General features: G+C 31.8%; 2 protein-coding genes across 2 annotated transcripts; one reads left to right on the top strand and one right to left on the bottom strand.

Annotated features, from left to right (window-relative positions):
• Positions 1–3,057: 3,057 nt before the first annotated feature.
• LOC111713493 (integrator complex subunit 11) lies at positions 3,058–20,156 on the top strand. Its single transcript, XM_023488360.1, has 18 exons — positions 3,058–3,164; positions 3,523–3,609; positions 5,223–5,306; positions 6,185–6,231; positions 6,617–6,671; positions 10,181–10,263; positions 10,923–10,993; positions 11,312–11,418; positions 12,554–12,639; positions 14,070–14,133; positions 14,568–14,801; positions 15,835–15,921; positions 16,209–16,319; positions 16,584–16,766; positions 17,357–17,481; positions 17,991–18,079; positions 19,035–19,140; positions 20,025–20,156. The coding sequence occupies exons 1-18, from the start codon at positions 3,095–3,097 to the stop codon at positions 20,139–20,141; spliced, it is 1,806 nt and encodes a 601-aa protein (XP_023344128.1). The 5' UTR covers positions 3,058–3,094; the 3' UTR covers positions 20,142–20,156.
• A 3,655-nt stretch (positions 20,157–23,811) lies between these two features.
• Positions 23,812–48,531, bottom strand: LOC111713492 (alpha-L-fucosidase). The gene is made up of 20 exons (XM_023488359.1): positions 48,461–48,531; positions 48,227–48,305; positions 43,799–43,885; positions 43,344–43,381; positions 42,556–42,632; positions 41,698–41,762; positions 40,215–40,298; positions 39,788–39,873; positions 38,522–38,708; positions 38,379–38,389; positions 35,544–35,659; positions 33,194–33,304; positions 31,407–31,471; positions 30,727–30,748; positions 27,999–28,076; positions 26,241–26,328; positions 25,443–25,523; positions 25,192–25,269; positions 24,783–24,859; positions 23,812–23,922 (listed from the first exon to the last, which is right to left on the bottom strand). The coding sequence occupies exons 2-20, from the start codon at positions 48,252–48,254 to the stop codon at positions 23,883–23,885; spliced, it is 1,419 nt and encodes a 472-aa protein (XP_023344127.1). The 5' UTR covers positions 48,255–48,305; positions 48,461–48,531; the 3' UTR covers positions 23,812–23,882.
• Between the last annotated feature and the right edge of the window lie 5,415 nt (positions 48,532–53,946).

Here is a 53,946-nt window from a genome sequence, read left to right as displayed (position 1 = left end):
CTTCTATACCAAATCTCAAGGGCGTATACAAAGGGGGGCAAGGGGGTAGTGCCCCTACCTATACCAGTAAAAGGGGCATAGCCCCCCCTAGTACTCAGAGCTATCACACTTTCACATCCGAAACTGAAGAATAAAGAACATAAAAAAATAGTTTGCTGTTTTTTATACTAGTTTTGTTTAAAGAAGGGGTAAAGTAGTACTTGTAGGTAATTGGACTGTAAAGTGTAAATGTATTATGTACCTTTAAATGTATCCAAGACTAGCCAAATGTTTAGAATTAAAGAGGGGGAGGGCCCTAGATGTCCTAGGGGGGGGGGCAAAATTTGATCTGTAAATTCAAAACATATTGCTTCTTTGAATATCAGGCATAAAGTTTACTGATGTTCTGAACAAATAAAATATTTTTTTTTCGCATAACTAAAACTCAATGACCCAATAATATTTATAGAATTTTTGATAATGACTTTTGGATCCACATATTTTTGTGAATCCAGGTTCAGGAAACCAAAATGTTGCGGCTCTAAGGTATCCTACGCTCTGGTTATAAGAATATTCTTGTATCTTCTATCTAGGTTCACTGGGTACAGTGTGACAAGTGTAAACTGTGGTATCATCTCTACTGTATCGGACTCAAGCCTCAGCAGATCAAGGAATATACATATTCTAATTTTAAACCAAAATATTTAGAAATTTTGGCAATGTAAAAATTAGATTTTTAAGGCTTGTATAAAATGCATGAAAATTTTGGGGTTTAACATTCATTATTGTTAACTTGAACTGTTTGTAGTTCGTTCCAACTAAATTGGTATATTTTTTTACAAATTTTGTGAAATCATTATTATCAGGGGGCGGGCATACCTCTCCTAATTTTGCCTGGCCAGGTTTATACTGTACAGTGAATTTTGTCGAAAAATGCTTCCTTATGACTGAGTTGGTATCATAGAGTACAGTGGGTTTAATCCTAAGTACATCTTTTTGTACGGTATTGTGTGGACAGTTAATTTTAATATTTTTCAACAATGAGATATAGTAGTGTCAAAAATTGTGTAAACAACGATGTTTCGGGTTCAGAAATTTTTCATAACATACGAAAAGAGTGGATAGAACAAGTTATCTGAAAGACAAAACATCCAATTTTTATATGCAGTGAACATTTTGACAAAAATTGTTATAGAAACAAAGATAGCAAAATACTCAGAAATGGTGCAGTTCCTTCTATATTTAAAATGGGTTGTGTGAACAACTCCTTACAGGTCGCAAGACATGACCATTCATTCCAAAGAGAGAATCTAAGCAAAGAACAGCTTTTCGAGGTGGACTTATCTATCCGTCGTAAGATTTAGTAAAAATTTGTAAATAAGTGAGAAAAAAATAAGGGAAACCAAAAATAATCATAATCTTTTTTACAATAAAAACATCTTTCATTATTTATGTGTTAACCCTATATATCTCTGCTGGGTACTTGAAAACCAGGATATGCGGGGGGGGGGGGAATTTGANTGTTTTCTTTGCTTGAATATTGTAGGCTTCACTTTCAAACAATAATGTCTTAAAACACTGATCTACGAATTATGATCCCCCAGGTAGAATTTCTGATCGGGTCATTGTGTACAGTGGCTGTACAACAAGAAGTCTAAAATTCCAGATGCCCCCTCTATTACTAATATCTCGATGATTATTATTCATTCTTTTTTTTATTTTTAGAAAAACTGGAATTTTATTATTATGAAGTTTTTAAAAGAAAAATTTAATGTTTACTTTAATAAAAAATGTTTTGAACTCCAGGAAATGAACAATAAACAAAAGTTAAACTTTAAATAGTTTTTAAAAAATTACGTTACAACTGCTGCCATTGAGACTGCAAATAAGGCTCAAGCCTTGAAATATGATAAGGCGAACTTTTCATAGAGTTGCGTTTAATTCAAAAGCCATTCCAGATTTAAAATTATGTGACCTACGCTAGACTAAGAGATCCATACTTGAGACTAAGAGATCTAGACTCGAGACTTAGAGATCTAGAATCGAGACTAGGAGATCTGGACTCGAGACTAAGATATCTAGACTCGAGGCTAAGATATCTAGACTCGAGACAAAGATATCTGGACTCGAGACTAAGATATCTAAACTCGAGACTATGAGATTAAAACTCAAGACTATGAGATCTAGACTGAGCTTTAAATCTTGTTCAGATTATACAGTTTCTTGAATATGGTTTGGTTTGGTACAGGAGGACGAGGAGTTCTATTGTGGAACCTGTGGAGGAGGTCACAGGAGGTCAAGGATTCCAAGCAACAGTGATATGGATACTGAATAGAGGATTTGTATATGGATATTGGACACTGTGTAGATTCTATCAAGATATGGATGTTGCAACATGATAAGAAGTAATTCTATCAAACTTCATGTGTTAGGTTTTCAACACATTTTTCAAGTTCTATGTCAACACTGATCCACCACTTTCTTATGTTGTCATCTACTCAATTTGACAATATCTGTTAAAAGATAACTTTTAGAAGTAATATGATCTTTATCACTGTTGGCACCTAATTGTAAATTTGCAAGGACTAAAAGTAGAGGCTTCAAGGAGTCTCATTGTATTTCATTAATTGTATTTTCGTAACTGTAATCAATTTATTCAAATCATGTAATATTTTTTTAATATTAAAGAATACTTCTAGTTTTCTTGAAAAGTCTAAAAATGTAAATTCAAGCCATTCCGGGCCAGATTGTTTAACATAAATGGAAGAGAGCTCACTAGAAGAAAAAATCAAGTTTCACTTTTAGTAACTTAGTGTTAGAAATAAAAAAGGTTGAAAATTAAATATTATATTTATTTGAGTAAAAAAAAAAAGTTTGGAATAAATTCATGCCTGCATTTGTTTTGCAGTTTTTATTATTCAACATAAAATCCACGAAAACTTTAATTAGATGCAGAATTTTTCCTTAAACTCCTATCTCATCTTTTATTTCTTCAGCATATTTTGTTTTGGTGATTTATGCATCCTTAAAAATGTTTGTAAATTTAAGTTTAAGTTACGAAATAAAAACAAGTTACATAAATCCTTTGTAATAATTACTGCAAGTTTCAGAAAAGATGGATATAAAGGTTACACCCCTAGGAGCTGGACAAGACGTTGGTAGATCATGTCTTCTTCTCTCAATAGGTAAACTAACCTCCACTGTGGAATATAGAGATCATGTCTTCATCTCTCAATAGGTAAACTAACCTCCACTGTGGAATATAGAGATCATGTCTTCATCTCTCAATAGGTAAACTAACCTCCACTGTGAAATCGAGACCATCAGTATCCAACACAAAGATGGGGTGGGGGTAAGAAGGAATACGCTATTTTCTATCCTAATTGATGACTTTTTTATTTAACCCTAGCAAAAATATCATTTCTAATTATTTATTACAGGAGAAAATTATATAATGCTGACTTTGTAAATTCATTTTGGGATTGGAGTGTGGTGGTGGGACGAATTTGATTTGATTTTACAGCTCTGGATTTCTAATTACAGGAGGGAAGAATATAATGCTGGATTGTGGGATGCATATGGGATTCAGCGATGATCGCAGGTTTCCGGATTTCTCCTTCATTACAACAGGTCAAATACTTAAACAGGGTGTCCCAATAAACATGAAAATTAAGAAACGGGGAGTGCAAAAAAAGTTGTGGTTTTATTCGCTGAATTGGGAAAATTAAATAATTTGTTGGTGTGAATAGTATGAAAAGGATGAACAGACTTGTCTTTTCATGTCTAATGTTTCTTCTCCAGATTTTCAAAAATAATTTCTCAAGTCTTAAAACTATACACCCCTGGAATTCGTGTAATAGTACAAATTTAGATAACTTCGATAAAATAATTCATCCATGAAATTAAGACAAAATTGAAACAATTTTCGATGCACAAAAAAAATACACTATAATACCTGATTTTAATATATATCATTTTGAGACAAACATAAAAACGCTCAAGATAATGTTGGATTCACAACGGTATCATTAAAACCTTTGTCTGATCTGGAATGAAACAGAAACTAATTGTTTCGTTTGAATTTTTTTTTCCGCTTAAAGTTAAATGCATATTTTTTGCTTCATAAATCCTACATCAAATGTGCCAACTCCACCATCCCCTTTAAATCTTTACAAGTTGGAAAAACGACCGTATCTTCCCCTTTAGTAATCAGATAAAGATTTGAATGGTTTCGTTGTGAATCAGGCTTGACTCTCTTTATAGAGGGAGGTAGCCTAGAAATTACAAAGACAGTCCTTTATCTTTGCCTGAATATTAGGGACACGAACACTGTACAGTCCCCTTATTTTATTCTTTCTTAAACCACAGACAACCTGTTTGAAAATATTAATATTTGATATTCCTGATTTATCAAAAAATTCCAATAGAATTGGTTTATCTCTCTCGAAATGATGGACAAAGATTCTTGTTTCATTCATCTTTTTACTTATTGGTAAATATTCTCAGACTTTACTTTTTGACCGCTTTATCTTTTTATATTTAAATTTATTTTAAGAAATTTGATTATTTTTCATCCCTAATAACTAAAACCAACTTTACTATCCCGGCCGAGTATTTATGATCTCGACGTATAAAATAACTCTAAAAATAACATTTCTATCCTTTCCTATAATTTCAACTCAAAGTTAATTTTTTATTTTATATTTCAATACCACAATGAAGGTTTTATCAAATTGTCATCTATTCAGACGAAATGTCTATTTATTTTTTCAAAAGAATTTCTGCAAAAATAAATCTAATATCGAGCAAAGTATAACATGGACAAGCTACAAAATAAAATAAAAAATAAATATTGAAAATAAATATAAAAACTAATTATTAAATTAAATATAAAAAACTTGCAAATTTGTCATTTTTCAGAATATTCCTGAATTGGAAATATTTTTTGTAGAAAATATGTTTTATTTTTACACAAACAACAGTTTCTTTCATGATTGCAGAATTAAAATCGGAGAAATATAAGGGAGAAAAGTTGTTATTAATCCTTATAATTTTAACAAAGTGTTTACTTTATTTTCTAATCCTTATATCTTTGCAACATGGTCTGAGTTTTCCCTTTTATATTTCAGACTCTTACCGTTCAGATATGGCGGAATTCATATTTCTAAATATCAAAGGTATTCAACGCCAGGTTGCAAAATGAGGATTAGAAAAATAGAGAATGATATTTCTTTGATGTTCAGACGAGCCGTTAACTGAGTTTCTGGATTGTATAATTATTTCCCACTTTCATCTGGACCACTGTGGAGCACTTCCTTATATGACAGGTAAAACTCATCTGGACCACTGTGGAGCACTTCCTTACATGACAGGTAAAACTTTTACTTCGGGGCGCTTCACACTATTTTATCTGTGATCTAGAAATAGTATTTTCAGATCAAACGTTGGAAGACACATTTTTTCAAATGCTATTTATTAAAGTTACTGTAGTCGGATTTAAAGTGGTCCACTGCAAAATTATTTTTGGAATGTCCTGTATTATCCAATGAAATTGTTTATTTTGTAATTATTTTCCAGCACAGTAATACTATGATATAAAGAGGGAGTGGTATCCCCAGTTATGATGTTTTAGTAAATTTTAAGATATAAAGCATTGCATTTTTTAAATTGAATAAAAACAGCTGCACATTTAATAAATTTTAAAAAATGTAATATTAAACAAGATTCACGTGGCTTTAACACGTCTAATGCAAAAGAATAAAAAATACTTTTAATTCAATACCGTTCTGATGAAAATTTTATTTTGCAGCAACAAATGTGTACGTTTAATTAAACTGATTGTTAAATGTTAATTGTTAGTATCTTTCATTTAAATCAATGATGCTTTTCTTTTGTTAATTAAATAAATTAATTTTTTTTTTTACAATGAACTTAATTCGTATTTTTATGGTCAGTGCCTCTTTATTAAGAAATTTCATGAAAATTTAGATAAAGATAACAAATTTTAAATACAGGTTTTAATTTTTTCTCTGAATTCGAATATAAACTATCAAAACTGTAAACAATTAAATTAATAAATGCCTGCTTTGGGAAATAATTTAAAAAAAAACAATAAGTTTTAAATTAGGCCCGGCTTTAGATGACATATTTCGTAATTTTTTTTAGTCGACTTCGAGACGAGACAAATCAAATTATCTATTTTTAGAGATGGTAGGGTACAATGGTCCTATCTACATGACTGTACCGACAAAGGTAAGAAGTCAATCTATATATAAATTTGGTTTGTCTGTCTGTCTGTTTGTTTGGGTGTTTGTCTGTCTGTTTGTGTCCAATAAACGTCAAAACGGCTGAACCGATCGGGCCCAAATTTTTTGTGGGACATCTAGGGACCCCAGGGAAGGTTTATGAATGATTGAAATTTTAAATATTTGTCTCCATCAAAATTCGATCTTCATTAAATTTTTGAAAATTTTGAAAATCCACGAATTTTTTTGTGAAAATCCGCGAATTATTTTGGTTTTGCTTTACGTCTGTACACAAAGAGAACATGTTCACAATTAATTTAGAAGATGGGCGCGAAGCGCCCTCTAAGGCTAGTCTTTTAAATTTTAACAAAAATATCTATTGTTATTTTAAGGCCATAGCCCCAATTCTACTGGAGGATATGAGGAAGGTCGCTGTTGATAAAAAAGGTAAATTGAATAAATGTATATTTTTTTTTGATTTGAGAGTTCAGACAGGTTATAAAAGTATATTCCCTTATCTACTTGAAAATCACTTATGTTTCAGTTCTCGGGAATTTTTTTATTAAACTTTGAAAAGATACTTTTTACAAGCTTTACTCTACACAGTGTACTATACACTAAACAGTAAACAGTAAACAGTTATGGGATTTATCACAGAATCATTGTCCCACGAAATATTGCAGCTAAAAGACGACTTGAAGATCGCTTTTGATATTTTAGATAATTTGTGCCAAATATTTACTAGATCAAACACTATCTTCAAATCGTCTCTTAACTTTCCTGTTTTTGGTACACCCTGTATCATTATTTTAAAAATAAAGAAGCCACAACTTACATCGACTCTTTAATTCTTGATTAAAACGCAATCAACAGTGAGAAGAAAGTATAGACTACTTATGTAATGGCTGAAAGAAAAGCAAACCCCAACAGCAGAAGAAAATTACAAGAAACAGGAGAAAGCAGCAGATAAATATAATATCTAGTCTTTGACTAAAGAACATGGCGATTTTGAGAACCCTTTTTAATTGAGATTTAGGACAAGAAATTTGACGCAGATTATATAGAATATTTATATTTACTCAGATCTGGTTTAATTTAAACTGCATTATCTCAATGTTCTAAAGCCAAGCCTCTTCAATTGAACTGAGAATACATCCGGTGGACTTCACTCCTTCTTATAGGACCATATCCAGTGGACTTCGATCCTCTCCTGGGACCATATCCTGGACTCATCTTCTTTGTTCCAATGGTTACTTCGAGACTGAGGAATTGCTGAGAGTACAGTTGTATTGGGTACATTTGGAGGTGTGACTGGCTCCAACTGTTTACAGTGTACAAGTTCCATTTCTAGCTTGGGGGGGCGGGGGTCAAGTTCTGTAGATCTAACCATTTTTCTTTGATGGTGGCAGAGGAGACTCTTAGATGATCCACAAAGGTTTTACAATAAAGCTCTGAGCTTGGAAAAAGTAAGTTTGAAAGAAGACTCTCCCAAGACAGTAAGGCATCTAACAACAAGCAGTTTAACTCTTACATCAGATCAAAAACCAAGTGTACATCATATGTTGGCCTATTGATGGATAGTGATGGCAGAAAGTGTAATGAAGATGACAAAGTGGCTGAACTTCTCAATGACATTTTTGCCGGTGTTTTCACCATTGATGGTCCAGGTCAGGTACCTTTAATGGAAAAGATTAGGGATGACCTTGAAATCAAATATGTTGTCATAACAAAGGGAGATATTGTAAAAAAGATTAAAAAGTTGAACCCATCCTCGGCTCCAGGTACTGACAGCTTGTCAGCACATCTGCTCCAAGGCTCCTGAACCTAATTCTGAAGCATTACTGATAATCTTAAGAAAGGCTTTGGACTCCGGAGAGATTCCATCAGACTGGAAATCAGCCAATATCACCCCAATCTATAAAAAAGGTTCTAAACGCCAACCATCTAACTACAGACCTGTCAGTCTAACATCTATTCCTTGAAAGATCTTTGAAAGTATTTTAAGAGATCAACTCATTACACATCTTACTGACAACAATCTCATAAATTCAAGTCAGAATGGATTTATGTCCAAAAAATCTGTGTCACAAATCTCTTGGAATTTTTGGAGACTGTGGCAGACTGTGTAGACAAGGGATTTAATCTAGACAATATTTATCTTGACTTTTCCAAGACTGTACCCCTTCTGAGATTAATTGAAAAAATCATGTCTCATTCTATTTGTGGAAAAATTTTGTAATGGATTGAAAACTGGTTAAAACACAGAACACAAAGAGTAGTAAGTACCCAATAGATCTTCATCAACATGGAAGGAGGTGCTATCTGAGGTATCTCAGAGTAGCGTGTTGGGTTCTCTTCTATTTGTGATATTCATCAATTATATTGATAAAGTTGTTTAGTGTGTCACAATCATTAAGAGATTCGCTGACGATACAAAAATAGGACAAATAGCTATGAGTCCCACCGACTCGGATACCCTTCAAACAGCTCTCAATAATCTGTCCAGTTCAGCAGATCTTTGGAGGATGAGATTTAACACAGATAAATGAATGAGATTTAACACAGATAAATGAATGAGATTCAACACAGATAAATGCAAGGTAATGCACGTGTGAAGAGGAAATTCTGAAACAAACTACTAGATGAACAACCAGGTCCTATCTAAAACAGAAACAGTGGCCGAATTTAAAGAATTTGAGCGGCGGTTTAAATTTAAGCCGCGGTTTAAATATGATTGGTTCCACTTAAAAATGTATCAAATGTTTCAAGATTTAAACCGGCGCTTAATTTAAACCGGGTTTTGGCGGATTTAAACCGCGGCTCAAATTCTTTAAATTCCATCTCAAGAGATATTGGAGTTTTAATCCATAAATCCCTTAAGCCATCCCTCCAGTGAAAGGAAGCAGCCAGAAAAACAAATGTTGTTTTGACCCAAGTTGCACGCTCTTTTCATTACAGAGAGAGAAAAACGTTCTTAAACCTGTACAGTGTACACAACTTACGTTAGACCCCATATTGAATTTTCCACACCAGCATGGAACCATGATCTCCGGACTTTGCAGTAATAATTATGAAGACATGTTGAAAGAACTGCGAAGTTTTAGTCTGAAGGATAAGCGAATTCAGTTTGACAAGGTCAATACTTTCAAAATTGTACATGAGATGGATAGGGTTGACAGAGTTTGGTTGAGTTTGCAGTAATCAGGGGAGAGAGAGTAACACGGCTTTCAGTGGATCCCTTGAACATTAAAAGTAAACTATCCAATACAGAGTTGAAAAGAAGATTTTTCTCTAATCGTGTAGTTCAACAATGTAACGACCTGCCAAAAGAAATAAAAAATTCCAAATCGGTTGGCGCCTTTAAAAGTCAATACACACAGTGGAAACACCGCCAGTCTGAGGATTAAAAAGAAGGAAACTGAACAAAAGAATGAATGTACCAGACTGGAAGATCAGAAAGATGTATTTACAATGTCCCTACAAGTGAGGCGCTTGATTCAAGGCTTAAAGTAAAACTTAGCTTATGTTATGTTTTACCTTTTTAATAGATTTATAATGATGAGACAAATTTGTGTAAATATATATATGCTGTAATGTATATATATATACATATATATACTAATATATCAGACCTCACTAAAGATTGGAGCAAGTCCATGAAACATCGTGTATAAGGATATAATTTTTATTTTTAATTGAATATTAAATTGATTATATATATATATATATATATACACTGCGTCTCAAGTTATTATGCAAATAGGTTTTTTAAGGTTTATAGGGAAAGGAAGAAAAACTTGGTAAAATAGTTTACTAAAATTTGACTTTTCATGATAAAAACATTTAATAAAAAAAATTAACATTGAATATTTTATATGTATATATATATTTATGTATAAATGTTTTAAGCAATAAAATGATCTATTATTTTTATTCTTTAAATTGGTTTTATCCAGGAGAACAGAATTTCTTCACCAGTGGGATGATTAAAGATTGTATGAAGAAAGTTGTTGCTGTCAATCTTCATCAAGTAGTTCAGGTGGTTTTATTCAATCTGCATCAAGTACTTTAGGTAGTTTAGGTAGTTTGGGTCAATCTGCATCAAGTAGTGCAGATAGTTTAGGACAATCTTCTTTAAGTAGTTCAGGTAGCTTAGGTCAATCTTTATCAAGTAGTTCAGGTAGTTTAGGTAATTTATGTAAATCTGCATCAAGTAGTGCAGATAGTTTAGGACAATATTCTCTTTTTAGTAGTTCAGGTAGTTTAGGTTAATCTTCATCAAGTAGTTCAGGTAGTTTAGGTAGTTTAGGTCAATCTGCATCAAGTAGTGCAGATAGTTTAGGACAATATTCTCTTTTTAGTAGTTCAGGTAGTTTAGGTTAATCTTCATCAAGTAGTTCAGGTAGTTTAGGTAGTTTAGGTCAAGCTACATCAAGTAGCGTAGATAGTTTAAGACAATCTTTATCAAGTAGTTCAGATAGTTTAGGTCAATCTTTATCAAGTAGTTCAGGTAGTTAAGGTAGTTTAGGTCAATCTGCATTAAGTAGTTCAAGTAGTTTAGGTCAATCTTCATCAAGTATTTGAGGTAGTTAAGGTCAACCTTTATCTGACAGTTCAGCTAGGTGTTAAGATCAACCTTTATCAAGTAGTTCAGGTAGGATGGTAAACCTTATGAAATAATGTTCATCTATTTTTAAGGTTGACGCTGAACTCGAGATAAAAGCTTACTATGCTGGACATGTACTTGGGGCAGCAATGTTTCAAGTCAGGTGGTATTTTTATAGCTAAGAGTCATTACTTTCTTGATTGATTTATGAATGGATTTAAAATTTGTCCCTAAACCTTCCGCAAATGTGAAGAAATAAACTAACCACTCTCCCATTCCCCAACTTTGTTACCCTTATATCTTTGCAACCATAAGTCGAAGACCTTTGATATTTCAAACATTGTATTATGCTTGATCATCAAAGTTTGAAATATCAAAGGTTTTCACCACTAAGCTGCAGAGATATATTGATAAGACGCTAAAGATTAGAGTTTCTTTCTTCAAGAAATCAGCAGTTTATAAATATTTTTTTTTATTTAAGAGTTGGAAACCAGTCTGTTGTGTATACTGGAGATTATAATATGACACCAGACCGACATCTGGGAGCAGCTTGGATAGATAAATGTAGACCAGATATACTTATAACAGGTAGTTTATACCAGATCTACATCTGGGAGCAGCTTGAATAGATAAATGAAGACCAAATATACTTATAACAGGTAGTAGATACCAGATCTACATCTGGGAGCAGCTTGAATAGATAAATGTAGACCAAATATACTATAACAGTTAGNCCCCCCATTTAGATATCTATAATGAGATGACGATCTCTACGGTATTTATCTTTATTTTTTCTACGGTACTTATCTTTATTTCTACGGTAGTACAAATCTTTATTTCTACGGTACTTATCTTTATTTCTACGGTAGTAAAAATCTTTATTTCTATGGTACTTATCTTTACTTCTACAGTGCTTATCTTTATCTCTTCGGTACTTATCTTTATTTCTGTGATACTTATCTTTATTTCTATGCTGCATGTCTTTATTTCTACGATACTACTTATCTTAATTTCTACGGCACTTACCTTTATTTCTACGGTACTAACTCTTTATTTCTTCGGTACTAACTCTTTATTTCTTCGGTATTTATCTTTATTTCTACGATCGGTACTTATCCTTATTTCTACGGTACTTATCTTTTTCCTATGGTACTTATGTTTATTTCTATAGTACTTATCTACGGTACGACGAAATATATACTTATCTTCCCACGTTTCTAAGTGTAGACTTTGCTGGTAGTTTACCAGAAATCTAAATCCTCTTAGTTTTACATTACTTCTTCATAAGAAAACTAAGCTTTTATAAGATTATCTTAGAAATACTTTAACAGATCTTTTGATATTTTTAAAAGGTACTATACACTATACAGGTTATTCTGGGTAAAAAAATAGTGAGTCGGGATCCGGATCTTTTAAATGAACGAAATAAGTTTTACTAATTTATGTCTGCGACAATAATCGATATTTCAAAACTAGTTTTTATACGTTTCCAAATATCCAATTAAAAATACCGGTTTTAGCTTATTATTAAATTTTTAGGATTTAACGTTTCTGAATTCGGTATTTCAAGATGGGTTAATGATTTCTATCTTGATTTATTCTGATGATTTTTTTCTCGCGTACATTAGTAGTTTGATCTACTGAAAATAGCAAAAATCTGAATGAGTTCTAAAATTATTTTAAAAATCATTTAAATACCATCCATCAGCCATCTGTTGATTAGAATCCACCTACGCGACCACTGTAAGGGATAGCAAGCGGTGCAGGGAGAGGGACTTCCTCAAGAAAGTTCACGACTGCATAGACAAGGTACTCTGTGATATATTTTTAAACTAAGTCATTAAAATTTTTGGCTTTCATGAGTTTGAAAATTCTTTTAAGGCTTTTTTCTTCTAGAGAGTCCAGATTTTGCATAATGTAATAAAATCAAATACATTTTGAATATATGTTCAAGTTATCTGATTTTTGTTGAGTCTAAAAATCCTGAATTTTAATATCAGATAACAACGATGTTTAATTCTAATAACGGTTAAACATCAACATATTTTGAAACACAAGATCAAATAAGAAAAACTCTAATTTACTTGATCTGATAAAGAGTTGGTAGCTTCTTAAATCTTAAATCTCTGATAACTAAGATGAAAGTTTGGATGATTTTGAGTTAGTTTCGATGTATCATTTTATAATTCTTTATTATTTATTTCTTAGTTAGAAATAACAATCATATATTGATTATGGGAAATAATAGAAATGATTCTAAGTAAATGATTATTTCAATATCTTCTTGACGTCATGTTTAATAACGACAATTGTTTTTCATTCATTAAAAATAGAGTAAATGTTTATGAATTATGAAAAAAAAATGATTCAAGATAAAATAATAAGTGTGGATGATAATCTTCATTTGTGAACTTGTGGGAAATTTTCTTATGATTAATTTTAGTGTTTCTTTATAAATCTTGCAATAAAAAATATTCTGAAAGAAGCTATAACCCTGATACAAAGCAGATTCAATCGGTTTTTCGAACGATAGACCGTTCTGACTTGTTTTTTCTGCCGGGGTCAAAATTTCAGAATGTAAAAAAGAATTTTTTTAGAAAATACAATTTTGAAATATGGGAACGTTATCAGAAGTTTGTGGTGTCTCCTTAGGGTTCATGCATTTTCTTATGTTTCATTGTATGAAATTCTAAATTAGCACTTAGTTTGTCAAACTTAATTTTTCACTTCAATATTTTCTAATTTCATCTTGAAGGATTGATAAAGATTAACAAGTTTTTAATTTTTATGCGTAGTCGTCCTCTAGTGAGATACTTTTTGTATTTCTTTTGAAAAACTATCCTTGTTCCTTAACAGGTGTGTTTACTGTTCTTACATATCGTGATTACGCATGGAACCTAAAAAAGAATTAAAACCAGATATGATTCACTAAAAGCCCAAGCAGACCGGCGTCCGTGGCTGGGGCTCAATCCTAGAGCTCAATATAGCCTGTAGGACAATATACTTCGACTTTAGGTTGATTCTTATTAATACTTATAATTCATACACGTATTCTGAATTCTGGAAGCTTTTGTTTTTAAAGTGGAGACCCTGGAAATGTTAAATACAAGTTTGAGTTATGTGCAACCTTGGGGTCGTTTACGGTGACTCATCCGTGTTTAACATTCCCCAATTTGGTGATGAATCCCCTATGGAAAACAAAGGGATTTAGTNGTACATTTCCATATTGTTTTGTTAAGGGTGGAAAAGTGCTTATACCTGTGTTTGCCTTGGGCCGAGCTCAAGAACTCTGTATTCTTCTAGGAAATTTGTTCTTTATATTTAATTAAAATATTTCAAACATTGTTTAGGATCCGGGTCCATTGGATCCGCATCATTTTGAATCCGGATCCAACAAAATATCCGGATCCATGGATTGGGATCCAAGTTGCAAAATATCCGGATCCATGGATTGGGATCCAAGTTGCAAAATGTCAGAATAAACATTTTTCTCTAAACACAGATTTTGAGTTTCAACTAATGAGATATCATTAGACCTATATTCAGTGAATAGTTGATAAAGTTTTTTCATACTTAAAGAAAAATCTGTTTTTGGTATGAGCAATTTGCAAAACTTTAGGAGGTCATTAATCCCAATCTGAATCAAGATCCTCTTCAAGATATAAAGTATCCTAAACACTTATTTAAAACTTAACACCTGATCGTAAGAAACTTTGATTAGAGAACTAAATGTATAGAAACCTACTGGGAGCGAATGAACCTGAAATGCCCGATATACTTCTCTGCGGGCATGACCGAGAAAGCAAACAGTTACTACAAGATGTTTATCTCGTGGACTAATGAAAAAATAAGAAAAACTTTTGTCGACAGAAACATGTTTGATTTTCGACACATAAAGTCGTTTGATAGAAGTTATATCGACAATCCAGGGCCCATGGTGGTGTTTGCAACTCCTGGCATGCTACACGCAGGTATGCAATACATGCATTTACAACTAAACCCCTAACAGTCTCATCATGTTACCGAAAGCATTTTAAATTACGAAATTAGAATTAGAAAGATAAGAAATGTTTGAAGTCAAACGTAACTATGTATAGTTCAAGTTTTTTGTTTTTTACTCTCTCTTTTTGCGATATTTTTAACCGTAAAACAGACAACAGTCATAAACCATGTTGTAACAAAATATCAAAACCCTTATTCAACTGTCTGACTACATAGTACCTAGGTACTGAGATGTATAAACTAAAATGCCAAGCTTAAAAAAACTGACTTTAGGTGCACAGTGAATGTGAAGGTTTTTTTTTAACAGAATACAATCTTTTGTTTTGAATTATAGAACCACGATATGGGTATAGGGTTTACTTTCATTTTACGTTTTTGCAAATTGTAACAGTTAGTGTATAGTAATTTCACAAGCCCGGTCCTCCTTTTCTTTTATCTATGTTTACTGTTTACAATGAAACTATTTCTAAAGTTATCCTCATACGTCACACTAAAATGTAAACAACCCCTTTGGTCCTCTCCTTCTATTTCTGCTTGCTTAGCCTCATCCTTTCCTTCTTTTTTATGTTAACGTTAACGTCTTTCATATTTGCAAGTAAAATATTTATTTTAAGTAGACTTTATATTCGATCTTCAACAATAATGAAAATTTGGAATTTTGAACCTTCCTAAGATCCTTCCTTTATCGATAAATATTAGAATTCATGGCTTTTAGTTTTAGGGTGCTTCGTCGCTCCTCTTTTCTAGCAACAATCTTCTGTTAACTGTTTCTCTTCAAACCATTTTTCTTAGTAAATCGTATTTCGCGGATTTATCGTTCAAACTTGCGCATTTTCAAAAATGATAAATGTCGGCTTAATTTTCTGGGAATTTTTTACCATCCCTGGGGTCATGTGAGTTGACTTAAAAAATATATGCCCGTTCGGTTCAGCCTTAACAAATCCCAGCCTTAAAGTTCGTTCATCAATAAAACAATGATAGAGTTCAGAATATACAATCTAGGGTTGAGTCTGCAGATATTTAAGAAGTGGTGTACAGATGAGAAAAATATGATTATAATGCCAGGATATTGCGTTGCAGGGACCGTAGGTTAGTATTAATATTTTTTATCATTAAAAAAAATCTGTACAAAGAACATATAATATATCGTCAATTTTAAAGATATTTAAAAAAGAAAAACCACATGTTGAAAGTTCGTCAACTTTTATATGTTATTAACTATCAGAATGCAGAAATCCAGACGATTCTCAATTTCAAGTCGTCTCCTATTTTCCATTTTGATGAGATACCCTGTATATTTTTTTCATCGTCACCCCCCCCCCCCTCTCAAAAAGAGTGCCTCTATTGAAGCAGATTCTAAGAAAATTAAATCCTAGGACATAAAATCCTGAACGGGCAGAAGAGAGTGGAAATTGATAAAGGTCAAGTAACAGAGGTCAAGATGTCTGTTCAGTATATGTCCTTCTCAGCTCATGCAGATGCAAAAGGTAACAATTATTGGTTGGGTAATGGGTTGCTTTTTTGGTTGGTTGGATGTTTTTGGATGGCTAGCTGGTTGATTTATACTGAATTGGCTGGTTGGTTAATTTGACGGATGGTTAATTGGATAGTTGGTTAATTAGCTGGTGGGATGGTTGATTTATTTTTATTTTTTGTTTCAAAATATAAATGAAATTTTTAAAGTAGTGTTTTTCGATAATTAACTAAATTTCTATTTGTTATATTTATGTACTAATCCAATAGTACTCCAGGTATTATGCAATTGATAACCTGGTGTGAACCTAAAACTGTAATGTTGGTTCACGGTGAGGGGGAGAAGATGAAGTTCCTGAAGGGTAAGATCAAGGAGGAGCACGGGGTAGAGTGCTATATGCCCGCCAACGGAGAGACGGCGGTCATCCCCGCCTCACCACCTCTACCTGCAAAGGTTTCAGGTAGAAAGATTGTTTTACTGTAGTTGATCTTGTTGTACTGTTGTTGATCTTGTGTACTGTAGTTGATCTTGTTGTACTGTAGTTGATTTTTTTGTACTGTAGTTAATCTTTTTGTACTGTAGTTGATCTTGTTATACTGTAGTTGAGGTTGTTGTACTTCAGTTGATCTTTTTGTACTGTAGTTGATCTTGTACTGTAGTTGATCTTGTACTGTAGTTGATCTTGTTGTACTTTAGTTGGTCTTGTTGTTCTGTAGTTGATCGTATTGTACTTTACTTAATCATGTTGTACTGTAGTTGAACTTTTTGTTCTGTAGTTGATCTTTTTGTACTGTAGTTGATCTTGTACTGTAGTTGATCTTGTTGTACCGTAGTTGATCTTGTTGTACTGTAGTTGATCGTGTTGTATTTTACTTGATCATGTTGTACTGAAGTTGAACTTGTTTTACGGTAGTTGAACTTGTTGTACTGTAGATGAACTAGTTCTGTAATTGAATTTGTTTTACTGTAGTTCATCTTTTTGAACTGTAGTTGTTTGTGTTGTACTTTACTTGATCATGTTGTACTGTAGTTGACCTTTTTGTACTGCAGTTGAACTGTTAAAGAAGGAAGCAGTACAGTACAGTCTCCAGCCTCCTGATAGTAAAAGGTCGAGGTTACTCCATGGTCTCCTTGTGATGAAACCTGACGGATCGTTTACTGTTGAGGATCCAGAGGTAAAATATCTTATACTGATTAGGTGTTTTGAGCCCTACATAGTACATGCCTTTTCCGATCGATTTTGAACTCGGTCAAAACTTAGTTTTTATATTTCTTGTGTAAAAATCTCTTGAATTTGTTTAGCTCTTAAATTGCGGATTTATAAAATACAAATTTTCTTTCAATCACTTCTGCAGATCTTCTGAATGCCCCCCCCCCCCTCTAAATATAGTATATACTTAGCTTGTCTGTCTGTATCCAATAAACGTTAAAACGGCTTAACGGATCAGGCCCAACTGTTCTGTAGGTTTATGGATAATAAGAATTTCAAAAGTTTGCATCCAACAACATTCGATTTTCATAAAATTTGAAAATCCACGAAAAATATTTATAATCCGCGAATTTTTTTGTTTTTGTTTTATAATGTATGCAAAGAGAAAATGCTCACAATTGAAATACAAGTTTCGCGCCTGAAAGCCTAGTAACAAAAATTTTTCTTGACCCTCAATTTTTAATAATGTTTTAGACCATGAACACGCAGCTAGGACTTGGATGCCACAGTGTAAGGTTTACAAGCACTGTATCTGTATCCGATACAGGGGATCTACAGGCTACTTATCTGTGTTTTTATTATTGTTATAAAAGTGTGTACTCTGTTTTCGTATAGTTTACATTAGGTTGGTCCAACCTTTACTTGATTAATTGATTTACTAATGATTAATTTCTCCACAAGTATTACCCTGACTAATGATCCAGAGGTATACACACATATATATATTATATATACTTTAAAGCTTATTTTAACACATCTTTAATTTTTATTTAGGAACATTAACATGAAGAGGATAAGAATTATAGAAATTATACATTGCTACTTAGGTTGTCTGTTCATCCAGTAATCTTTCTCGGTACAAACAAGAATACATAATTACATTAATAATTGTGTTCGTATTAATAACATTTATTTTAAACTATAACAAAGGAATTGAGATTATGCCACAAATTCAAGTTTTCTCATCCTCGTATCGTGATATTTCAATCTTATATATTATTATTGATCTAATGTAATTTATAGTTCGAAATATGTAATTCTCAATTCCTTTTTAAATTATTGATATGAGCACTTAACATCGACATTTTTTTAACAAATTAACAAGTTCAAATTAATCAACATTATTGATGTAACAAAAAAGTATGATTTTGTAACCGTTATCTCTTGATTTTGATCTCTTGAAATTTATACATATACTATGCAATATACATCAATATAATAAAGCTCTTCTCTCATGTATATCATATACTATATATGATATATATAATATAATGTTAGCTATAACTGGCAAAACGGCTGAACCAAATAGCTGATTTTTTTTCGAGAGAACCCATGGGTACTCCGAGGATGAATTAGGCTTAACAAATAAGGAAATTCCACGAGCAACGCCGGGCACTTATCATAATTTAATACCAATCGCGGGTAAACGGTGGTAGGAACTATGACTATGAAAAATAATATTGACCTTGCCAACGCCAGGTACTTCATGGCTAGTAATTTATATATTTTTATTAATGTTGTATTAAGGTTGCTGAATGCATCGAAGACTCGTATTGGTGAAACTAGTTTCTCTCTGCAGAAAACTGGAGACTGCGAACTCAGGACTGAGAGTGTAATCGTTCAGGTTTATTCATTCATCTTATTTATCTTATTTATCTAAGTCAGCTAATTCATCTTATTCATTAGAAGCATAGCTTACTCATCTAATTCATCTTATTCGTCATAAACATTAACTTACTCATCTTATTCGTTATAAACATTAGATTACTCATCTTATGCATCGTATTCATCAATTAGTTTATTCATCTTATTCGTTATAAACATTAGATTGCTCATCTCGTTCATTATAAACCTAAGCTTACTCATCTTATATAACTTATTCATTATAAACATAAGCTTACTTATCTTATATAGCTTATTCATTATAAACATTAGCTTACTCATCTTATTTATCTTATTCATTATGAACATAAGCTTATTCATCTTATTCATTTTATTCACCATAAACATTAGCTTACTCATCTTATTCATTGTAAACATTAGCTTACTCATCTCATTCATTATAAGCATAAGCTTACTCATATTTTATAGCTTATTCATTATAAACATCAGCTTACTCATCTGATTAATCTTATTCATTATAAACATTACTTATTCAGCTTATTCATCTTATTCATTATAAACATTATCTTACTCATCTTACTCGTCTTATTCATTATAAACATTAGCTTGTTCATCTTATTTATCTTAATCATTATAAGCATTAGCTTACGCATCTTAATTATCTTATGCATTATAAATATTTGGCTTACTGATCTTATTCATCTTATTCATAAACATTAGCTTACTCATCTTTTACATCTTATATCTTATTCTTTATGAATATCAGGAAACGGGATCAAGGGGACCCATTCAAGAATTTTCGACTCAGTTTCCTGTATACTTCTTCTATCCTTGTATTGAATGATGGGTTGTCCTTTAATAATAATAATAATAATAATTGTATAGGTTGAGCAAAGTCCTGATGATATGAATTGTAAAGATATCAGGGTTAGCTGGGCGTACACAGATGATACATTGGGGTCAACTATACTTCAGGTATACATCTATATACATATAAAGTAGAAATTAGAATAAAAAGGTAATAAATCCCTCGGTATGAATTTGAGCCTGAAAAGGAGTTTAAATAGTATAATTCATATAAATGGTCATAAATAATATGCAGTACATGCTTATGCTGAAATGAAATGAACTCGGGAATGCATTGATTTAGAGAAAATTTAATAATTTTATAGATAAGTTTTTCCTATAAAAAGATGTTGCCTGCCCAATAAGGTTATAGAGAACAAATGTGTGATCTGTGAAGTACACCTGCATTATGGAAACAGTACAAGAAAACAGTGGTTTTACACTTTGTTTACTAAATAAGGTTATAGAGAACAAATGTGTGAGCTGTGAAGTACACCTGCATTATGAAAACAGTACAACAAAACAGTGGTTTTACACTTTGTTTACTAAATTCCACACTAATCTATTCTCTTGGTTTTTAAACCTTTTAACCACTTTTTTTCTTCTTCTTAAAAACACTTCCGGATAATCTTGAATGAAAATAGTTTTCTCAAGGGTCAATAATTTTTTGGGGGTGCGGAGGGGGGGGATGAAGGAGTTATCAAAAGAATAAAATTGCATATTGTTTAATAATCTGTCCAGTCCCCTAAGTTATACTATTGACAATATATAAAGAAATAGTATGTTGAAGGCATCTTAAACTTAAACTTAGTTTTAATTGATCATTAATTCTTGATCAGAAAAAAACTTCAGGGTGGCCAAAATGTACGGATTGTACGGATTGTTTTTTTTAACCCTAAAATTGTACGGATTGCACGGTTTGTTTTCAAATTGTACGGATTGTACGGATTTTTATCCTGGAAAATACACCGTTTTTTTAAATTTTCACTCATTTCAGCAAATTTTTCATGAAAATTAAAAAAAATTCTCGTCAAAATGAAGTTAGTTTAACTTATTTTCTGCATTCTGCATTAAATACATGTATCAAATAATTTGTTTCATAAAAAAAATAAAAAAAAAATAAATTGATAAAGTTAAAAAAAAAATCTTTAGAAAACAAATTTTCTCTTTTTCAAGAGAACGTTCCTCAGTTGCATAGCTTCAAGTAACGGGGGGGGGGGGATCTCTAACCACCACCACCAAATCCCTCCAAATTTTGAAGACCTGGTGTTTGGCGTCAATAAAATGAAGACGACTGTTACATGTAAGATTTGATTTCTTTTTTTAAATTAACATTTCCAAATAAACAAAGAAAAGCTGTTAATTGTCAGGTTCTCTTTGTTTCCATGATTATGTTTATCCATGCTGTTTAAAAGCTTGCAACAAATTCAGATCTAAATAGAAAAGTCCTCTTAATTGTACTGATAGATGTAACAACGACTGTACCCCTATAGAACTGTAGTAATGTACAGAAAGACGGATGGTTTAAGTCGCATTGCAGCTCTCCCAACCTTAATATTTACTGAGCTAAAATCCTCCGTAAATTCCAGGCCGATCTGGATCTACACTTGAAGCGAGCGGGTCTCATCCATTCATTTGAAAACGCTTTTTGTTCTTTTGATAGATATTTATTGACCCTCATAATTTTGGTTTTGTTTGATAAACTTTGACCAGATTTAGGAAATCTCGAAAATTTTTATAATTATTAACTATAAAAGATTCATTTCTGAATTATCTAATTTTTTTATAAGATCGATTTCTTTAATGTTTTTACTTTTCAATTATCATGCTTGAATTAAACAATGAAAATCTGTTGTAAAAGAAGCTTTCAATTTATTTTGTATAAGGAAGAATAAAAGACGTTAAAAGAATAAAAAATTAGTTTTGAATTAAATGTTTTGTGGAAAAGATAAAAAAGTAAGGAATATAATTTTAAATAAATATCCCTGGAGACAGAGGATAACAGAATAAATAAGAAATACATAAAAATATTAAACACATTGGTTCTTTTCTTATTAACCACTTCATTTGGATTATTTTCTATTTTGGGAATTGTATTAAAGAAAAAATATTCCGGATCTTAGACAGATGAAGGAAGGATCCGGGTAGATCTATTTGATTCTTGGATCCGGATTCGCAAGTATATGTAGATGGATATCCAAATTTTAAAAATCTTACTTCATTCCTTGATAAACATTTAATATGACAATTTTTAGTAAAATTTGTAAATTCCTGTTTGGCCCCCTTGATCATCCACTGTGGTAAGTTTTAATTTTCAGCAATTAAGTGCATTAAAAAACACCCGACAAAAGATTTTAGAAGTCCAAACCTCTGTGTTGAGCTTGGGATCAATCATTGACCAAACGGATTTATTTAATTCCTCTTTAATATTCCGTGGTGGTCATCAACATTCAGGGATAAATTTGATTCCTCTTAAGTATTCCGTGGTGGTCATCGACATTCAGGGATAAATTTGATTCCTCTTTAGTATTCCGTGGTGGTCATCGAACTATCAGGGATAAATTTGATTCCTCTTTAGTATTCCGTGGTGGTCATCGACATTCAGGGATAAATTTGATTCCTCTTTAGTATTCTGTGGTGGTCATCGACATTCAGGGATAAATTTGATTCCTCTTTAATATTCCGTGGTGGTCATCGACATTCAGGGATAAATTTGATTGTGGTGGTCATCGACATTCAGGGATAAATTTGATTCCTCTTTAATATTCCGTGGTGGTCATCGACATTCAGGGATAAATTTGATTCCTCTTTAATATTCCGTGGTGGTCATCGACATTCAGGGATAAATTTGATTTTAGGAACAAGATTAAGCATTCAAGATATATGATACTCCTTACAAAAGTTACGACATGTCCAATGTTGTACACCAATCACTTTAATTATGTACAGGGTTATCCACAAAGGATGAAACTTCAGAGGCGATTGTACGGAATTTATACTGACTCGTTTTTATAAGATTGCCTGCATCTTATTTTAACTTTAGGATCGTCTTATTTACAAGATTGTAGGTCTCGTTTATTCTTGTGACATCTGCTTTTTTTCATACAAGGTGTACCTCATCATTTTAGATCGGCAATGGGTCTAAATTACGGTTTACGGGATTAACCAGAAAATTTAAGAAGTTTGAATCATTTTAAAAAATTGAATAACCCTAATTTAATAATGTTCTTGCAAAACTGCTAGGTTTTTCGAGTATTATGTGTTTAATTTGGCGTTAAGCTTGGAGATCATCTAATATAATATGGCACAGCGACGCTCTGTTACATGACAGTTGAGAGACAACATAAAGATTCTCTTTGATCTTTGAAATAAGTAAATATAATCCATTTGTGAACTTATTTTTACAAGCAAATATTTGGAATCTTTAGTCGCCAAAAAAAAACTACTCAAGAAATTTTCAAAATGTGTCCTGCATTTATTTTGCTTTTAAGATTTCTGAGATATGATTAACTTCGTTTATATTTAGAAAATTATTACTTTTATTTGGTAAATTGAACTCTAAACTAAATTCTATATCTCCGCGGTAATTTTTAAAGCATAGAAAAGGCAGACCACATTTTGAAAACACCAGGATTAGGGAAATTTTGAGGTCATTGTTTTAAGAATCAAAGTTGTCAAAGACTATCTTCAAGTCGTCTCTCAACTGTAAGTTTTCGTTTTCGTGTATATAATATTAAGCATATCAGCAGTTGATTTAATTGATTATTCTAGACATTTCTCCAAAATATGAAAAAAAAATTTAATTTTAAACATGATAATGTTTCCATAATTTTTTCAATTTTATATTTAATAATTTGTTCATTAAATAAAAGCATTATATTATTTGTGTTGAGTTTTTCACCAAACATTATTTCCTGCATTACCCAACTCCTCCAACCTGAAATATTATAAAGGGATTACTAACCAAATTCCATGTGATTCTTAAATCTTTAAAGGAGGTGTTGGCGTAGCTTCAAGTTTCCCTCCATTTGTAAAAATGGCATGTACAATTCACAACAGTGCCCTTTAAACATTTGACTGATTATGGACTTTCCCTTTTTCATACAAAAACGCGTGTAATTGATGAACACTTTGTTTTATATTTAAGGAATAAAATTTAGAAATTTTAGACATTCCATAGAAAAATATGGATTTTCAAGGATTATAAAGTAGTGTCAACTGTGTTCAGTTCATAATGTACGCTAGCGTAAACTCCGGTTTTATAGCAATTAAACACCTTTTTAGAGATAAACACACGTTGTCTACCCTCTACCCTGTCTACCCTCGTTGTTTAATTAAAGGGTAGAGTTAGAAATCGAGCATTCCTCTATTTGCGTAGAGACTATACTGTATACTGTATATAAACTACCTGATAATTATACTGTATACTGTATATAAACTACCTGATAAGTATACTGTATATAAACTACCTGATAATTATACTGTATACTGTATATAAACTACCTGATAACTATACTGTATACTGTATATAAACTACCTGATAATTATACTGTATACTGTATATAAACTACCTGATAACTATACTGTATACTGTATACTGTATACTGTATACTGTATATAAACTACCTGATAACTATACCGTATACTGTATATAAAGTATAAACTACCTGATAACTATACTGTATACTGTATACTGTATAAAAACTATCTGATAACTATACTGTATACTGTATACTGTATACTGTATATAAACTACCTGATAACTATACCGTATACTGTATATAAAGTATAAACTACCTGATAACCCAGGCCCAATTGCTTGATATTTCATCTCTAGGCGGAAGTTCCAAACTCAACCCTCCTCCTTCTTTGGCCTATATTTTAAAAATGTAGTTTTAATTATTAGATGTTCCCCAGTGTCCATTGCCCCCGGAATGGTACATGAAAAAGTGGACGCAATATTGAATTTTTTCACATCAAATTTTATTTATTTCCTCCCTAAATATTATTTATTTTTGAAGAGAGAGGAAAGGGGGTGATAATGAAAAAACAGTTTTTAAGAAGCTTAGCTGTCAAAAAAAAAATTATTATTTCTTTAAATATTAGTTGTTGATGTTAATCACATTATTCCCATATTCAGAATACAAAATTACAATAAAATTCAATTTTTTATCCTAACATTTTTGATTAAGCTTTGTGTTCCTACCTTCCAGCTGATTGTTGTATTGGAACCAAGAATACTAATCTTGGTATTTGCTGTAGGCTCAGGACTACCCAATTCAACCTTAATCAATAACAATAACAATAACAATAGCAACAACAATAACAATAACAATAACAATAACAATAACAATAGCAATAACAATAACAATAACAATAACAATAACAATAACAATAGCAATAACAATAACAATAACAATAACAATAACAAAAATAATGATAAGTAAATGCAGTAACCTGTCTGTCTAGAGGCCAATCCAGCAGTATACCGTATACAAGAGTTCCACTTTGCTTATCTACCCTAATTGTATACCAGACCTAAACAGAATATACTTGTATACCAGATCTAAACAATATATATACTAGACCTAAACATAATATACTGTATACCAGACCTAAACAAAATATACTGTATACCAGACCTGAACAGAATACACTGTATACCAGACATAAACAGAATATCCTTGTATACCAGATCTAAGCAGAACTCTTTTTTTATACCAGATCTAAACAATACACTGCATACCAGACCTAAGCAAAATATACTGTATACCAGACCTAAAATGAATATATTGTTTACCATACCTACACAGAATATACTGAATACCAGACCTAAACAGAATATACTGTATACCAGACCTTAGCTGAATATACTGAATACCAGACTTATACCGAGTATACTTTATACCTGACCTAAACAGAAAATACTTTTTACCAGACCTAAACAGAATACTTATATACCAGACCTAAACAGAATATACTGTTTACCAGACCTAAACAGAATATACTTGTATACCTGACGTAAACAAAATATACTGTTTACCAGACCACTTTCACAGAGAAACCACAAATGAAAAAAAACAGTTTAGAGAAACAAAAACATTGATATCTAATTTGAGCTCGCGACAAAGATTTCAAGGTTAATTACCGATGCAATCTTTGTATCGAGGTCACTGAAAATGACGCAATCAGCTCTTTTAAGAAAGAGTAATTATCAATAATAAACTCTTTTTTTAAATTATTTATTAATTTTACCTTGCTGTTAATTGTATCGTTCTGTACAGTCCAGGGAATAGAACTGTACACAGCCTCACCGTTCACCTTCAACCAGTCTCCCATTTGTCTGCAGTACAGTACATGATCGTTTATGAGATATAAGCAGTACAGTACATAATCGTAGAAATTAGATATGAAGCACAGTACAGTAGTCTCAGTGCAGTGCGATACATAATCGTACATATTAGATATCCATTACATTACATAATCGAACATACAGGGTTACCAACAAAAGATGATACCACCTTTTGGAAATGCCAGGACTAGGGCTATTTTGTTTTGTTGTTTCAAGAATTTTGCTTGTAAAATCGTTCAGATTTAGGCAATTTTCGTTTGATTTAATAAATGGAATTCTGCACAAATTCTCCATTCTCCAGCAATTTTGAAAGCTAAAAAAGACAGACCGCGTTTTTGAAGTTCAAGGACTAGAGGTATTTTTTTACTTCTGATTCAAAATTGTTACCTAAAAAATTAGGTTGACTTATGAAAGTTGAAAATTCTATCAGAGAAAAAAAACGATCTTCAAGTAGCATGTTTTTTTAGTGGAACACATGAATTATTATCCAGGGGTCTATGAATGAATACCCGTTTCAAGATTTAAAAACGACGATATCCTCCGCTTAAATAATCAGTTGTAGGTTTGAAGGGTACCTCTATAAATGGAGGGTCACTTGAAATTACAACAAGAGTCCATTTGGGTCATGTATGTGCATGTGCATTATAATATGTAAAAAAACCCAAGTGATATTCTATGCGGAGGATGTTTCCGTTCATGTGTTATATATTATTAGTGTGTTGAAACATGTGTTAATACTAGACAAATTGAATACACAGTTTCGGAAGGACGGGCATGGTGGACTAGGGTCAATTTGAAATCGGACCAGACCGACATCTTGTACTGGACTCAGTGACGCGCGGCAAGTACCTGCTGAGCCCTATCCTATGCCGGCTCGGTTTCAACTTTGATGGGGCGGCAAGATTTTTTACAGAACCCGGCCTACTACCTACCCTACTAGCTTAGTTTAGTGTTCTGAGTGAATCTTCTGGTTCATTAGTGCTTACTTTATAAAGGCTCCTCTAGTTTTGATTTTACAAACAAGTATTTTTTCGTTTATATATTAGAAATTCAAAACATGTTTGTTCTTCTCTATAGCTCTTGAATAAAAGAAGTAATTGCAGAATTAATATTTAATTTGAATTTAAGTACACATCTTGTGTTGTATCTGAATAATCTATGATTTCCAGTATACCAGGATTATTTTCTCTTTCCTTGTTATTTTTATTTTTAACCTAACTTAGCTTCAAAACAGGAGAAACAAAATAATTTATTTCCTATCCTGTCCTACAGTGGTTGGCGTTTTATATCAATACCATTTAAAATCTGATTTCCAGCAAGCTTTTTTCAAATTTCAAGTTTACAAGTAAACAAAGAGAAGCTGTTAATTGCCAGCTTCTCTTTGTTTCCATGCTGTTTGAAAGCTTGGTCGAAATTAAAAATTCAAATCGAAAGTTATCTTCGTTGTATTGAAATATACGACGACGGCTGTACTATAAGAGAAACAATATCAGAAAAAAATAGATATATAATTATAAATATTAATAATTTTAATAGAAAATAGTTTCTTATTAACTATAATTGATTTTGTAAGGTTGGACCGAATCTGCTTATATCGAATCCGAGTCGAAATGAAATTGATCGTAAACGCTGATTATTAGTGAATATTTATATTTTTGTACCTTAATCTTTCTTGGAAGATTGTATCTATAGATCCTTGACTGTTTGGTCCAACATTCATTAACAGGTTACCTCCACAACTTTATAAAATACATTAGTTTTTTTTTAGCTCTTTATTCTGAAGGACTATAGACGTTATGAAAAACGTGCCTGAATCCCAACGGTAACATTAAAAGCTTCATCTGATCAAAAATGTATGAGATTTTCATCATCTTCTTCAAATTTACTGCTTTAGAAACAATGGAGGAAATTATTACAATTAAAACCTTTTCGTTTTCAAGCTAAAATATATTGATACAGTGCTACCCATAAAGAATGAGACTTTAAAGACGATTGTACGAAATTTATACTCTCTGTAATCCTTATATTTATGATTCCCTGCAACTTTTAACTTATTTCTTTCTTTGCAAATTCATTACATACGCCATTAGAGACAGAATACATAATATAACCATAGGATTATCCATAGATAAATAAATAAACATAGATAGCTTATGTACGCAAAATCACCAAGAATTGTACAGTTCGCGAACTCATACTTCTAGGGGTCAAAGTGTACTTCAATGATAAGCGGGGTGGTTAGGTGTTCTAATGGTTTTCATAATAGAGTGTAAAATAACTCCGGGAATGGAACTATTTGAACAACAATATTTCACTGAGCAATATATCATATTGACGAGAACTGAAGAAGGACATGAAAAGGACTAAACTAACTTAAATTTCTCTCTACAGAGCTCATGTACACCACAAGTACTCAATGACATAAGAACAGCCAATGTTCACGACCGACCTAGTTAATCTATATAATAGGAATATCTTTAAAACATCTCTGTACATTTATATCTTTCAAGATGAGAAATGTCGTCTTATGCGCAATCTATCTTTATCTATGCAAGCAACTCTCCATTAAAAATTAGCATGCCTGACTCACAACGGTAACATTAAAAGCTTTATCTGATCGAAAACGTATCAGATTTTCATCATCTTCTTCAAATTTGCTGCCTCAGAAACAATGGAAGAAATTATTACGATTAAAACCTTTTCGTTTTCAAGCTAAAAATATATTGATACAGATCTACCCATAAAGAATGAGACTTCAAAGACGATTGTACGAAATTTATACTCTCTGTTTCCTTATATTTATGATTCCCTGCAACTTTTAACTTATTTCTTTCTTTGCAAATTCATTATATACGCCATTAGAGACAGAATACATAATAAAACCTTAGTATTGTCACATTTTAAGAGTTTCCGGTCGTCTTTACAGACTCGTCCTTAGTGGGTAACTCTGTATCTTCCACGTTTTATCAGATAAAGGTTTAAAGGTACCATTGTGAATCAGGCACCTGAAATTACAACCACGTCCTTAAAGAATTACAGTTTTCCAACTATAGCAATTCAGCGTTTATTTAAATTTTAACCTGCAGGTTTACCCACAAAGGATGGATCTTCAGAGACGAATCTACGAAATTAAAACTGTCTGTAAGCTTTTTCAAATCATCAAATAAGCATTTAAGGACTGTTTGTAAGGCAAAAGACTTATGTTAACCTTAAAGTTTTCATGTTTTAGAGTTTCCAATCTTCATGTTTGCAGAGTTTCAAATCTTCATGTTTTAAGAGTTTCAAATCTTCATATTTGAAGAGTTTCAAATCTTCATGTTTGAAGAGTTTCAAATCGTCTTTACAGTCTCATCCTTTGTGGGTAACCAGTAACAAATCACGAATGAACAATTTTACCCATATTACAAACACACTATAGACGGTCAAACCAACTGAACCATACACTTCTAGTGTGATTAATGTAAATGGACAGTTTTCAATAATTTTAAAATCTTAACTGGAAACCTCACAATTAAATTTTAAATCTTGTATATACAATATGAATTAAGACCTACACGTTTATATCTCTTCATCGTGTTATGTCATGGAAAAAAAATTTAAATCTTTCGAATTTCATAAATCTTTAGAATTTCATAAATCTTTAGAATTTCATAAATCTTTAGAATTTCATAAATCTTTAGAATTTCATAAATCTTTAGAATTGAATTTCATAAATCTTTAGAATTTCATAAATCTTTAGAATTTCATAAATCTTTAGAATTTCATAAATCTTTAGAATTTCATAAATCTTTAGAATTTCATAAATCTTTAGATCAAGGATATTTTTTTTTTGAGAAAACTCAGTTCCTTTGTATTTCTTTCAATGGAACCATCCCCTTTATTGAGATTAGTGTAAATGGACAGTTTTCAAAAACTTTGAAAAGGTGAAATATTATTTTTAAATCTTAAAAGGAAACCTCACAATTGAATTTTAACATCTACCTCGGTGGTAGGCGATTATATTAATATAAAGAAGACGACTTTTGATTTGAATTTAGATTTATATCTAGCTTTTAAACAGCATGAATACACAAAAGCACAGGAAAAAAAGAAGTTGTCAAAAAAAGCTTTTCTTTATTTACGTGTAAGCTTTTAATTATAAAAAAGCTTGTTAACAATTAAAACTAAAATATAAAGTCGTCTTTATTATCTTGATATAATTACCTACCTTTATATTAAGTTCTTTTCATAATTAATGGGAAAAAACTTTAAATCTTTAGAATTTCAATAATTTTTTTATCAAGGACATTTTTGCTAAAAAACTCATTTCTTCTTTGTATTCATTTTTATAAAGTTAATACCATAGTAGGCAATATATAGTCTAAATAAAAATATACATTGTATTTATTCCTAATAGTCATTGCCAGAGTTTCTGAAAATAAAATTATTAAATTTTCAATGAAATAATAGTTAATAAGTTGTCAGTCAGACATTTTTTATTAATCTCCTAGATTTGATTTTAAAAGATCCTTCTTNTGAAAAGAAGAATGATAAGATCAACAAGAATTAAACTACTTATTTTGATTATGCTCTTCCAGAGAAAAAAACTTCAACGAAGCCAAATCAGTCGTTCTTGGTCGTTCTTAAACACGTCTTCATATGCTTAAATCATCTTTCAAGCATTTCGAATGTATCATAACAATTAAATTTACTACCGTGCAAAGGCGCGACATTATCGCTATTTAATATAACGCAATTGTGTTGTGTACTATTGAGCACAATTCTGAGCGGTACAAAGATTAAAGTAAAAGCAGTTTTGGAATTTCGACTTTAAACCCCATTGTCTGAGATGTTAGATTAGTTTAAAGGGAGTGTTCGCGAAAAATGAAAGAGGTATAGACTATTTTCGAATTTGATCGCTACTAATTTTACTTCTCTTTGTTGCGACCATTAGAAGATAATGGTTCAACACGTCTAAGAACGTAGCGTCCATATATATTCACAGAGCTAGCTGCATTATTTGGTTTCAATTCGATATCAACCTTTCCCCCTTTTTTAGCGAACACTCTCTTTAATGATTTTTTATTTACCCGTTAATTCCTCCATTGTTAGAATATCTTCAAGGTTCATATTTCTTCTATATCCCCAACTTTTCCTAGGAGTAATTATAATGAAGCTGGCCTGTTGAAAATGATGATTTTGACAATAAAAATGTATACTAAAGGGACTGCAGTAAACATCATTTTGTGACCCTTCATGCATAGATGACAATGTCCGATTTACAACGGTACCCTTAAAAGCTTTGCCTGGTCAAGTATGAACTAGATATCAATGTTAATAATTTTGAAAACGGATTATTTCAATTGTTGTTTCATTATAAAAGTGAGTTGCGCATTTTTTTACTGCAAAAAAACAAATATATATACAAATTTTTTAAACCAAAAAAACGAAATTATCTTCCACATTATTGATCTGATAAAGGTTTGAAGGGTACTGCTGTGAATCGGGCATTGATATGGCAGGCCACTTTAAATATGCTTAATAAGTCCCTTTAAGATAAACGAACAAAATATAAATTAAAGAATTCAAGTTTTGAGAATACTCTGGAAAAGTGGTATTAACGGATAATCCTGGGATATAGTTAAACACAGTGTTTAAACAAATTGAAATGTAAAGAGCAGATGAAAACTGAACACAGGGTTTACCACAAATAATGAAACTTTAATAAAAACTTGAATTCTAAAAAAGTTTTTAAAAAAAATTAAATTAAATTTTCTATTTTAGATATAAAATTTTCCATGAAAATATTTATGTAAAAAATAAATGAACCATGAACAATTGAAGTGAGAGAAAAATCTAACATTTTGTCCGTAATACCTAAATTAAAGAAAGTATTTCGACACTAAAACATTTTATTCGAAGTTACGAACAACATTTTAGGAATATAGTCAAGGACTAAATAGTGCCGAAACCTTTGAACAACCTTTGGAATTATTAAATCTGTCAAGAGAGTATGGATTCACACCCTACTGCTAATGATTGGATGTCAAAGGCTACTGCAGTCAAGGACAATCCATTGCTACCTTTGCTGAATGTATTTATAAGTTTAATAAATGGATTTCTGAAAATGTTTGATTATTTGAGAGCTGACTAATTATCTACTTGTAAATGCACAATGAATGAATATTCAGTTATGATTACAATATGCATTATAGTTTGTTTCAACAAATACAGATCAGAACAAAATTATTAAAAATTAATTTTTCAATTAAATTTTCTTTTTTCTTTGTTTTTAGCTGGACCATACATTATTATTTTGTATTTTGTGTTTGAAAATGAATACAATAACTAAAATATGTGAGATATCTCTGACACTTTGTTCATAATTATGAACAAAAATGTTCGTTTATTTGAAACGATTTTTTAATTCGCTATTTAAAACAAAATGATAGTTGTTTCTATAACAATGTTGTAAGGTGCAGTTAGGTATTTCCACAAAGACATTTTTCCAATGGCGACTTTATTAGTGACAATTTCCCAGGTGGCAACGTCCCATGGGTTATGTTAGGCCTAGGATATCCAATCGGAATTCCGTTGCGCGGAATTGCGCGCTACTGTTCTCGTCTTACTCGGAAAAGCACAAAATTGCGAGGAAATTACAGGGCCCGCAATTGCTCGCAGGTTAAATCCATTTGCGTTGGAAACCTTAGTAGGCCTTCTGAGGCATCACAGGCTGCGGCTAGGACAGACTTGGGAAATACCATTGAAATTTTATTTTAGGAAAGTACCTAACAACTGTTGTAATAGCATTATGAATCGTTAACTATCTTATTTGCAAGAACTATCCATTAAAATAGGATTCATCAACCTGAAATACCTGTCAATTGTCATAGCATTCTCCCATTTATGTTTCTGTAGAACCCCTGGGTTGTATCTATCTGTGCAGGTGTAGAAATCACCATGCTTACAGAGAATATCTCGGCCCCACCTGACACAAAATAAACAAATAGAAAACTTGGAAACTTTATGTACATTTGCAGATTTATTAAATCTGTATTCGATATCCCGCATGGTAATTGTACCTAGTCAGGAGTTCAAGGGAACTTTAATTAGGGGACGAATAACTAAACTGAAAGATATGGAAAGTTTTTTTTATATATCCTTAAATTAAAAGTGCCCGCATGGTGGATATTGAGATCAAACGATCAGAGCTGAAAACTTAAGATTGTGATATCCTTAATCCCCATAGGTTTATTAATCTTGAGATTGAAAATAAAAGGAGAATAAGCATTATTCAATCGTGAGATTAGGAAAAAGAGTGGATCAAGCATTAATCCCGATATCCACCATTCAAAAGTTCCCAGCTCAGAGCTGTACACTTTAAAATGGGATATCCTTAATCCCGTTCGGTCAATTAATCCGGAGAATAATAATAAGCATTGATCTCTTTATCCACCATTCTTAAGTTTTCAGGTCAGGGATAATAATCCCAGGATCAAGCAGTTAGCCGTATCTTTTGTCGTCCGAAGGATTAAATTAAAATAAGCTAAACCAAAAACGAAGCACTAGTTTTTCAAATGTATAAGTTGTCACTGTAAATACATTAGATTTCTTGCACAAAATTTTTGAACTCTGGTCGAGAATTATTTGCTCTGCGTTGAGTAATTTAAAGATATTTTTATAATTACGTAATTACATGAAATCCGGCCGGGACAATAACGTGGGATTAGAAAAATAAATATTGTTGTCACTAGGTATTAAGTCAATGGAAGGATTAGAAAAGACTGATAATAGGTCTAATCTTTATTTTTTGATTGGTTGTGGTCCTGCTTCAAATCAGTAAATGTCATATAAAATTAAATTGTAATATTTTGGTTTTGTAGCAAAAATAATTATAACTAAAACTTACGTTCTTCTGGAGAAAAAATTAATAAAATTAATTTCTGAATTTCTGAAAATAAATCCATTGAATATTGATTTCTTATAACTAATTGAAAAACTGTTCACTGATAGAAATTAAAATATTAAAGGGACTGGACTGTCCGAGTTATTGAATATTTAAGGGTCTGTCCGTATTATTGAATATTTAAGGGTCTGTCCGTATTATTGAATATTTAAGGGACTGTCCGAGTTATTGAATATCTAAGGGACTGTCCGAGTTATTGAATATTTAAGGGACTGTCCGTATTATTGAATATTTAAGGGACTGTCCGTATTATTGAATATTTAAGAGATTGTCCGTATTATTGAATATTGAAGGGTCTGTCCGTGTTATTGAATATTTAAGGGACTGTCCGTGTTATTGAATATTTAAGGGACTGTCCGTGTTATTGAATATTTAAGGGACTGTCCGTGTTATTGAATATTTAAGGGACTGTCCGCGTTATTGAATATTTAAGGGACTGTCCGTGTTATTGAATATTTAAGGGATTGTCCGTATTATTGAATATTTAAGGGTCTGTCCGTATAATTAAATATTTAAGGGACTGTCCGTGTTATTGAATATTTATAAAGGGGCTGTCCGCGTTATTGAATAATGAAGGGACTGTTAAGGAAACATGAAGGGGGGTAAAGGCTGAAACCTAAGCATTTTAGAAGTTGATCGAAACATATAAGAGTTTTATCTGATGTTCCTGTCTCGAGAAATTTATATAAAACTGTGTCAAAGTTATACCAAACCATATATATATATATGAGATTTGGTATAATATTCCAAGTTTTAAACAAATCATATTTAGCATTTTTAAGAGATATAATGGATACTATAATTGAAACGTTGCAGTATCACATGACCAGAATTTTCACCAATGGCAGTGCAGTATCATAATATCATTGTCACGTGTCTCCTATATCACGTGACAATGATACTGCACTGCAATTGGTGGAAGTTCTGGTCCCGTGATACAGACATATCAATTGTACAATATACATTATACATATTATCAATTATATCGATTAAAAATTATTAAATTCAAATATTAATAGGAGGAAACCTTAGTTGCTCAGGCTCCTCTGGGATATCATAGTTTTCAGATTGGTTGCGTATTTGCTGAATCCGTTTAAAACTTAGATTCTTGTTTTGGTATAACTTTGACAAAGTTTTTTATCAATTTCTCGAGAAAGGAACATCAGATGATAGAACTCTATTTATTTATATTTTTTGACAAAATGCACTTGATATTAATACTTGTTTAAATATATATTTTATCTCGTATATTTTTCTTTACCTATCATTGGCTACAACAGTATCCTTGACTGGACTATCATTATAAAGCCAGGCAAGAAACTCTTTTGATCTCCAGTAGGTATCCAGAGCTTCCCATTCTCCATCCGACCAGAGAACCTGGATATATTGGAAATTCGCCTTACAACCTGAGCTGAAAACTTTAGAATGGGATATCCTTAATCCCGATCTGTTGACTTATCTGGAGATTAAATTCATGAGGAAAACAAGCCATATTTAATCTGGAGATTAAGAAAAAGAGTGGATTAAGCATTAATCCTGATATCCACCATTCTAAAGTTTTCAGCTCAGGATATATTGGATATACACTTTACAACCTGGATATATTGGATATACATCATACAACCTGGATATATTGGATATACATCATACAACCTGGATGCATTGGATATTCACCATACAACCTGGATATATTGGATATTCACCATACAACCTGGATATATTGGATATTCACCATACAACCTGGATATATTGGATATTCACCATACAAATATTGACATTATTTAATTGCAAATAAACTTTAAAGCAAATCATTTCTCAAAGTGGTCCCTATTTGCTGCCATGCAAAGAATTGGCCTTTTTCCAAGGTCCATCAAATCGCACATAGAATCCTGAGTTGCTGAAATCTTAGGTTGGATTTCAGAAAATCAGAGATTTACGAATATTCGACATATTTTGACACCAAACTAATGAACAATCAGAAACTTAAGCTTCTCCGTTTTAGATTAAAAGATAAATGCTGGAGCACAATAGCAAGTCATTTAAATCATTTTAAGTGTTTGGAAATTCTAACCCCCTTTTGCGGTCACCCTGCAGCTTCACATAGTAAATAGACAATTTGCATACAAATACGTTTACAAATTCTACCATTCAATTCAATTCATGAAGCTAAGGAGGTGTCCAAAAGCTTCTTGACCTATGGTGGGATATGCCATCACAATCCCTTCTAGCCTGACATAGTTTAACAAAAACCAAATTTGAATATATTATACATTTAATTAAATGCTGAAAGAGAGAATCTCCTCCCGATTAAATTTTGTTGAAGATTCATTGATGAATTCCAATAGATTTGTGTTATTCATAGATTTGAGATGTATAGATTTATATATTTTTAGGTTAGGTTATGTTCTGTTAGGTTATATGAATTGATCGTTTTCTACACAACTAAAATAAGATAAATGCATGATCACTGATACTTTAATTCAATTTTGATGGAATTTATCACACGTAATATTTTCCGTTGTAGGGTGATTAAGTGACTTTATCGCCCTACAACCAGGCAAAAAAGTAACTTTTTACCTTGCTTTCAAATTTCATACCTAATTTGTCTTATGGTAGGGTGATAAAGTTATTTAATCACCCTGAAACAGGGTGATTAAGTAACTTTACCGACCTGCTTTTAAACAATTTGAGTAAAACTGAATAAAACTATATATGTTATTGAAATGGGTATCAAAAAGTTTTTGCTGTGATTTTTAATTTTTCTAGTTTTTTTTCGATCAAAATAAAAGTATTTTAAACAAACATAGAAAAAAAATTATAATAACATAAATAAATAATAATCCCCCCCGCAGCCCATTAGAATCCAATTTTGCTGAAGTATAGAACTAACATATTGAAAAGAGATTAAGTTTTCAGATGAAGCTAGTCAATAAGAATCCTTAAACGCAAATTTATTTAAAAGAATTAGCATTGTGTATGAATAAATTGATTAAATATGTAGTTCTAGTGAAATAATATATTAAAAATATCAAATCTGATAAATCGTCTTTATGTGCAACAGTTGAGGTGCTTGGTTAATTCAGTAATAAAAAAGTAATCATTTTCTATTTGATTATTCGTTTTTAATAAATAACACTTGATGCTGTATTTAAAGGTTTTCGTTTAATAGAAAAATAATCCCGGCTCAGAGGCGTCTCTGGAGATTTCAAATAATTTATTCTCAGAAACTAGAATTTAATTAAAAATGAAAAATTTAATTTCCAAATCAAGATTTTTTATTTAAACCTAGCAATTATAAATTCAAAATTTAACCACTTAACAAGATAATAGTAAAATGAACTATTAACGATAGTGAAATATATTGAAATTTAGATTTTTCCGTGGATTTTAAAATCAAGTTTTTCGATCTTTTTTCAAATTAAACTTTCAGATAAAACTTTCATGGGTCGCGATCAAGAGCTAAAGTGATTAGCTTTCAGCCTATACCCCCTTTCATTTTTCCTTTACAGTCCCTTTAACAAGATAATAGTAAACTGGACTATTAACGATGGTGAAATATATTAAAATTTCGATTTTGCCGTGGATTTTAAAATCAAGTTTTTCGATTTTTTTCAAATTAAAATTATTTTTTAAAAATCTACAAACAAACTATTCTCACAGAAAAAGTAACATTTTAAAGAGAAAATATTTACAAGGCGTGCCTATTAGCATAATTTCAAGTGACTCTTGCCCTTCAATCAAAAATGACAATGCAGGATTTACCGTGCATTGTCCTTTACAATCTTTATGTGATCATCCATAAATTAGATGTCGAGAGTTTTAATTTAAAAGAACTGATTAAATTCTCAATTGTGGTTCTTTACAAAAGTGACTGCTTAAGTCCATTTAAGAAAGACGCAAAGTGCTCAAACAACTTTTTTTTTATAAAGTTATTACTGACTTGAGATTTATCAAGTTATTACTAACCTGGAGTTTATAAAGTTATTAATAACCTAAGGTTTATAAAGTTATTACTGACCTGAGGTTTATAAAGTTATTTCTGACCTGATGTTTATAAAGCTATTACTAACCTGAGGTGTAAAAAGTTATTACTAACCTGAGGTTTATAAAGTTATTAATGACCTGAGGTTTACAAAGTTATTACTAACCTGAGTTTTTTCTTCCAAAAATTTTTGCTAATAAAAACATATTTTTTTATTTGCTGTATCGGACATAAAGATTCCTGTTAAAATTTATTGCAATTTCCTGAGAACATGATTATTATTCTATATGTCCAATCCAAGTAAAAAAGAGAAAACGTCTCCACCTGTAAATATAGAGGATTAAACCATTCGAAGAGAGAATGATAAAGACCAAACTCTACTCTTCCATCAGCTCTAAACGCATCAGCAAGCTCACCAATAACATCACGTTTAGGTCCTATATCCTTAATATATAGTCCTATATCTTCTTCTTCTATATGATAAAACTAGACATTCGTATATATGTTCCCTCTAGCCGGACAAGCGGCTGAACCGACTGGGCTGACATTTTTTTTCGAGGGAACCCAGGGGAATTTCGGGGATAACAAAGGCTGAAAAAATCCAAAAAAAAATGTTTTCAACATCTTAAAGTTGTTTTTTTAATTCTACGGGTAACGCCGGACACTTCAGCTTTAAAATAGTTTTATCTTCAAGAATTATAATCTTTAAAACAAATAATAATCGCAGGAAGATTTTTTCGAGGTGGCTCGGACGAGAAAATTAGAAGAATGTGGCTCGGACGAGAAATTGTTGTGGCTGGCCTACTTCTCCGGGGGTAACAAAGGTTACTAAAAAGTCGTTTTTTTTAAATTTTACGGCCAACGCCAGGCACTCTAATATAAAGGATTCATCAGGATTAGTCCTATAATATTAATATATAGGATTCATCAGGAATAAGATAGGTTTGTTTAATATGGAGGTTGGATTAAAGAGGATGGAGGTAGGATTGATCAGGATGAAGGTAGGATTGATCAGGATGGAGGTAGGATTGATCAGGATCGAGGTTAGATTGATCAGGATCGAGGTTAGATTGATCAGGATGGCGGTAGGATTGATCAGGATGTAAGTAGAATTGACCAGAATGGAGGTAAGATTGATCAGGATGGAGGTAGGATTGATCAGGATGTAAGTAGAATGGACCAGAATGGAGGTAAGATTGATCAGGATGGAGGTAGGAATGATCAGGATGTAGGTAGAATTGATCAGGATGGAAGTAGAATTGATTAGGATGAAGGTAGGATTGATTAGTATGGAGGTAGGTTTGATCGGGATGTAGGTAGAATTGATCAGCATGGAAGCAGGATTGACCAGGAAGGAGGTAAGATTGATCAGGATCGAGGTAAGATTGGTTAGGATGGAGGTAGGATTGACCAGGATGGAGGTAAGATTGATCAGGATGGAGGTAGGCTTGATCAGGATCGAGGTAAGATTGGTTAGGATGGAGGTAGAATTGATCAGATAAGATCTAAAGAGAAAAACCTACTCTGGAATTCCAGCCAAAATTTCTGGAGCTCGGCCAATTAGAGAACCCATCATGATGTTTACTAGTTAGTACATAGTACTTTGCTCCTAGTAATATAAACAGTTAGTGAACTATGATGTTTACTAGTTAGTACATAGTACTTTGCTCCTAGTAATATAAACAGTTAATGAACTATGATGTTTACTAGTTAGTACATAGTACTTTGTTCCTAGTAATATAAACAGTTAGTGAACTATGATGTTTACTAGTTAGTACATAGTATTTTGCTCCTAGTAATATAAACAGTTTGTGAACTATGATGTTTACTAGTTAGTACATAGTACTTTGATCCTAGTAATATAAACAGTTAGTGAACTATGATGTTTATTAGTGTAATTGAAACTAAGTTTAAGTTATGAGTTTAATATTAAAAGTTTCCGCCCCTGACCTGAACTAGCGACAATGTCTGCCCACTCTGTTGCATTAAAGAACTCTGCACGGAGTTGGGAACCAAACTCCTGGTATTTAAAATCTAAACAAACAAATCGATATCTCATTAAGATAAAAAAATGTAAAGCAATTTTTAGACTATATTTAATTAGCCATAAAGTACTTTTTCATGTACTTTACAGTTTACAGAGTAAATGTACCTGGTGTAAAGTACTTGTTCATGTACTTTAAGTTTACAGAGTACATGTACCTGGTGGAAAGTACTTTTTAAAGGACTGTACAGTTTACAGAGTTCATGTATCTAGTGAATAGTACTTGTTCATGTTCAGTTTACAGAGTACATTTATCTGCCGTTATATTACTTGTACATGTACTGTACCGTTTAAAGAGTACATGTACCTGATTGATATTTGCAAAGTAATGTATCTGATAGAAAGTACTTGTTCATGTACTGTACAGTTTACAGATTACATTTTCCTGGTGGATAGTACTTGTTCATGTACTGTACAGTTTACAGATTACGTTTACCTGGTGGATAGTACTTGTTCATGTACTGTTCAGTTTAAAGATTACATTTACCTGGTGGATAGTACTTGTTCATTTACTGTACAGTTTACAGATTACGTTTACCTGGTGGATAGTACTTGTTCATGCACTGTAACAGTTTACAGATTACGTTTACCTGGTGGATAGTACTTGTTCATGTACTGTACAATTTAGAGATTACGTTTACCTGGTGGATAGTACTTGTTCATGTACTGTACAATTTACAGATTACGTTTACCTGGTGGATAGTACTTGTTCATGTACTGTACAGTTTACAGATTACGTTTACCTGGTGGATAGTACTTGTTCATGTACTACAGTTTACAGATTACGTTTACCTGGTGGATAGTACTTGTTCATGTACTGATTACGTTTACCTGGTGGATAGTACTTGTTCATGTACTGTACAGTTTACAGATTACGTTTACCTGGTGGATAGTACTTGTTCATGTACTGTACAATTTACAGGGTACATTTACCTGTGGATAGTACTTGTTCATGTACTGTACTGTTTACAGAGTACATTTACCAGGTGGATAGTACTTGTTCATGTACTGTAAAGTTTACAGAGTACATTTACCTGGTGGATAGTATTTGTTCATGTACTAAAAGTTTACAGAGTACATTTACCTGGTGGATAGTACTTGTTCATGTACTGTACAGTTTACAGAGTACATTTACCTGGTGGATAGTACTTGTTCATGTACTGTAAAGTTTACAGAGTACATTTACCTGGTGGATAGTACTTGTTCATGTACTTTACAGTTTACAGAGTACATTTACCTGGTAGATAGTACTTGTTCATGTACTGTAAAGTTTACAAAGTACATTTACCTGGTGGATAGTACTTGTTCATGTACTAAAAGTTTACAGAGTATATTTACCTGGTGGATAGTACTTGTTCATGTACTGTACAGTTTACAGAGTACATTTACCTGGTGGATAGTACTTGTTCATGTACTGTACAACAGACTGGTCTCCCGCATTATTTGGATCATTTCTAGCAAAAAGTGTATAATTAAGAAAGTTGAACTAAGTAATTAACATTAGATTACGATATAGAGACAGTTTAACAACAAAGTTTATAAAATATTGAATATATACATATGTGGCGAAAGATAATCGATGGTTGTAATATCTGAATGATTTGTTTGAAATTAAATTGAACTTTTTACGGTCTAAGTCGTATGTTGCAATTTTCTCAATTTGTATGGACGCTAAGTTATTCGGTATGAGACGTCTTTAACAATTTTCTCCTTATTGATGCAACAGATAGAAGTAAGATTAGTAGCGATCAAAAGCGCTTTTTTATCGCATTAAGCCTTTACCCCCTTTCATTTTTCGCGAACACTCCCTTTAAACATAACATATGTACAGGGTAACCCACACAAGAAGCGACTTTGATGAACTTGATCTTATATGATTAACACATCTTTTGATAATACCACAATTACGGAATTAATCAGCTGAAAGACTGAAGATAAAAGGTATTTATGGTAATTACATTTTTAATTGCAAATTATACGCAAAAACTTCCTAAAAAATAATTGGCGATTTAAACGATTTAGGGGCAACATACAAAAAACGCTGAGACAATTATCGAACGATATAATGATTATGATATAAGACCGGAAGTGGGATGTAGATTTGTAATCTGATTTAAGCGCTGCAACTAGGACATTGTAGGAGCAGCGCGTTTGCGGCTGGGGGGGGGGGGGTTAGCTCACCGGAACTTGACTATATTTTTCTTTTCGAACAGAGCAAATTGTCATCTAAAATAACATGAAGATTACCTTTTCCATTGAAACCAAAACCACTCGCTAGCTACTCCAGGGACACTATACGGACCCCAGTGCATAAATACACCGATCTAAATAAATATATTTAAACATCTTGATAATGAAATTATTAAAAATACGTGCAATAAACATTTTATATAAAATACTGGTTTTGACGTCCGCCTTAATGAATACAGAATAGATCATTAAACCCATAGACACTGAACCTCTATAGCTATACTCTGTAATCCTAGCCGACTTTGGATCTTTTGTGTAGAGTATCTTTAGCCTTGAACGATTGATTTTGATATCCATTTTGAACTCTGAATTTGAGAATAGTTGGTTGATTCCTCTATTAAAGTTATCTCTGCATGGTATAAAAACATCAGGGGATATAAAATAAGAATGGAGATCAATGCTTGATCCCTGAGATTCAGAACACAAAACTTCTGACTTCTAAGGTTGGAACTCTTGTATAGTAGATATCAATATCTTTTGTTAATCTGCAGATTAATTTAATCTATTTTTCGATATCCAGTGGTAATCTAATCCTGCAGAACTAACTGAAATGAAGAAATCAAGGTTTGTTCATCATCAGATTAAAAGAGCATGGATATCAAGATCAACCGACCTGGATTCTGGGTATAAAACACATAAATTCCAGCTCTGGCGGGATTTCTCTGCTTCAAAAGGTATTTTTTAATCTCCGAATTGCAGGGAATAAAATCCGCAAATAATTCAAACCAATCCTAATTAGGCGAAATATGTGAAAAATTTAGATCATTGCACAATTCAGTTTATACCTTTGCTTCGTCATACCAGGATGGCAGGGGCCGAGTGTCTAAAATGGATAAATTAAATTGGAAGTAACATATATACTAGGGTTACCCATAAAGAAATTTCGTGCAATTGTTTCTGAAATCCTGCAGGCTGAATGTAATGAATACTGTAAATAATTATTTAAGGGTTATTTTATTGTTCAAAAATTAGTTTCCGGTTTTTAGTATTCAGACCTGCAGAAGCAATATATACAAAAGTCTTTAAAATTTTTGCTGCGTCACATTAAAAGCTTAAATAAATATCAAGTTCATATTAAAATAGAAACGTATTGATAATATGTGATGCCTCTATTTATTAGAAAGAACACAATGATCAATTGAATTAACGTTATCCGTTATGGATCAGCTCTAGTTTCTGAAATTAACATTACAAATATATATATATATTATATATAAATATATTTTTTAAATAAACAAACCTAAACTTTCCCAGGTCGGCTGATAGCGGCTCTCCACCAAACAACAACAAACAAACAGAAGCAGTACAGTAAAACCAGTTCCAAGAACTGTAAATAAACATCTTTATAACAAGTGGGACCACAAATCTTTCCTCAACATGTTTTGGCCAGCTCGGTTCAGCTGTTTTACTTTTATTGGATACAGATAAATAGACATTATAACACTCAGACAAGGCAAATATATTTTCTTCTATCTACTTCTATGTATACTAAGCTTTTAGGGCGCTTCGCACCCATCTTCTATTTTAACTTTTAATTGTGGCTTTATCTGTGAGCAACTTCTCTTTGTACAGTACAAGGCTTTTATGGCGCTTCGCGCCCATCTTCTATTTCAACTTTTAATTGTGGCTTATCTGCGAGCATCTTTTCATTGTACAGTATAAAACAAAAACAAAATTTTCAAAATTTTACAAAAATAAAAAACTTTTAAACACAATTTTTAAAATTTTGATCATTCATAAACCTTCCCTGGGGTCACGTGAGTTCCCACACGAAATTTGGGCCCGATCGGTTCAGCCGTTTTGACGTTTATTGGATACAAACAAACAGACAAACACCCACTCAGAAAAGCTAAATTTATATATAGATAAAGTTGTAATCTCTGTTTGTCTGTCTGTTCGTTTGTCCTATTATAACTCATGAACCCATAGAGAATGGAATATATAGAGAGGAGTTAAAAGAATCTCTCGGTATGAATTTTTTTAGTCCCTTTAAGCCTGAAACGGAGTTCAAAGTGTACAAATCATGTACATGTTTACAAATTATATGCAGTAGAGTACATTAATACAGTACGTTCCCTAGACTATCCATTTCAATTTCTTAAACTGTTAAATAAACTTTATTTTGAATTAGGTGAATAAAAACATCATTTGATTTATAGTTATAACGGAAAATCTTCATTTGTAAAGTGAAAGGCATAGAGTCTATATGAAATGATAATTGGTCAAATAATTTTAGATTTTCTATAAAATGATATTCCAGGGCTTAACAGGTTATATAGCATAAATATGTAAAGTACACCTGCAGTATGGAAACAGTACAACAAAATGGCCGTTTTACACTTTTTTCCAGTAAATTCCTCTCTATATATTCTATTCTCTATGCATGAACCCCAAGACATATATTTGTCTCAAATTTTGATTGGGGAACTTGGGAATTACCGAAAATTAAGTTTCCCTGTAAAATCGTTCATGTGCTGGTAAACGGCGGGAGTAACTTTTTGTAACCTTGTCAGCGCTGGGTTCCCAAACTAGTATAATATAAAGTATTAATCTCTGTTTGTTTGTTTGGATGTCAGAGCATAACTCATAAACCCCTGGACTCATTTGCATAAAATATTGATTTGGGAACTTGGTAGAACCATGGGAATGTTCTAAGTTTTTAACCAAAGAGAATAGAATATATATTAGAGTGGAATTTAGACAATCCCTCGGTATGATTTTTTTCAGTCCCTTTCAGCCTGAAAGGGAGTTCAAAGTGTACAAATCATCTAAATGTTCACAAATTATATGCAGTAGAGTAGATTAATACAGTATGTTCCTAGACTATCCATTTCAATTTCGAATGTTTAAAAGCTACTAAATAATCTTTATAAAATGAATTAGGTGAAGAAAAAACATCATTTGATTTATAGTTATAACGGAAAATCATGGTTTGTAAAGTGAAAGGCATAGAGTCTATGTAAAATGATCATTGGTCAATTATGAAACCAGCCTATTTCATAATTTGGTTTTCTTTTAATATTAATTTTAGATTTTCTATAACATGATGTTCCAGGGCCCAAAAGGTTATATAGCACAAATATGTGAAGTACATACTGCATTATGGAAACAGTACAACAAAATGGCTGTTTTACACTTTTTTCTAGTAAATTCCACTCTAATATATATTCTATTCTCTTTGGTTTTAAAATTCTAAGTTGAGTTGTGTAACTTTTACAGAGAACATTTTCCGGCAAAGTTGGTTTCTGGTTCTTTTATCTTATAGTGTAGACGCTAGCTATATATACACAGCTATAATTATATATATATAAACCATATATCTCATTTATTCAATTATTGCTTTATTAGGTTTTAATTTGTACACAGTTATATAGTTACCATAAACACACCATCTACTCACACACAAACATACACACCAAACATGTATTATTAAGATTAAAGGGACTGACGTTGATATTTCAAGTGTTCCTCTATTAAAATGAAAAGAAAGAAAGGCATATGTCCGATTCATAACACTTGGTCCATGGATATATTATTCATTATTGACCAACACTTTTAAGGCCACTGATGGTAATCCGACATGCCACTCTATCAATGAAGGGTAACATAAAATAACGTGTACAGTCCCTTTATTAACCTGCATGATATATATGTACAAAATACGAAAATACAAAAATAATATATTTGAAAGAATAGATGGAAATATTCTAAACTAGTTTGGGAACCCAGCATTGCCTAGAAGCTAAGCTTTCTCAACGACAGTCGACTCACTCATCTTATAATTCATTTCCTTCCCGTGGTTCTACCGAGTTCCCCAATCACAGAGGCAAATCGGTCAAGGGGTTCATTGGTTATCATCTCTTAAACAAACAGACAAACAGAGATTACTACTTTACATATATAGATACATGCATGATGATGATTAGGGGAAAAAATTTAAAGGAGAATAATTTTTTGTATTTATCCGATATTCTTATTCTTTCTAGTCACACAATAACATATATATCAACAGCTGACATTTATTGCATGTTTAAATAGTTCTGATGGTTATAAATATCGTATATAAGTATCAATAGTACAAACCTAAAATAAAAAGAATTAAGGGAAAAATATTAACCATAATTGGTTAATTGCATGGTATATATGGTATATATGGTATATATGGTATATATGGTATATATGGCCTATTTTAAAAATTTTTTTTCTTTGTTGCTGTTATATTATCATATATATATTTACTTTTTTCATGTATATAAATATTACATAGATTCAGACTGTTATAAAAATTTTCATCTTGTTTCTAGATTCAGTATTTAAATTCCTTACAATTTTTGCGTTAGGGCTTGCAACCATTAGATTTTTAAAGATTTTTGGATCAATCGTCCAAACAGCTGAAAATGTTTGGCCTATATTGTGTTGTGGTGCCTGAAACATGACTACTATACTGAATTAAAAATTATGGCTCCAAAAAATGTCAGTATTAAAACAAATTGAGAATCCGCCAAAAACCTAACTTTTTTATCATAAAGAGAGAACATTTTTATGGGTTATTAGGGGGCAAGGGGCCTCTATTTGTGGATACGAATTTTACCACGCACCTCTGCCCCTTTAGTAAAAGTAAATTTAACCTATATGAAGCATAAAGTCTGACCGCGTCAACCTTGTTGCACCGGCTAGTCCTGTTCAATGTTCATAGAGCTAGGTACAGTACAAACTGGGACCGGAAAGGTTGACACCGCTCGGTAATTCAAATGATCTACGGCTGAAGGGGCCTCTACATGCATACAATATTAAAAGAATGGGGCACGCAATTTCTAGGGTTTACAAGGTGCCAGGCAACTAAGGGCCTCTAGTTGTATATATCTAGGTGTACAATTATAAGTTCTATATTAAGTTAGATCAATTATACCAATTATCTACACACTGTCCAATACAACTTTTACACTGTCACAACTTTTGCTTTGACGATAAAGACTTTTTTCTTATTTCATACAGTGATTTCTAGAAAAAACTGATCTTATTTCATACAGTGATCGCTAGAGTAAACTGATCTTATTTCATACATTGATCGCTAGAATAAACTGATCTTATTGCGTACAGTGATCGCTAGAGTAAACTGATCTTATTTCATACAGTGATCGCTAGAGTAAACTGATCTTATTTCATACAGTGTTTCCTAGAATAAACTGATATTATTTCATACAGTGATCGCTAGAATAAACTGATCTTATTTCATACAGTGATCGCTAGAATAAACTGATCTTATTTCATACATAGAATAAACTGATCTTATTTCATACATTGATCGATAGAATAAACTGATCTTATTTCATACAGTGATCGCTAGAATAAACTGATCTTATTTCATACATTGATCGATAGAATAAACTGATCTTATTTCATACAGTGATCGCTAGAATAAACTGATCTTATTGCATACAGTGATCGCTAGAATAAACTGATCTTATTTCATACAGTGATAGCTGGAATAAACTGATCTTATTTCATACAGTGATTGCTAGAATAAACTGATCTTATTTCATGCAGTGATTTCTAGAATAAACTGACATAGAAAAGTCTTAAAAGTGTAAAAAGATTTCTGTTGTGAATCCTTGATAGCACTTTATCATGATGCTTATTAGTAGTTAAAATTTGTATTTTTAAATACCTGGTTTTTTGGTTCCAGTTTTTAACATTTTTGTAGTGTATATTGCACTGTTATTTTAGTACTGTGCACAGCTGTGGGTCTAAATAAACATGTACTTTTGCGTCACAAAGAATCTTTACATTTACATCTTTATATTTCTTAAATCTTTCCTGCCCTCCATATCCCATTAATATTGACAAAAATACTTTTATTTTTGAGATATTTTTCAATGTTTAGGTTGAAAATCAATCATACTTTTACTTTTACAAAATTTACTGAAGCGCTGGCTATTCCTATCTACTATTTGATATTACTGAGATCAGTTACAATATCATAACCCTTAGATAAGAATCCAGTATGTTGTTTACTTTTCACTAAAACTGTGGATCTGGGGGGGGTATGAGAGCCTAGGAAGAGGGGGGGGGGTCGAAGTTTAAGACCAGATAAATAGAAAAAATGTAGAGTAAACAATAAAATATTTTAAAAATATTTTTTTAACATTTATTTTAGTTTCTCAACTTTAGTGAATGTTTACATGTATATGCTATCTAGCAACAAACAGATACTTGATAAGAAAATATATATATATATATATATATACTTAGCTTGTCTGTCTGTTTGTTCATTTGTAAACAACAAAGGTCTAAACGGCTGAACCGATCGGGCAAAAATTTGTCATGACAACTCACCCCAGGAAAGGTTCATGAAAGCTCAGAATAACAAAAATTTGTATCAAATTTAAATCAGTTTTTTGTAAAATTTAGAAAATCCACGAAAAATAATTATAAAATTCGCGAACTTTTTTTTATTCTTTAAAGATTGAGATAGAGCCAAAATAAAAAGTTGAAATAGAAAACTGGCGCGAAGCGTTCTGAAAACCTGGTAAATATAAATATAGAACTAATGGCGTTTTAGACATACTTTTAAATGTCCTATTTTTAAAAGAGCTAGTGGCATATATAAATGTCCGATTTTTATATACCTATCCTTCATCGATGAAAAATGACGGAGATAAAATAGTTTTTCTAGCTGAACGTTGATAATTTTCAAATTCTTTATTATTGCTCAGACAAAGTTTCATAAGGTACCGTTGTGAATTATACATTTCTTACTGTTAATGGAATTCACGTAAAATTATGTCTTCATTCCCCTAACCATAAACCATTCATAAGAATACGCTTTTAATAACTAGTTTAGTTTTATAGAGCGCAAAAATAATAAAAAGTGTTGCGACGCGCTCAGAATTTCTTTGGTTATAATATAAATATAAAAACACACCTGCCCTTACCCCTTTCTCATCATTTATAGTTCTAACTTCTAGTTCTTCCAGTGCTTCCAATAATTATACTTATTTATCAAAATACTTCAGAAGAAAAAACATTTGTAAAAATAACAAATATACATTTTCTTTCTGTGGATTTGTATAACTTTTTATCTTTCTTCCATCACGCCATTTGGCAATTTCATAAATTACAAACATTTCTTCGAAATTTTTAACTGAGTGTTGATTTGTTAAATATTCATAAAATTGTGTTCATGAATTCGAACTGGATTGTTTTAATTATTTTTTGGTAGTTTAATATATTACGAACAATATGGAGAGAATTTAGAACAGCCTGGGTTTAGTAAACGTAAAAACGGCAAGGGTTTCTTTTTTGTAAGACCAATTTGCAAGGTCGCTTCCTCAGGGGCGACGTACGACTTACGACCTACATTTTATGTACGTACAAAATGTACATTGTTTTTTTTTCTTCAGAGCTCGCGATTTAAAAAATTCGGAAAAATACGACTCAAATCTTAGCTATTATTGGGCCTTTATTTGCGGCTCGAGATAGGTTGCAACTAATTTTCCAAAGAGTTGAGTTTATAAAAACTGGTTTTATATCGTACTTTGCGGATTTTCATGATTTAGATTGGCGGATTTCGGGATTTGATTTGAATAAGACTCAACATTGAGACTGATTCTCCACTAAAACCAACTACAGTCGATTTTAATTTTATTTTCATTGAGCCTCCTACAAGTTGAGCTGAAGATCTTGCAGCTGTCAATCAGGTGACACAAGCTGTCGTCAGAGTTGGGTCTAAGATTGAGCCTTAAGCCTGGGTTTAAGGAATTACGACTCGAGCTCAAGCTTTAAAACGCGGGCTCAGGGATTAAAGGTAAAAGAGGTTTTAATTTTTGATGATATCTTGCACGAAGGCTCACGTTTCTTAAACACATTCAATTATGTGACTTAGGACCGAATTTAATGAATTTGAGAAAGGTAGCTGAACTACATACCGCCTATTTAACAACTTCTCAACTTTGAAAGGGATGGAGTCGAGTGCCAATTAATTAGATCGATAATTTTCTTAATTTAAAATATATACATTTTTACAGTTTAGTCTATATAATGATTAGAAATGTGCTTATTATCATCATCAATTATCATTTTCTATCTGTCTGCTTATCTATCTATCTATCTATCTATCTATCTATCTATCTATCTATCTATCTATCTATCTATCGTAGCTATGGCCCAATGTTTTGTTGTTTTCTGCCTAACAACTAGAAAACTCCTGATATATAAATGATTAATGATCAAGAAGAATATGAAAAATATAAATTACAAAAATAAATATATTTTGAATGTATCGCAGAAATCTTTTAATTTTACAAATGAAAGCATAAGTTTAAGCTTTAGCAAAATTAAATCTACTTTTTCGTGTAAAACTATAATAATGAATCCTGGTTTGATTGGTGCTTTGGTTGGCTGGGATCATACAATCAAAACATGGAGGGCTTTCTACCCAAAAACCTCAGTTTTACTGTATTATACAGCCCAGTGTGTCATATTATAAATTCCCAATATATGAAGTCAAAATAAAAAAATGGCAGGTATAAGATTGAAATCTTTAACTTCCGTTTTAAAAAAAGACAATTTTCGGAATTTCCAGTCTGTAACCGGATACCGTCTATAACCGGATACAATCTGTAACCGGATACAGTCTGTAACCAGATACAGTCTGTAACCGAATAAGTTGGCTTTTCTAATACTTTTCTAAAACTGGAAGTGCTACGAGGTCACAAATTTGTACCTGTAATTTCTCATAGATTTAACTTTCTCCATTTGTCGAGTTCCGTGTTATTTATCTTCATGATAATATAATATACAAAAAAGTGTCTTTAGGCTTTTCAGTCTACTAAACATCGTTTAAATGTTCTATAAAGAGCTTCTAGCATCTCTAGCAGGTACAATGTCCAAAAATGGGGGGTGGGGGGAGGGTTGTCGATTAAACAGTTTTCTCTAAACTGCCGTGTTAGCCTGTAAAAGCGGATCTAATATGCTATATAAAATGTCCTTGGTCTCCTTTTCAAAGATTTAGAAAAAAATACATTTTGAAGGCTTGAACGGCATTTTAGATTAAAATCTTAGAACGACGACCCCCCAATATATTGACATTGTATCTACTAGGCACACATTGCAGTAGAATAAAACCACGTTTAGTTGGTGAAAACGCAATTATAATATTAGGCGCGTACACAGGATTTTAGCCAGGGGGGGGTGCNTTGCCCCCCCCTGGAATTGTTTTGTTCAAAAAGTCAACTAACACCATAAAAATACACCAAAAAGACTACATTTTTGGATGTTACTAACCTTATAGAGTCTAAAATTTATTCCTTTGCTCGAAAAACTAACTTTAACTTTTTAACTTTATAAAGGAATTGAGTCTTTGCCTCAAACTCGGATTTTTAAAACCCAATTTCTTTAAAACCAAATGTCGTAGACCGTAGATATTTCAAACTATGAACTCTGGTGAATCAAACAATGTAAGTTTGAAATATGAAAGGTATGCATGATCTGGTTGTTGAGATTTAGGTATTATAAAATTGGGATTTGTGGCAAAAACTCAATTCCTTTATAGGAATTGAGTTTTTGCCACAACCTCAAATTTTCTAATTTCTATATCTCTGCAACCAGTGGGTATAAAACCTTTGATATTTCAAACTTAGATTATTTGATCTAACAGAATTAATAGTTTGAAATATCTAAGGTCTACGACATTGGGTTGCAAAGATATAGGGATAAGAATATTTGAGTTTGTGGCAAAAACTCAGTTCCTTTATTACTTAACTCCATCACAGCTAACTAAATCAATAATCACAGCAGCATCATAAAATCAAGTGCAAGATTGTTAAGTCTGCTCTCCGTCATAGTACATCTTGTGCAATGAAGTATTCTCTTTAGAAGGCTAAAACTTCTCTTTCCTTCATTCGATGTTATTGTCATCATTGCATAAAGGGGAACTTGAAATTACGCTTAATATCTCTTTATGGAAATAAAGGTATTGAGTCTTTGCCACAAACTCTGATTTTCTAATCACTATATCTTTGGAACCAAATGTTGTAGACCTTAGATATTTCAAACTATGAATTCTGTTAAATCAAATATTCTGAATTTGAAATATCAAAGGTTTACAACATCAGGTTCCAAAGGTTTAAATATTTGAGTTTGTGCCAAAGACTCTTAATTCCTTTATTAATTGACTGTAAGAAAAAATAGAAAAATAGAAAATAAAATTCCTTAATTATATCTTCCATCATGTCTAAAGTATCTTAAAATTTTGTGTTAACAGTGAATTTAGACAAATCCTTAGTCTTTGTCATTGTCAGGTGTTACTTTTTAAATTAGTTTCCTTTTAATTTTGTATTTTCCAGGAGGGGGCAGGGCCCCCCTGGAACTCCCAGGGGGGGCAAGAGGACTACTGCCCCCCCCTATGTACGCTACTGTATAATATTTTTGGAAATGGGACCCAGAAAATTTTCAAATATTATGTCTAATGGCGCAGTTATATAAAACGGCATTTTAGAGAGAAATGTTTAATCCACGACCTCCCTAGAAGTACTTTTTAACACAAAACAATGATGTTTAGCATGGGGCCTATCACACACTTTTTCAGAGACACCTTGTATATTTGTATGCATGTAACTATATATTTATATGTCCGCTATAGCTGGAAAAACGGCTGGACAGAATGGGCTGACATTTTTAAGGAACCCTTGAGTACCCCAATGGTAACTAGGCTAATTTTTTTTGAATCGTTTTTTTTTCTTCAAAATACGATAAGAAAAAATTCCTCGGGCGACGCCGGGCATTTCAGCTGGTTTATAAATATATATTTCTATATTTATTTTATTGCTAAATTTTTAAAGAAATATTTATTATGATAGTTTTGAAAAAATACTTGTAGAATATCTTGGAAATTGATGAATATAATAGTAAGTAAAAAAAACTTACATATATATCTTACATATTTTAATTACGTTATACCCCTAATTAAATGTCCAATATGAGATGAGCAAAAGTGAGAAAAATATCGAAATGTTTTTATCTGACGTATTTAATTATGTACATTTACTTCTTTGTCTCTGCTGCATAAATAACATCACACGACAAATAACGTTTTTTCTCTACAAGAAAAACAATAATATCTTAGTTTTGCTCTTAAGAACGTATAAATAGTATCGTTGTGAATCAGACATAAAATTCGTTAATTAAAATTACGTTAACTGTCCCTTTAATACTCTTTTTTACCATAATTCATATTTACTACTTTATATCAGGGGTCAATATAATTCCCTTTTCAATCCCATTTGGGATTGACAAATTTGAAAGAAATGGGGGCAAATTCTTTAAATGGGGGCAAATTTTTTTATATGATAATTTAAAAAAAAATTGGGGGCATTTTTTTTAAAAATT

This window comes from Eurytemora carolleeae, unplaced genomic scaffold (assembly GCF_000591075.1).
Source record: "Eurytemora carolleeae unplaced genomic scaffold, Eaff_2.0 scaffold1428, whole genome shotgun sequence".
Classification (NCBI taxonomy): Eukaryota; Metazoa; Arthropoda; class Copepoda; order Calanoida; family Temoridae; genus Eurytemora; species Eurytemora carolleeae.
The sequence above is the reverse complement of the archived record's forward strand: the minus strand, read 5'-3'. Positions and strand labels throughout refer to the sequence as shown.

What these genes read in the sequence shown, in the direction of transcription:
- LOC111713493 (XM_023488360.1), top strand. Translation starts at nt 3,095, where the DNA reads ATGGATATAAAGGTTACACCCCTAGGAGCTGGACAAGACGTTGGTAGA. An exon ending in TTCACGACTGCATAGACAAG is followed by an intron (nt 12,640 to 14,069) that starts GTACTCTGTGAT and finishes TGTTTTGTTAAG; the next exon opens with GGTGGAAAAGTGCTTATACC. An exon ending in TTACTGTTGAGGATCCAGAG is followed by an intron (nt 17,482 to 17,990) that starts GTAAAATATCTT and finishes ATAATGTTTTAG; the next exon opens with ACCATGAACACGCAGCTAGG.
- LOC111713492 (XM_023488359.1), bottom strand. Translation starts at nt 48,254, where the DNA reads ATGTTAAAAACTGGAACCAAAAAACCAG. An exon ending in GCCGACCTGGGAAAGTTTAG is followed by an intron (nt 43,382 to 43,798) that starts GTTTGTTTATTT and finishes TATCCATTTTAG; the next exon opens with ACACTCGGCCCCTGCCATCC. An exon ending in ATCTTCCAAGAAAGATTAAG is followed by an intron (nt 26,329 to 27,998) that starts GTACAAAAATAT and finishes ACTGTACTGCAG; the next exon opens with ACAAATGGGAGACTGGTTGA.